We start from the raw sequence: 72,089 nt of genomic DNA on the forward strand, positions 1-72,089 counted from the left end.
AGGAAGGTAAGGAGCCGGAGTGGCAAGGAAGCACAAGAGAGATGAGATGACTTTTGCAGTCATCGATATCGGCTATACATCCGGTAGAATTCCACCAGATCGTCGGTCTCAGGTGAGGCATTGGGTAAACGATCGGGTTATCGAACATCTATTGAATACTGAAGGGGTTCCACCCATACGCATTATGAGCTGTGAGTATAGAGGAAACATCTTAACGCTGCGCTTTGCGTCAGCGGAATGTATTGATGCCGTCAAAATGCTCGTTGAAAGTTTCCACACTCCCGGGGCGCAAAGATCGACCTAGTGAGAAAGATGGACATCCCGCAGCTAACAAAGGCGACGGCGCATCAAGGATGTGGGCGAAATGAAATCAGCAAAACTAAGATTTGGTCGTAGAGAAATGCGAGGTTTTCCACAAGAAGGAGAAGGAGTAAGGAACTCTCTTTATGGTCGGCATTGATCAATTTCCGTGACAAGTTTGGCTAAGACTAAAGGCATGGCGTACTATGGGGCCATGGGGGAAGACAAGGATAGGCAAATGTCCTCATATTGAGCCATCAGGCGGTGCAGGGGCGGGACGCTCAATAATGCTTATCGGACATGGAGCCGACGACGAGATTAGGGGGAATGAAAAAGCATACGATTTGGCAGTGAAAGGCAGAGAACTGCGATCAATAAACTTTGTTAACCCGATGCCTTTGTGGTCGACGCAGTCCGAGTTAATGGCGTGGGCGAAGAATGCGAATGTAACACTGTGGAATAGCGAAACGGTCGGTAGGACGGCGAAAATTCAATAGGGAGATCTGGATCGTGAGAGGACGAGGCTATTACTGAAAGGACATATAGGACTACGAGCTCACTTATGCGAAATCGGTGCGGTAAGTGATGGCATGTGTAGGGCATGTGGTGAAGATGATGAAACGTTGGAGCATATGGCAGCTATATCAGATTATGAACCGATTAAAACCATACTAGGCATAGTTGTTGGAAGTCATAACAAACCACAAAGTGCAAAATTTCAGCCAAATCGGATTAGAATTGCACCCTCTAGGGGCTCAAGAAGTCAAGATCCCAGATCAGCTTACATGGCAGCCATATCAGGTTATGGACTGATTTGAACCATGCCTATCACAGTAGCTGGAAATCATAACCAAATATTTCGTGCAAAATTTCAGCCACATCGGATGAGAATTGCGATCTCTAGAGGCTCAAGAAGTCAAGACCCAAGATCGGTTTATATAGCAGCTATATCAAAACATGGACCGATATGGCCCATTTACAATACCAACCGACCTACACTAATAAGAAGTCTTTGTGCAAAATTTCACGCGGCTAGCTTTACTCCTTCGGAAGTTAGCGTGCTTTCGACAGACAAACGGACGAACAGACGGACAGACATGGCTAGATCGACATAAAATGTCACGACGATCAAGAATATATATACTTTATGGGGTCTCAGACGAATATTTCGAGTAGGTACAAACAAAATGACGAAATTAGTATACCCCCCATCCTATGGTGGAGGGTATAAAAAACAAGTAAAAGCGTGCTAAGTTCGGTCGGGCCCAATCTTATATACCCTCCACCATGGAGCGCATTTGTCGAGTTCTTTTCCCGGCATCTCTTCTTAGGCAAAAAATCATATAAGAAAATATTTGCTCTGCTATTAGAGCGATATCAAGATATGATCCGGTTTAGACCACAATTAAATTATATGTTGGAGACCTGTGTAAAATGTCAGCCAATTCGAATAAGAATTGGGCCCCTTTGGGAGCTCAAGAAGTATAATAGAGAGATCGATTCATATGGGAGCTGTTTTAGGCTATTGACCGATTCAGACCATAATAAACACGTATGTTGATGGTCATGAGAGGATCCGTCGTACAAATTTTCAGGCAAATCGGATAATAATTGCGACCTCTAGAGGCTCGAAGTCAAGATCCGCTGTCGGTTTATATGGCAGCTATATCAGGTTATGAACCGATTTGAATCATATTTGGCACAGTTATTGGATATCATAGCAAAACACGTGGTGCAAAATTTCATTCCAATCGCATAAGAATTGCGCACTCTAGAGGCTCAAGAAGTCAAGACCCAAGATCGGTTTATATGACAGCTATATCAGGTTATGGACCGATTTGAACCATACTTGGCGAAGTTGTTGTTGATATCATAACAAAACACGTGGTGCAAAGTTTCATTCCAATCGCATAAGAATTGCGCACTCTAGAGGCTCAAGAAGTCTAGACCCAAGATCGGTTTATATGACAGCTATATCAGGTAATGAACCGATTTGAAGCACAGTTGTTAAAAGTGAAACTAAAACACGTGGTGCAAAATTTCAGTCAAATCGGATGAGAATTGCGCCCTCTAGAGGCTCAAGAAGTCAAGACCCAAGATCGGTTTATATGGCAGCTATATCAAAACATGAACCGATATGGCCCATTTACAATACCAACCGACCTACACAAATAAAAAGTATTTGCGCAAAATTTCAAGCGGCTAGCTTTACTCCTTCGGAAGTTAGCGTGCTTTCGACAGCCAGACGGACGGACGAACGGACGGACATGGCTAGATGGACATAAAATGTCACGACGAGCAAGAATATATATACTTTATGGGGTCTCAGACGAATATTTCGAGTAGTTACAAACAGAATGACGAAATTAGTATACCCCCCATCCTATGGTGGAGGGTATAAACATATTTAATTAAAAAAAATATTGAATCAATTACTTTTTTAATTGAAAACAATATTATTTTCAATTAAAGTTTTAATTGAAAATTTTTAGACAATTTTTTTCTGTGTAGAAATGTAAATCGAGGAATCAGTTGCTGTCATACCAACCTATATCAGGTTATGAACCGATTAAGGCCATACTAAGCATGTCAGTTGAAAGTTTTTACAGAACATGATGCGCACAATTTGGGAGGATTGGATAGGAGTTATGACCTCCAGCTTAATCTAAATATTTGTCCATATACAATCCCAACCCAATCCAACATGTATAAGAAATATCTTTGCAAATTTTTCAAGCTGCTTGTCTTTGCATCATGCTTTCGACGGACAGATGGACAGACATTACTCTTCTACAATTTAAAATCATCTCCCCTTTTTTCTTAGTGTTCGCATCATTAGTTTAAAACTGCTGTCAGTTTTTGGATGGTGAATGAGTAGATAGATAGAAATAAGGGTATCCTAAATGGTTGATTGACATATTTGATATGCCATAATAACCAATTCTTTGACGTTATAAAGCATCTTTTACCACTGACTGTTTAATAAATGATGGGATGGAAGTATTAGTAGGCAAAGGGGAACCAAAACAGAATGAAGCGGCAACTAATTGATGTGAGATGCACAAACAAATTTACCCTTTTTGTCGCAAACCCTTAAAATATTTTTCGATAAAGGCAATTATTAAACAATTTATATTTATTTATTATATAAAAGCATTAAATGTGTACTTACATCTGCTTTAAAGGTTTCAGCGATGAGAAAGAACAAGATGACTCAAATTGAAGATTAAGCTCAAATTTCAAGCGTAATTTCACGATACACAACACAAATACACGACAAATACTGGTAGTACATTCTTGTTATTTTTCCGCCACCACACAGTAATATGGAATCGAAAAAAACTAGTAAAACGTATTCCATTAGAGAACGGGTAGAGATAACTCCTTAAAATTTGAAATGGTTAAAGCTGTAGTGTTATCATGTGCAAAATTTGAAGGCCCTAGGTGGTCCAGGTGCCTCTTGGCATGCCCCTAAGTTGGTCATCTCGGAATTTCGAAAAATTGTTCGGGCTGTCATTTGTGGTTCGATTTCCAATTTGGTTTTGCTGGATAGTGCTCAAAAGTCCCTACAAAAAAGTCCGCTTTGAGGTCTACAATATCTCCACTGGGTTTAGGCTTTAAATTTTTTTGGTTTTGCAATTTTGACCGAGACCTGTTTTGTATTTTGCAATTTATGAAGGCATTTGTGGTTCAATTTTTAATTTTATGCATGACTAGCTGAACCCGGTCCGCTTCGCTGTGCCTTCTTCTAGACCATATGAAATATAACTTTCTTTTCAATTACACATTTTGCATTCACTAAGTTACACATATATTTTGCGGTCATGTTTTTATAGAACTTTTAGACTATTGAAGAAGCTTGTCCCAGGCTAGGAGGGTTTAAAAAATAAAACCGAAGCAGTCAAAGTTTAGTTCCTGTAATTTATTAATTCGAAGGACAGGCAAATTGTCAAAACAGTAGTGAAAAGCATATGATCAACTTGAACACTCTCTGCTGTACCTCGCCCTATTTATCTTTGTTCGGTTTGGCTTTGCTATTCAAATAATTAATATTCCCCAATAGATGGCGCTGAATTTGTTGTTGGTGATGCTCGCTGTTAATTCCCATCACATAGTCATCATTCTGTCTATTTTTGAATTCAATCGAATTTCTACTTTTGTCGGTTTATTTAACGTCACCGTTGCGCATGGGTAAGCATCATCGGCTTGCCAATGGCATAGATATCAGAAAAAATATTCAGCACTGGATATTCCTTCAATAATAAAGGGTGATTTTTAAGCCATTATCTTTTTGGCAACTCTGGTTAAACAGCTTACGCACGTTTCGTGTTTTGTTTCAGTGTCAAACATCTTCAGTTTGGTCTATAATTTAACCATGATTCGTCTTACAAGTTCATCGCGCGCCTCTTCCATTGAGCGTGATGCTCATTTATGGATCAATGGTTACGTAAATAAGCAGATTTGTCGATTTTGGAGTGAAGATCAGCCAGAAGCATTGCAAGAGCTAGCAATGCATCCAGACAAAGTCACAGTTTGGTGCGGTTTGTGGGCTGGTGGCGTCATTAGACCGTACTTCTTCAACGATGATGCGAATGGTAACGTAACTGTGAATGGTGAGCACTACAGTGAGATGATATCCAACTTTTTTTTGCCCAAAATTCAAGAGCTTGACTTGCATGACATGTGGTTTCAACAAGACGGTGCCACATGCCACACAGCACGCGTAACAATGGATTTATAGAGAGGCGGGACCGGTCAATTGGCCGCCTGCGATTTAACGCCTTTAGACTATTTTTTGCAGGGCAATGTTAAAGCTCATGTCTATACAAACAAGCCCGCTTCAATTGACGCATTGGAAGACAACATGGAAGCATTTATTCGTGAGATACCGGCCAAACTGTTGGAAAGAGTATGCCAAAATGGACGATGCCGGATGGACCATTTAAAGGCGCCGTCAAGGTCAACATTTGCATGAAATAATCTTCAAACATTAAATTATATGAACCGTACTATCGATTCAAATAAAGATTTCATACATTTTTTTGAATTTAATGTGTTTTTTTTTTTTGGAAACCTTTTCTATAGCTCTTAAAAAATCACCCTACAGTTGCGACAACTGTGAATAATTATCCATTTAAGACTTCAGTACAAAAACTTACGGCCTAGACCCGTAATTTTTTTTTCTTTTTATACCCTTCACCCTACGATGGGGGGTAAACTAATTTCGCCGTTTCGTTTGTAACACGTCGAAATATTCATCTGACACCCAATAAAATATATTTGTACAATCGTGATCGTCTTGACATTCTAAGTCGTTTTAGCCATGTCCGACCGTCGGTGGAAAGCACGCAAACTTTCGAAGGAATAAAGCTAGACGCTTCAAATTTTGCAGAAATAATTCCTATTAGTGTAGGTCAGTGGGATTGTAAATGGGCCATATCGATTCATGTTTTGATATAGCTCCCATATGAACCGATATCCCGATTTTAATTCTGGAGTCACTGTAGAGCTCAATTTTTATCCAATTTGGCTGAAATTTTGCACAATGACTTCTACTATATTCTCCAACATCTAACCCAGAATGGTCCGAATCGGTCCATAACCTGAAATAGCTCCAATAGCTTGGCAACTTTTATCCATTATCTTTTGTTTGCCTATAAAGAGATATCGGGCAAAAAAATGACAAATGAGATCCATGGTGGAGGGTATATAAGATTCGGCCCGACCGATCTTAGCACGCTTTTACTTGTTGTCACTCGATTCGCCAAGTCAATGTAAACAGCTATTTTCCATTTATAAAATCAATACTTGGCGAAAGAATCGAGTGACAAAAAGAAAAAAATTTTGTGGTTATCGGCACGCAACTTGGATTCGACTATAAAAAGAAGGATTCTAAACGTTGAGCTAAAATTTCAATTAAACCCGCTCCACCACGCATTCGCTTTCAAAACTTAAAAAATATTCACCTTTATATGTAATCTACTCTCAAATAGCTCTTATTCTGTGTTCGTTCGTTGAGCCTTCCCCTCTCACCGTTGGGCACAAACTTGGATATTCGCACTCTACTAATTAAATATTTATCTACGGCAAAGAGGCCCGTCTTTGGGGCGGGAAAGTTAAAAAATAATACCGCAAATGACCGCAACGAAATTCCTATATTTTATTTTTCTTTATTTTAAGAACTGCATGATCAATTTGGACCACTCTACCCTCTCTCTCTGTTCATGTTGGTGTCTCCACTCAGTTGATCCAATGGCAAACAGCCAATAGATGGCGCTAATTTAAATGTTAGTGCTACTCGCTTGGAGTTGCTTTACAGCTGTAACATTGATCATCATATTGTAGTTCTCTATAAATGACCATAAGACTACTTATTAAATAGTCATCATTTGGTATTTTTTAAATCAAATCAAATTGCCATTTTAAACGATTTTCTGAGCTAAAGAACTAATTTGCCGGTTTATATATTTGGTGCGGTGGCGACAGTTCTTAGTAATGTTCAACTTTTGAACAAAAAAGTGTTGTCCAGCAGCACGTCGTTTGGGCTTGACTAGGAAAAGAAGGTCCCTTATCGATGAGCTTAAAATGGCGACTCTTGACGCTAAGGCTTACATGTCATCACATAACTCTGAATGAATCGTCATAGTTTTGGGGGTATTGCGGCCTACATTTATTTATGTCCCCAAATTAATTAAATCACACAGTGTCCTGTGAGGTCATTATCCGCTAGATACATGAGGAAAATAAAGATATCAGATTCGCATCCCACAACCTTTTCCCTTAAATTAAATCCCATATTGTCATAATTGGTGTATACAGCCGTTTGGCGGAGGGCGTCTATAGGAGGTTTGTGCGCCCACCCCATCTGTCATTTGAGCACAAATTGTAATGACGCACTCCACTCAAAAATATCTATTACTTGATCCCCCACCCGTCAAATAACCTATTGAAGGCGGTTTTAGGAGGCAAAGCAACACCAAAGTTTTATGTCATATTCGTAATCTGCACTCAAATGCCTTTCATTTGAGTCTCATATAGCTATGTAAAATGGGAGTAAAATTCCCATTTGGGGGATTTCTTGGGGGGTGGGGCGACCAATATGTCTGTTTGAGTGAGTTTTGGCGTTGGGTGACCCCTTTGGTACTTGAACCTATTTTTAATGATATATTCGTATTCTACTCTCCAATACCTTTCTATTGATACCCATATTGTCCCTATCGGTCCACTTTTGGGTGGTGTTTTTGAGGTAGCGGGGGAGGGTCCGCCGCCTTCCGATATTACCAAATTATAAAGTCTATTCCTCCTTCCTGACCATATTCATAATCTACATACCAAATACCTTTCATTCAAGTCCCATATTGTCATGATCGTCCAATAAGTCTATTTTAGGGGGTTTTGGGGCTGGGGCGGTCCCCCTCTACTCCTGAAAACCTTTCATTTGAGTTCCGTATTGTCCCGATCGGTCCAGTTTTATTTTTGGGTCGTACTTCTGGGGTAAGGGGGAGGGTTCGCCTCCCTTCCGATATCAAACAAGTAAGAAGGCGTTAAGTTCGGCCGGGCCGAACTTTGGATACCCACCACCTCGGGTATATATGTGAACCACATTTCATCAAAATTCAGTGAAAAATGCATACCTTATGCCCCATAGCAGCTCTATATATATCATCCGATTTAGACCAAATGCTTATAAGTACATGTCATTGTTCAACAGAGAGATCGGCCTATATGGCAGCTATATCCAAATCTGGACCGATGTGAGCCAAATTGAAGACAAATATCGAAGGGCCCAACACAAGTCATTGTCCCAAATTTCGGCGACATCGGACAATAAATGCGCTTTTTATGGGCCCAAAACCTTAAATCGAGAGATCGGTCTATATGGCAGCTATATCCAAATCTGAACCGATCAGGGCCAAATAGAAGAAAGATGTCGAAGGGACTAAGGCAAATAGCTGTCCCAAATTTCAGCAAAATCGGATAATAAATGTGGCTTTTATGGGCCTAAGACCATAAATCGGAGGATCGGTCTATATGGCAGCTATATCCAAATTTGGACCGATCTGGGCCAAATTGACGAAGGATGTCGAAGGGCTCAACGTAACTCACTGTCCCAAATTTCAGTAAAATCGGATAATAAATGTGGCTTTTATGGGCCTAAGACCATAAATCGGAGGATCGGTCTATATGGCAGCTATATCCAAAACTGGACCGATCTGGACCAAATTGACGAAGGATATCGAAGGGCTCAACGCAACTCACTGTGCCAAATTTCAGGAAAATCGGATAATAAATGTGGCTTTTATGGGCCTAAAACCATAAATCGGAGGATCGGTCTATATGGCAGCTATATCCAAATTTGGACCGATCTGGGCCAAATTGACGAAGGATGTCGAAGGGCTCAACGCAACTCACTGTCCCAAATTTCAGCAAAATCGGAAAATAAATGTGGCTTTTATGGGCCTAAGACCATAAATCGGAGGATCGGTCTATATGGCAGCTATATCCAAATCTGGACCGATCTGGGCCAAATTGACGAAGAATGTTGAAGGGCCTAACACAACTCACTGTGCAAAATTTCATCCAAATCGAATATAAAATGTGGCTTTTATGGGCCTAAGACCCTAAATCGGCGGATCGGTTTATATGGGGGCTATATCAAGATATAGTCCGATATAGCCCATCTTCGAACTTAACCTGCTTATGGACAAAAAAAGAATCTGTGCAAAATTTCAGCTCAATATCTCAATTTTCAAAGACTGTAGCGTGATTTCAACAGACAGACGGACGGACATGTCTAGATCGTCTTAGATTTTTACGCTGATCAAGAATATATATACTTTATAGGGTCGGAAATGGATATTTCGATGTGTTGCAAACGGAATGACAAAATGAATATACCCCCATCCGTCGGTGGTGGGTATAAAAATTAGATAGCCTTCTGTTCTTTCCAGACCACGCCCCACAATCTATGAAAATTTCAAGAATATCGGTTCAGCCGTTCTATGTGCCGAGTCTTTAAGGAACAAACAAACTTACATACCCACAAATAAACAAACGAACACAAATTCAATTTTACATGAAGTAGAAGAAGATTTTACTCTGCGCCAAGCTTATATCTGATTTATGGTGTATTTTCCAGATCTAAAGCCACACTGCTAGGGCTCAATTATCTCATTGACTTTAGGTTTTAATCTTTCAGTACGCTCAAGTATCTTGCATGTGATGGGGAGGAGACTTATTGCTATGTAGTTTGCACATACCCTCTTGTCTCCCTTCTTGTATACGAGACAACGTATGCTGAGGTTCCAATCACCGGGTATGCGTTCCTCTAGCCAGATTGCGCAGATAAGCTGATGCATGCGCCTTACCAGCGTGTCGCCTCCGATCTTAAATAGTTCAGCGGGTAACCCGTCGGCTCCTGCTGCCTTGTTGTTCTTCAGTCGGGTCATTGCTTCATCATTGACTGGTTCTGCGGTATCCTCTTCGCCACCAACGTCGGACATTAGCAGTTGGGTAAAATGTTCTTTCCATATCCTCAGCATTGGTGTGATAGGAAATCAATGATCTTATAAATTTAAGGCTGCAATTAGGATTAGAATACATGAATGGAATTTGTTATGATGAAGTAACGAAATTTTACGTATACAGTTGAACCTCGAAAAATCGAAAACACGGATTAGAATACATGAATGGAATTTGTTATGATGAAGTAACGAAATTTTACGTATACAGTTGAACCTCGAAAAATCGAAAACACGGTTAACAGAGATTTTTTCTTGAATTTCATTATTTATGTGTTTTTATTGATTTTAGGTAATGCCATACAGAGTTTCTTTCCTTTTAATATATTGTACATTGGTATAGAATGCTTCTTAAAATAAATATACATAAATATATGTCCGTGAAGATAAATTTGAATATAACTTAGCCAAGACACAAACCCAACATTTTAACAGAGCCATATTAAGTGATTAACAGAGGACTAATAACGGATTTTCTTTTATGTTTTAAAAAGAAAAACGTAAATTTTTAGCTATTGCTCACCTAAAATATTCTAAAATCACTTGCTAAACAATAAATCTACAACTATAAAATGCTTAGTAATAATCAAACCCAAACCTCTATGCCAAAAATATATCTTGACGACCTATATGACCCATTTTTAAAACGGCATTGCAATGAACTTTGTCTTAGATAGGTGATACAAACTAATACCAGGATTGGCTCCTACCAAGAGCTACTAGAATCAGTAGCTCCATATTCAAATTATATTTCAGATCGGAGAAATTTGCCCAAAAGTTATATTTGAATTTAACATAATGGCCCACTGGACTGGTCATAGATAGGTGATACAAACTAATACCAGGATAAGCTCCTGCTAAGAGCTACTAGAATCAGTAGTTCCTATATTCAAATTATATTTCATATCGGAGAAATTTGGTCCCTAAAGTTATATTTGAATTTAACATAATGGCCCACTGTGCTGGACTGGTCATAGATAGGTGATACAAACTAATACCAGGATTAGCTCCTGCTAAGAGCTACTAGAACCAGTAGTCCCCATATCCAAATTATATTTCACATCGGAGAAATTTGGCCCCAAAGTTATATTTGAATTCAACATAATTTCCCACTGTGCTGGACTGATCATAGATAGGTTATACAAACTAATACCAGGATTAGCTCCTACTAAGGACTTTTAGAACCTTCAAATTATATTTCAGATCGGAGAAATTTGGCCCCTAAAGTTATATTTGAATTCAACATGATTATCCACTGTGATGGACTAGTCATAGATCTTCTTTCTTTCTTCTTTATTTGGCTATGACAGAATATTTGTTCCACTAGCCGAACGTAGAATAGCGTTCCAAGCGCCTCGATCTTCTACGCTCATTCTAAAATCTCTGACACCAAGTTTCGAGGTGTCTCACACCACTTGATTTTTCCATCAGCCTTTTGGTCTTCCCGGTTTACGTGTACCACCGTGTTTGCCTTCAAAAGACTTCTTTGCTGGAGCTTTTTAATCTATTCTCACAACATGACCTAGGCAACGCGACCGTTGTATTTTGATGCGTGTAACTATGCTATCGTCGCCTATATTCTCCATTAACGCAAACTGGTCCATATATTTTACGAAGAATCTTTCTCTCAAATACTCCAAGCACTGCCTCATCTGCTTTCACAAGTACCCATGACTCAGAACCATATAACAACACGGGTAGAATCAGTGTCTTGTATAGTGTTATCTTCGTCTGTCGAGAGGTGGCCTTGTTTCCTAACTTTATCAACCTGTGCCGTGGATGTGTGGATGCTTTGTAAGCCGCATTCTTGGCTACACAAGCCTATTGTCACTCCTGGTCGTACCATGGATTCCTTGGGGGAGGCTTCTGGTACCCAAGTACGGATGTTGCGGCTCTTTCCACGAAGTGGGCAATGGCTCGCCATTGCGTTGCTATTCTATCGGCTCAGGGAATGCTTTCTTCAAGCAATTGGGCCAGCCGAGTGGAATATGGCGTAGCCACCTGATGTGTTTGCAGTTTTCCGATGTCCAACTTCCGTGCAGTGTCAGATCGAACGCTTCTCGCCACACTAAGAAGAGTACGAACCAAGGTAATGATTCGAATCTATATTCGCCCCTCGGCACGATCGTACATCTAACATGCTGGTTAAATGCCTTGTATGCCTTCTATCTATTACAACATGATATATTTGGTTTCTCGTGTTTTGATCAGGTGACAGCCATGTGACCGTGTGAATCCTTCGATTTGATAATAAGGTGCTTCTTACTACCGTGTTCTCTGCCGAGGCGAAGTCTATTAGACTCAAACCATTATCGGAAGTTTCTTCTGTAGGCTACATTTTCCGACTGTAGGACCAAAGTCCCTATTTTCGCATTAAAATCTCCCAGAACGTTTTTAATATCACGGGCGGGACAGTGGTAATACTCTCTTTCTAGGCGCTCGTACAAATATCCTTGGTATGTTCGTTTTTGTCTTCCGTCGGGGCATGGGCGCAAATAAGGCTGGTGTTGAAGAATTTGACCTTTAAGCGGATTGTGGCTACTCTCTCATCTACCGGAGTATACCTGTAGACAAGGTGTTTCAGTCGCCGACTAATCACAATTTTACAGCCAAATTCATGCCTCGTCTTATGGCAGTTAAAATATAGGGCGTACATTTTCGTGCGATTATTTTTAAAGGTGAAGGTCGTCCAAAATCAGTTGTTGTTCCAAAAACCTTTGATGATGTGGGTCAACTGATATTGTAAGATCGTCATGTGACCTATCGTGAGATTGAGACAGCCTTAGGCATTAGAGGGACCAGCATAAATTCGATATTGCATGAACATTTGGAACCCACACAATTTGTCAATCGCTCAAAAAAAGGCTCGTATCGATTGGTCGAAAGAAAAGCTCCAAAAATACGAAACAACTGCATTTGGAGCACTTAAAACATAGATTTTATGAATAATCCGCCATATAGTCCTGACTTGGCAGCGAATGACTTCTTTACGGGTATAGTACGTAAAAAATAAAATGAGAGGTCAACGTTTCTCGACACCTGAAGAAGCGGTTGATGCTTTCAGAATGCAATGTTTTGGAGAAACCTCAATCACAGTGGCAAAAGTGCTTGGACAATTGGTTCAAACGCATGCAAAAGTGTATAAATCATAATGGGAAATATTTTGAAAACCCATAAAGCGATTTTCAATAGTTAATATTTGTTTTTGTGTTCTCTAATCCCGAAATATAAAAGGCCTCCATATAAACCGATCACCCGATTTTACTTCTTGAGCCTCTAGAGGGCGTAATCCGCTTTGGCTGATATTTTGTACCATCCCACATTTATTCAAAACGAAAATTGCCAAAATTCTGTTGTTACTGTGAAATTGGCAAGGATATCTAATTTTTTTTTTTTTTTTTGAAAATTTTGGTTGCTGTTAGGAGCAGGAACATACCCATAGGCTGTAACATTTGGTTATAAAGTCAGGGCAAAATTTTGCACTGATTGCCAACACAACTATTTATAAGCCGATCCTAATCTTTCAAAGCCTTCAAAGTGTGGCTGTCTTTGGGAATATCTTAGGTTTATAGTGAAAGTTTTGGCGATGAAAGTTTTTCATTTCAGCTAATATTTGCTCTTAACTAGTTTTATTATTTCAATGTGATAGTATTTGTGCCGGTCTATTGGTTTTAAATGGTTTATTTCCATAAAATGTTACGCAAACGAATTGAAAACATTAAGCAACTATAATTGTAAAATATTTCAAACAAGTAAGAAGGCGTTAAGTTCGGCCGGGCCGAACTTTGGATACCCACCACCTCGGGTATATATGTGAACCACATTTCGATATCATCCGATTTAGACCAAATGCTTATAAGTACATGTCATTGTTCAACCGAGAGATCGGTCTATATGGCAGCTATATCCAAATCTGAACCGATCTGAGCCAATTTGAAGACAAATATCGAAGAGCCCAACACAAGCCATTGTCCCAAATTTCGGCGACATCGGACAATAAATGCGCTTTTTATGGGCCCAAAACCTTAAATCGAGAGATCGGTCTATATGGCAGCTATATCCAAATTTGAACCGATCAGGGCCAAATAGAAGAAAGATGTCGAAGGGCCTAAGGCAAATCACTGTCCCAAATTTCAGCAAAATCGGATAATAAATGTGGCTTTTATGGGCCTAAGACCATAAATCGGAGGATCGGTCTATATGGCAGCTATATCCAAATTTGAACCGATCTGGGCCAAATTGACGAAGGATGTCGAAAGGCTCAACGCAACTCACTGTCCCAAATTTCAGCAAAATCGGATAATAATTGTGGCTTTTATGGGCCTAAGAACAAAAATCGGAGGATCGGTCTATATGGCAGCTATATCCAAATTTGAACCGATCTAGACCAAATTGACGAAGGATGTCGAAGGGCTCAACGCAACTCACTGTCCCAAATTTCAGCAAAATCGGATAATAAATGTGGCTTTTATGGGCCTAAGACCCTAAATCGGCGGATCGGTCTATATGGGGGCTATATCAAGATATAGTCCGATATAGCCCATCTTCGAACTTAACCTGCTTATGGACAAAAAAAGAATCTGTGCAAAATTTCAGCTCAATATCTCAATTTTTAAAGACTGTAGCGTGATTTCAACAGACAGACGGACAGACGGACATGTCTAGATCGTCTTAGATTTTTACGCTGATCAAGAATATATATACTTTATAGGGTCGGAAATGGATATTTCGATGTGTTGAAAACGGAATGACAAAATGAATATACCCCCATCCTTCGGTGGTGGGTATAAAAATAAATTTTGGCCAATTTTTACGAATAACCATCTATATTCTGCTTAAATGGTGTCGCTATTTTATTCTTCGAACTTAATTAAAAACTACCGAAAATCCGTTTTTCTTGGAAAAGATGTCCGGTAAAAATTTAATCCAACTATTTTCGTATATGCTCATCATTTCCATCATGTCTTTATATGTCCTAAAGTTTTCTTAATTTCCAGACGAGCTCAATGATCGGAGATTCGAATGGGCGGCAGCAGCGTTCGAACACAACACAACTTTCAAAAGATGCACACAAATGACATGTGTATGCCACGGAAGCTAAGTAGTCGTATAGAAAAAACGTGTATCACTTAAAATAAAATACATGCGGAGGAAAAGAACAGTTAGTGTGAAAGGTGTCAGCCTTGTGTAAGTGTCGTGGCAAACTATTGGTCACTCCATGGAAAATGCCGCGAAATTCGTACTTGGGTACCGAAAGCCTCCTCCAAAAAACCCTTGGTACGACCAAGAGTGTCGAGATGCTACTGAAGCCAAGAATGCGGCATATAGAGCAACCCTGCAATCAGTAGCAACGCGCCAGATGAAGGAGAGGTATCGGGAGAAAAGCAAAGAGGAGAAACGTCTATTCCGCAGAAAGAAAAAGGAAATGGAAAGACGTGAGTGTGAGCGAATTGAGATGTACAGGAGTCAGAATGAAGTCCGGAAATTCAACCAAAGAATTAAAAATCAAACCGATGGCTTTGGTGCAGGCACATCCTCCTGCAGAGACAAAGAAGGAAATCTGGTAACTGACACAGACAACATGCTGAGGATATGGAAAGAACATTTTACCCAACTGCTAGTGTCCGATGTTGGCGGCAAAGAGGATACTGCAGAACCAATCCCTGATGATGGTATAAAGAACTAAAGAACAACAAGGCAGTAGGAGCCGACGGGTTACCCGCTGAACTATTTAAGACCGGAGGCGACACGCTGATAAGGCGTATGCATCAGCTTATCTGCGCAATCTGGCTAGAAGAACGCATACCCGATGATTGGAACCTCAGCATACTATGTCCCGTAGACAAGAAAGGAAATAAGACGGAATGTGCCAACTACAGAGGAATAAGTCTCCTTCCCATCGCATACAAGATACTCTCGAGCGTACTGTGTGAATGATTAAAACCTAAAGTCAATGAGATAATTGGGCCCTATCAATGCGGCTTTAGACCAGGTAAATCCACCCTAGACCAGATATTCACCCTGCGCCAAATCCTGGATAAGACGCGAGAAGGACAAATCAACACCTACCACCTCTTTGTTGACTACAAAGCCGCCTTCGATACTCCTTTACGTTCAAAGGTATTTCAAGCCATGTCTGAGTTTGGTATCCCTGCAAAATTAATTAGACTCTGCAGGATGACACTTGCTGATACGCGTTTCTCAGTAAGAATAGGAAAGAATCTCTCCGAACCATTTAATACCAAACGAGGTTTCAGACAAGGAGACAGCCTCTCGTGTGATCTCTTTAATATCCTGCTGGAGAAGATTATACGAGATGCAGAGTGAATAGATATGGCACACTAATCACAAGATCGATATCATAGGTCGGTCATCGGAAGTAGTAACTGCAGCCTTTGAAAGAATCGAAAGAGAGTCAGTGAAAATGGGTCTGGCAGTAAATGGAGATAAGACGAAATGGATGGTTTCCACTCCCAAAAAGCCTTGTGCAACCGAGCAGATAAAGAACGTGGAGAAAGTTGGGAACCACAACTTTGAGATAGTCAGTAACTTTATCTACCTCGGCACCGCCGTAACCGAAACGAATGACACCAGTTTTGAGATAAAGCGAAGGATAATACTGGCAAACAGATGCTACTTTGGACTAAGTAAGCAGTTTAGAAACAAGGCCACCTCTCGACAGACGAAGACTACACTTTACAAGACACTGATACTACCCGTGCTGTTATATGGTTCTGAAGCATGGGTATATGTCAAAGCAGATGAGGCAGTGCTTGGAGTATTTGAGAGAAAGATTCTTCGTAAAATATATGGACCAGTTTGCGTTAACGGAGAATATAGATGACGTATGAACCACGAGCTGTATGACGACGATAGCATAGTTACACGCATCAAAATACAACGGCTGCGTTGCCTAGGTCATGTTGTCAGAATGGATGAAGAAGCTTCAGCAAAGAAGTCTTTTAAAGGCAAACACGGTGGTACACGCAAACCGGAAAGACCAAAAGCCCGATGGAAAGATCAAGTTGTGGGAGACACCTCGAAACTTGGTGTCAGAGATTTTAGAATGAGCGCAGAAAATCGATGCGCTTGGAACGCTATTCTACGTTCTAAGAAATATTCTGTCATAGCCAATTAAAGTAAAGTAAAGTAAGTAAGTAGCTCAAGAATTCAAGATTCAAGTTCGTTTTATATGGCAGCTATATCAGGTTAGTATACCCCCATTCTATGGTGGAGGGTATAAAAATTAGCGCTTCAGCAAAAAGAAAGTTTGATTCAGATTTCAATGAGTGCACGTTGTACAATGTACGTATTCGGGAACATTTTGCTTCAGATAGAGTATTTTTTTTCTTGTCGTCTGATTTCGTAGTACGAAATTCGTACGAAGGCAACACACACACACATACGCCTTATTTTTTTTATGAGAAACAAAGAGTTTGCAAACGATTTGTGTGATCAGTTCTATTAATTACAGCGAGACGCTTTCATATGCAGTGAGTACAGTGAGTAATTTCTCCTAACTCACTGTAGCGACGATGAATTCGAGATAAACCAAGTAAAAGCGTGCAAAGTTCGGCCGGGCCGAATCTTATATACCCTCCACCATGGATCGCATTTGTCGAGTTATTTTCCCGGCATCTCTTTTTTGGCAAACAAAGGATAAAAGAAAAGAGTTGCTTCGCTATTGGAGTTATATCAAATTATGGTCCGAATTGGACCATAAATAAATTGTAGGTTTGACATCCTAGTAGAAGTCATTGTGTAAAATTTCAGCCAAATCGAATAAGAATTGCGCCCTTTAGGGGCTTAAGAAATAATATAGGGAGATCAGTTTATATGGGAGCTGTATCAGGTTCAGACCATATTTGGGAGAAGCCGTTGTACAAAATTTCAGGCAAATCGGTTAATAATTGCGCTCTCAAGATGCTTAAGAAGATCCCAGATCGGTTTATATGGCAGCTTCATCAGGTTATGGACCGATCTAAACCATATTTGGCACAGTTGTTGGAAGTCATAACAAATCACGTCACTCAAAATTTAAACTAAATCGGATAAGACTTGCGCACTCTAGAGGCTCAAGAAGTCAAGATCAAATCGGATAAGGCTTGCGCCTTTAGAGGCTCAAGAAGTTAAGATAAATTCTTTAAATTATGAATATATAAAATTTCATCAAAATCGGAATCAAGATTCAGGCGTAATGCGTTAAAATTTTGTCTTTGAAAATATTTATTGAAATTTGTCTGCTGAAAAAATTTTAGTAAAACGTTGTTTGAGATAGATAAGCATAATAAAAATACTTTAAAAATATTTATATATTAGTATATTATAGTGTTGCAAAATGCAAAATTTTATTGAAATAAGGGTTTTAAAAAATATTATCAACGTTAGGTTGTCTTTACAGAGTTTTTCGCTGAAATTTCGTCCTTAAAGAATGTATTAAAATTTAGTCTTAAGAAAAAATTTTAGTGAAATTTCTTTATTATAAAAATTTTGTCTTTAGAAAAAATTTTATTAAAATGTTGTCTTTAGAAAAAAAAATTAAATAACTTTGTTTTCAAAAAAATAATTTCGAGGGGGGTCCGGCCCGTACTGAAGTTTTGTCATTAGAGAATGTTACGATGAAATTTTTTCATTAGAAAAATTTCATTAAAATTTGTTTAGAAAAAATTTCATTAACATTTTATTTTTACTAAGAATTTCATTATAATTTTGTCCCAAAGAAAAATAATTTTAAGGCGGCTCTGCCTTCAACTAAATGTCGTTGTAGAATATTTCAAATATGAGATTTAGTCATTTTAAAAAATTTTACTAAAATTTTCTTTTAAGAATAAATTAAATTAAATTTTTTTTAGACAAAATCATTTTGGAGGGGGAAGAGTCCCTCTGGGGCGCAATTCTTACTATTATATATCTACTATTGTCTTTAACATCCAAACCAAGTCTGGCCCGACTCGGTTGGTGTTGTTGTTGTTGTCGTAGCCACGTGGAGGTGGCGATCGTCGTTAAGCTCTTATAGGCGTGCAAGCTCGTTTCGGTCTTGGGCATTGGTTATTCAAAGGCGCCAATAACTCGCCTTGTCATATCGAGCATCATAGGCACTCGGCAAGAGCCAGTACCACCCGGCCTCCCACTGAGACTCTTCGCTCGATACCACTGATTGTCTGCGACTGTCGTTGCAACTACTCCGTATGGAGCATTCCACTATCCGCAACCTGTGGACGGGCCCGGTAGCTCACAGCTAAGCTTCTCGTAACAGCGATGAACACCGCACAGATCGGCTATCTCGTGCCGGGCGAACGGGTTTATAACCTGACATAGCGCCAATAGCAGCAATTCTTATCCATTATCCTTTGTTTGCCGATAAAGATATACCGGGCATAGAGCTTAACAAATGCGATCCATGGTGGAGGGTATATAAGATTCGACCCGGCCGAACTTAACAAATTTTTTTTTTTCTTTTATAAAAAATTCTTAGCTTTGTACATTGAAAATTAAAAAATATATTTTTTTACTAAAACAAAAAACTAAAATAAAATACAAGAAATTGCTTAAAATTAACAATTATCATTGATTTCTGAAATCAGACAATTTTTACATCCGTCAGGCTAATATTTTGTACTTAACTTTTTGGATTTGTTACTTTTGTTTCTACTTATTTGAGTTAATCAATGAATTGTTTTCATTGTATTATTCCAAATTTGTAAGTTAATTTCTTTTCACCACAAAATTCATTTATGAGTATTTAAAATTTTTGCTAGGGTTTTCAATTTTTTACCTTTATAAATATATTTTTTTATTTTTTTATTTAATATTTTTTTATTACTTAATATTTAAGTATATTTTAGGCTAGAACTTTGAGTTCCGACATGATGGAAAGTTACCGGCCGCATCCACAAGTTATGGATAGTGGAAAGCTTCGTATTCGCGGAGTAGCTGCAAATGCTGGCAGCCACCGAGAGTAGAGTCAGGTCAGGTGGCACTGACTCTTACTTAAATACTGAGTTCTCGAGTGATACTCGAAATGACAAGACTAGTTATTGGCGCCTTTAAATAACCAATGACCAACATTAGCGTCTGTTTCCAGGTTAGGGGCAGCTGGAAGCGCTCGCTGGATTTCGATACCAGCAGTTCGCGACATCGAGGAATACATGTGCCTATCTCTCTATTGTGAATTATGTATTTCTTAATTGAACGAAAATTTTTGAAATTTAAGATCGTAAATGTTTAAATCGATCGTAATTCGCAAAAACAAATTACATTAAAATGTTTATAAAAGTAAAATAAAAACCGATCTCCCGAATAAACTTTTGAGGTTCTAGAGAGGGCAATTCCAATTTGGATGAAATTTAACATACATCGTTTTGGTATGACTTTCAATAACTGTACCAAGTATCGTCTAAATCGTTTGATAACCTGTTATAGCTGCCATATAAACCGATCTCCCAATTTGACACTCCGACACTGGTCAATAATTTGATGTGACTCGTATATGAAAAAGTCAATCAAATAACTTGACAAATGCGATCCATAGTCCACAGCCCGGCCGAACTTAGCACGCTATAACTTGTTTTTATGTTTTTTTATACCCTCCTCCATAGGATGGGGGTATATTAATGTTGTCATTCTATTTGTAACACCTCGAAATATGCGTCTAAGACCCCATAAAGTATATATATTCTTGATCGTCATGACATTTTAAGCCGATCTAGCCACGTCTGCCCGTCCGTCCGTCTGTCTGTCGAAAGCAGGCTAACTTTCAAAGGAGTAAAGCTAGCCGCTTGAAATTTTCCACAAATACTTTCTATTAGTGTAGGTCGGTAGAGATTGTAAGTATGCTAAGTATGGTTCCAATCGGTTGTTGACCTGATATAACTGTCATATAAACCGATCTTGGGTCTTGACTTCTTCAGCTTTTTGAAAGCGCAATTCTTATACGTTTTGGCTGTAATTTCGCTTCAAACTGTGCTAAGTATAGTTCGAATCGGTTCATAACTTGGTATAGCTGCCATATAAACCGTTCTTGGATCTTGACTTCTTGAGCCGCTAGAGGGCGCAAATGTCGTTTTGGTATTATTTTCAACATGTATGACGCAAATAAAATAAACCGATCTGGGATCTTGATTTCTTGAGCTTCCAGAGGACGAAATTCTCAACCGATTTGGCAGAACTTTTGTACAACTGTTTCTCCCATGACCTTCAACATACGTGTCCAACATGGTCTGAATCGATCTATAGCTTGATACAGCTCCCATATACATATATATCTCCCGATTTTGCTTCTTGAGCCCCTACAAGGCGCAATTCTTATCCGAATGGACTGAAATATTACACAATGACTTGTTCAATGTTCAGCATTCGATTCATTTATGGTCCGAATCGGACTATAACTTGATATAGCCCCGATAGCATAACAGTCCTTATTCATTATTCTTTGATACCGCGCAAAGAAGGCGACAAATGCGATCCATGGTGGAGGGTATATAAGATTCGGCCCGTCCGAACTTAGCACGCTTATACTTGTTTTTAATTTTTATTTAATTTTATGCTTTTTTTTGTAAAATTTCATTTCTTTTCTCCTTTAGTAAGCTATCCTCTTGAGTTCTATCTTGATGCAAACTCTCCTCCAGGGATATTTTTTTTTTTTTTTGGATTCTCTTTAAGCGTTGTCTCTCCCAGAGTAATCTCTCGCAGTGTTGTCTCTCCCAGAGTGGTCCCCCCTAGAGTGGTCTCTCCTATATTTGTCGCTTCCAGACTCATTTGTTCCAGAACTCTCTCTCTCGTAGTTCTCTCGTTCATTGTTCCATCCTGCTCCTTAAAAATGCTCACCTTTAGTGTTATCTCTTTCACATTTCTTTTATTTGTATTTCATTCTTCCTGAACAAAAAGTTTGCAAGGAATATCTCCTTGCAAACTTTTTGTTTTCAGACTTCTCTTATCCCGCTTATTTGTCTCTCTAGTATTCTGTGGCAGAAATTTCTCTTCCATAACTCTCTGATGACCTCCCAATGAGTTTCCATTCGGTGTTTTATGTTTCAATGTAATTTTTGTTTATTTCTCGTTAAGTCACCCTTTTTTCGAATGGCTTTCTTTTTGTGATATTTTTCTCTTTGATATATTTGTCTCTTCTTCCTAGTGTATCGAAATTTTTCCACTTTAGTAGGATCTTCCTTTTATATCTACTTTATAATGGGTTCCTGATCTTACTGAGAAACTTGATATATACCAGAAGCTAAAACTTTTGGCGAAGCGCAGTCATTTCCTTCAAAGGGTTCTGAATTGGAATATATGCTAATTATTTCCAGATCCTGGTCAGTTTCTTCCTTGATATCATCAACAACTATATCATTTTCTTCATCATCATCGTCAATAATTATAATCTTCTCCAGATCATTATGAGTTTTACATGAAACATTTGAAGGCCATGGTGTCATAGATGAGTTTCCATCATCGTCATCATCAGAATTTAGTAGTAAACTTTCCAGAAAAAGAACTCCTTCGGCTTTTAAGTGATCATTCAATTGCCTTATTTCCTTACAACGATTTTTTATGTGCTCATATTCCGGATGCTCATCGGGAAAGACGTTGTTGCCTTTTTGATCCGAGGATTTCTCTTTTGTTTTACTCTTATTGCTAATGGCGGGCTTATTATTAGAAGTTCTGGCGAGTTTATTACTAGAAGTTTCCGCTGGGGTTTGAGGTTCATTCATTTCGTCACAAAGACTTTGCAGAAACTCTATGGTTTTTTTAGCAAGGCATCCTGGCTCAAGCGGTATCGATGGGTAGATTTTATCTTTCTTTGGCGTAGGATTATGCCATCTTAATTGTGGCACTTTTTCATGCTTATCTTCGATATTGCCGATTTGAAAATTTTCCAAATCAATTGGATTATTGGCCTCTTTTATGACATTGATACGCTTTTCCATTAGGCATTGTTCGTTATTATTATTACTAACATTATAATCATTGTTATCCTCATTACATATTCCATAGATATCCTCAAGTTTCTTCTCGTAGATCACATCGTTGGTTTCTTGGCCACCAAATTGAGCCTTGATGATGTTCATACGAAAGTCCTCAAAATCCAGAATATGATACCAGCATTCTAAACATATGACATCGAGTTTCTGCAATACTTCCATATTTAAAATCTGAGAGTTTGTAAATTAGGTTTATGACTGTTTTGTGGAAAAAAATAGTGGGTATACTCCTTACATATGGATGAAAGATGTTGTAGGCCATTTCATAGAGGCGCGTTTCCTTGCCACCCTTTTGATAAAGGCTTTCGTATTCCGAGCACTCAGCAAGGCACAAGCAACAGATTTTAAAAGATGACATGGTGAATTTTACTTCAAAAAAAAAAAATAATTTTGGAATAAATTGTAAAGGGTTAAAAATAAAACAAAAAATTATAAAATGAAAATTAAAACGACAATCTAATTAATATTCAATTAATACTATCTGTCAAAATCAGTTATTAGTGCAATTCTGGTTTTGTGTATGTTACTAGTTCGGACTATTTTAGTTGTTTGTGTGCTGAATGGTTCTAAACTATAATACACACACACAACTAAAACTTGTTGACAGATAGTGCACTTCGCGAGAAAAAATTTTACTTAGCTGTTTGCGGTACACTAGCTGGTAATTATGTCATGTATAGACCATAGACTTGACGTAGCCCCAAGACGGATTTAAAAAGGTGGTCTCACGAACAACTGTTAACAGCCGGCCATGTTTGACGGTATTAAGATGTCAGATTTTTGTTTGCATTGTCTTTGTTGTCATTCTCTATCTCGCATATTCTCTGCTCATATACGCGCACGAATACACACTTGCAAACAAATTACTTTGTGTGTGTTGGCAAAACGACGATCAGCTTGATGGTCGGATGGCGCATTACACCATATGATTTGTGGTTGTTGTACAAATGAGACTACCTTTAATTGTATCGCCATGACGTAGTCCCATAGGAAATATTATAACGGCGTCAAATCGTACGACCGAGGCGGCCAATCGACTGGACCATTTCGTGAGATAACACGTCCTCCAAACTTGGTTTCCAATAAATGAATTCGCTGTGTGGATTGTGGCGCCGTTTCGTTGAAACCACATGTCCTCCAAGTCTATTACATCCAATTGGGGCCGAACATGTTCTGTAATCATTGAACGGTAGCGATTCCCATTCACAGTATTTTGCTGGTCTTGATCATCGCGGAAGAAGTACGGCCCAATGAAGCCGCCGGCCCATAAAATGCATCAAACCGTAATTTTTCCCGCATACAATGATAACCTCATGGAGTACGTGTGGATTGCTGTTTGACGAAGCCATTCAGCCAGAAATGAGACTCATCACTGAAAGTGATTATTATGACGTCGTTTGCCGTCCTTATCGGTATACTTTTGTAGCGTATAGACTCAAAAATGACTAAACCGATTTTCTTCAGACTTTCACATACATATCTAAATGGGGGCCGGACCCTCCCCTTTACCCTAATTTTCAGAAACGCTACATCTCGGAGATTGGGTGATGCGAAATTTTGTGTGCTCTCTTATAGTAACCTTATACCAAAAATTTGGTATTAACATTTTGGAATGGAGGGTTTTTGTACCCCTTCCCAAAGAAAAGGGTAGTTTTAGGTCCCCTTTCCCAAAGGAACTGGTAGTTTTATAACCCTTTCCCAAAGAAAAGGGTAGTTTTAGTACCCTTTCCCAAAGTAAACTGTAGCTTTAGTACCCTTTCCCAAAGAAAAGGGTAGTTTTAATACCCTTTCCCAAAGGAACGGATAGTTGTAGTACAAATTTCCAAACGAAAGTGTAGTTTACCTATTTCATAGGAAAGTGTAATTTAGTACCCTTTCCCAAAGAAAATGGTAGTTTTAGTACCCTTTCCCAAAGGAAAGAGTAGTTTTAGTACACTTTCTTGAAGAAAATTGTAGTTTTAGTACCCTTTCACAAAGGAAAAGGTAGTTTTAGTCCCCTTTCTCAAAGGAAAGGATAGTTTTAGTACCCTTTTTCAAAGAAAACGGTAGTTTCAATACACTTTTCCAAGGAAAGGGTAATTTAAGTACCCTATTCCGTAGAAAAGGGTAGTTTCCTACCCTTTCCCAAAGGAAAATGTAGTTTTAGTCCCCTTTCTCAAAGGAAAGAGTAGTCTTAGTACCCTTTCCCAAAGAAAAGTGTGGTTTAAGTACTCTTTCCCAATGTAAAGGGTAGTTTTAGTACCTTTCCAAAGGAACAGGTAGTTTGGTAACCCTTTCCCAAAGGAAAGGGTAGTTTTTGTTCCCTTTCCCGAAGTAAATTGTAGTTTTAGTATGCTTTCCCAAAGGAAAGGCTAGTTTTAGTACCATTATGCTATTTACAATGCGTTATTGTATGGTTAAATAGTTCATGGTTTGCCATATCCTATATGCTTAACTACTATATTACATATTATTATAAGTTACTGCAACTGAACCCAACCCGCTCCCCATGTTATTTTATAGTTCACATATCAAAATTTTTTGCATTGAGGCCCACATCAGCTTATTTTGGCTCAGTGAACTTAATAGTTCACTAGTTCTTTTAATTAGTTCGTACAGGTACTTCACAAGTTCGTTCCGTGAGCTCACTAACTCGTTCAGTTAGTCTAGTTCGTGCAGTTAGTTCACTAGTTCGTTCTTTTACTTTACTTTAATTGGCTATGCTGAAACATTTGTCCCTTTAGCCGAACTTAGAATAGCGTTCCCAATGCCTCTGTCTTCTGCGCTCCTTCTACTATCTGTGACACCGAATTTCGAAGTGTCTCTCACCACTTGATCTTTCCATCGGGCTTTTGGCCGTCCCGGTTTGCGTGTACCATGGTGATCGCCTTCAAAAGACTTCTTCGCTTGAGTTTCTTCATCCATTCTGACGCTTGTCGTGGTATTTTGATACATTTAACTATGCTAACATCGTCATACAGCTTATACAGTTCGTGGTTCATACGACGCCTATATTCTCCATTAACGCAAACTGGTCCATACATTTTACCAATCATTTATCTCTCAAACACTCCAAGCACTGCCTCGTCTGCTTTCACAAGTACCCACACCTCGGAACCTTATAACAACACGGGTAGTATAGTGTGATCTTCGTCTGTCAAGAGGTGGCCTTGTTTTTAAGCTGCTTACTTAATCCAAAGTAGAATCTGTTTGCCAGTATTATTCTGCGATTTATTTCAAAACTGATGTCATTTGTATTGGTTACGGCGGTGCCTAGGTAGATAAAATTGCTGACTATCTCAAAGTTGTGGTTGCCAATTTCCTCCATTTTTTCCATATGCTTAGTTGTACAAGGCGTTTTGGGAGTTGATAGTACCATCCACCTCGTTGTATCTCCATTTACTGCCAGATCCATTTTCACTGACTCTCTTTCGATTCTTTCAAAGGCAGCATTTAATACTTCCGGTGACCGACCTATGATACGATGTCATCGGCATACGCGATTAGCATTTGTTGTCTTGTTAGTGGTGTGACATATCAATTCACATCTGCATCTCGTATAATTATAATTATTATATTATTAGAAATCACACGATAGGCTGTCTCCTTGTCTGAAACCTCGATAGGTATTAGATAGATTCTTTCCTATTTATACCGTGGAACGTGTACCAGCAAGTGTCATCATGCAGAGTCTTATTAATTTTGCAAGGATACCAAACTCAGACTTGGCTTGAAATACCTTTGAACGTATAAAGCTATTGAAAGCGGTTTTGTAGTTAACAAAGAGATGGTAGGTGTTGATATGTCCTTCTCGTGATTGATAGGGCCCAATTATCTCATTGACTATAGATTTGAATCTTTCATACAGTACGCTCGAAAGTATCTTGTATGTGATGTACGAAATTGCACATTTCGTGTTGTCTACTTTCTTGTGTACGGGATTCCTGCATTCCTGGCTTCAGTAGCATCTCGACACTCTTGGTCGTACCATGGGTTTCTTGGGGGATGCTTCCGGTACCCAAGAACGGATTTCCATGGAGTGGGCAATGGATTGCCACTGCGCCGCTATATCATCGGGACAAGGAGTGCTTTCATTAAGCAGTTGGGTCAGTTAAGTGGAGTATTCGGTTGTTTTGTTTGCAGCTTTTCAATGTTCAGCTTCCGTGCAGTGTCTCGCCATACTCAAGCGGTTGCGAACCTTTGCTGTAACAAGGTAATGATTCGAATTTGTATTTGCTCCACGGATAGATCGTATATCTAACACGATGAACCACTAGTTCGTTCAGTTAGTGCATCAGTTCATTCACTAGATACTTCAGTTAGTTCACAAGTTCGCACAATATGTTCTCTAGTTCGTTAAGTTAGATCACTAATTTATTCAGTAAGTTCACTAGTTCGGTCAAAAAATATTTTAACAACAAATGATTTCACCAGCCATAATCAAATTTTTCTTCGCATCATTTCATTTACGCCCACTTCAGCTCACTTAATATAGTCTACCAGTTTGTTCTGTAAGTCCAGTTAGTGCACTGATCGTTCTCTAGTTCATTCAGTCAGTTCACAATTTCATTCAATAAGTTCACTAGTTAGTTCACCATTTGGTTCAGTTAGTTACTGTTTTGTTCAATAGTTCGTTAAGATAGTTCGTTCAGTTAGTTCACGAGTTCATTGAACCAGTTCATTTCAGTAAACGAACTAAACTACTACTCCCAACATTGTTCGCATCGGTCTAAACCAGTGGTCACTAACACATGTACACACAATTTCCAGGCCCACAGGGTTATGTTCTTGTGCACGTTCACCATAATGTGCAATTATGTGTGTATTTGCCCACCACTGCTCTAAACATATGTATATCTGTGCGGGGAGTTTTTGGGTGCGTAACTACGACAGGGGTTTTCTTTTTTTCCAAATATCTTTCATTCGAGCCCCATGATCCATAGTCGGCAAACATGTCCGGTTTGGGGGATTGGGCGACCACTCAGTGACTTGGCTCTGAAAATATTTATCAGATTCGTGTTCTACTGAACCGGGCCTTTATCTGTATCCCACATTATCTTTATTGTACTACGAATTCGCTCGAAGCGAATTAATATACATTATTTAAGCCCGATATTCTCATGGGGATTTTGGGAGTGGGAAGGCCCCTAGGGTAGTGATTGGTGGGTTTAGGGGGTGGACCCCCAGTGTGAACTACCGAAAGTGGGTATATTGCCATGATCGGTAAATATGTATGTCCGGTTTAGAGGTTTTTTCGGATGTGAGGTGGTCCCCCAGACACTTAGCCATGAAAAAAATATAAGCCTAGTGCTGTACTTTTAATACCATTTGTTTAAACCCAATATTGCCATTGGTTTAAGGGAAGTATATTGGATGAAGCGTCCCCCATACACTTGGCCTCAAAATTGTTTATCAAATTCGTTTTCTAATCTCAAATACTTTTCATTTGAGCCACATATTGCCATGGTCGGTAAATTTGTAGGCACCTTTTGGGGGCGTTTTGGGGAAGGGGCGGTGCCCCAAATACATGGTCCTACATTTGGATATCACATTCGTATTCTTCTCCCAAATACCTTTATTTGAGCCCGATATTTCGATAGTCAGTAAATAATATCACTCTAAATATCATTTATTTGATCCGCATATTGCCATTGGCCTTAAAATTGGGTATCAAATTTATTATACCCACCACTGACGGATGGGGGTATATTCATTTTGTCATTCCGTTTGCAACGCATCGAAATATCCATTTCCGACCCTATAAAGTATATATATTCTTGATCAGCGTAAAAATCTAAGACGATCTAGACATGTCCGTCTAGACCGATCCTCCAATATAGGGACATAGGCCCATAAAAGCCACATTTATTATCCGATTTTGCCGAAATTTGGGACACTGAGTTGTCTTAGATCCTTCGACATATTCCGTAAATATGGCTCAGATCGGTTCAGATTTGGATATAGCTGCCATATAGACCGATCCTCCAATTTAGGGTCTTAGGCCCATAAAAGCCAAATTTATTATCAGATTTTGCTGAAATTTGGGACAGTGAGTTGTCTTAGACCCTTCGACATCTTCCGTAAATATGGCTCAGATCGGTTCAGATTTGGATATAGCTGCCATATAGACCGATCCTCCAATTTAGGGTCTTAGGCCCATAAAAGCCACTTTTATTATCAGATTTTGCTGAAATTTGGGACAGTGAGTTATATAAGGCCCTTGAACATCCTTCGTCAATTTGGCCCAGATCGATTCAGATTTGGATATAGCTGCCATATAGACCGATCCTCCAATTTAGGGTCTTAGGCCCATAAAAGCCACATTTATTATCCGATTTTGCTGAAATTTGGGACAGTGAGTTATGTAAGGCCCTTGAACATCCTTCGTCAATTTGGCCCAGATCGATTCAGATTTGGATATAGCTGTCATATAGACCGATCCTCCAATATAGGGTCTTAGGCCCATAAAAGCCACATTTATTATCAGATTTTGCTGAAATTTGGGACAGTGAGTTGTCTTTGACCATTGGACATCTTCCTTCAATATGGCTCAGATCGGTTCAGATTTGGATATAGCTGCCATATAGACCGATCCTCCAATTTAGGGTCTTAGGCCCATAAAAGCCACATTTATTATCCGATGCGGAAACTTGGGGCAGTGAGTTGTGTTAGGCCCTTCAACATTCTCCGTCAATTTGGCTTAGATCGGTCCAGATTTGGATATAGCTGCCATATAGACCGATCTCTCGGTTTTAGGTTTTGGAGCCATAAAAAACGCATTTATTGTTGCCGAAATTTGGAACAAAGAGTTATGTTAAGCCCCTCCACATATTTCTGCAATTTGGTTTAGATCGATCAAGATTTGCATATAGCTGCCATATAGACCGATCTCTCTATTTAAAGTCTTGGCCCCATAAAAGGCACATTTTTACTCCAATTGCACTGAAATTTGACACACTGACTTATGTTATGCTTTTCGACATCCGTGTCGTATATAGTTCAGATCGGTTTATTTTTAGATATAACTTCTAAAAAGACCAATATTTTGTTATATACAATTGAACAATAACTTTTACTGATTAGTAGTTGGTCTAAATCGGAACATATATTGATATAGCTGCTATGGGACATAAAGTATGCAATTTTCACCGAATTTTGTTGAAAGCTGGTTTACATATATACCCGTGGTGGTGGGTGTTTTCTTATTGCAAAAGTCAGCAAATATGTCCGGTTTGGGGTATGGGCCCTTAAAACTATCAATATCCTATTTTGGGGTTGTTATGGGGGGTGGGGCGGCTACTTAGTGACTTAGCCCTGAAAATATATGTCATGCAATGGTCAGCAAATACGCCCTTTTTGGGTGGTGGCGCCACAGACACTTTCCCGAATATTGGTATCAGATTCGTGCCCCATATTGCTATCGTCGTAAATTTGTCCTCTTTGGGGGGTGCTTTTAGATAAGGAGAACACTTGGTCCCACATTTAGAAATCGAGCCCCATATTGCCATGGTCAGTAAATAAGTCCTGTTTGGGGGGTGTTTCGGGGAACGGATACCCTTTTGTAGCCTTTGGGAAAGGGTTATCAAACTACCCTTTTCTTTGTGAAATGGTACTAAAACCAACCTTTCCTTTGGGAAACGGTACCGAAACCAACCTTTTCTTTGGGAAAGGGTACTAAAACTTCCCTTTCCTTCGGGAGAGGGTACTAAAACTAACCTTTCCTTTGGGAAAGAGTACTAAAACTAACCTTTCCTTTGGGAAAGAGTACTAAAACTACCTTTCCTTTGGGAAATATACTAAAACTACCCATTGCATTGGGAATGGATCCTAAAACTTTCCATTGCATAGGAAAAGGGTTGCATTGAGAAAGAGAAAGTTTAACTACCCTTCGTTTGGGATATTTTATTAGAACATGTTGGGAATCTTTATTGTTTTCTATTGTAATTCTTAATTCAAAACAACCGTCCTTTTTTTCAGCCAAAAATTAAACTTTGAGATTTTTCAAAAAAAAACTTTCTTTTTTATTTTATATTTAACACATACATAAACATAAAAACTATTTCAGGGGATGTACAATGGTTGAAGAAACTTTAAAAATTCTTCGCACAAGAAAAAAATGAAAACTTAAACTAAAAATTGTCTTAGACCAAGGAAAAACACAAATTTTATATATATTCTTGAAAACATTTCATGATGGCATGGTATTGTTTCTTTTTTGCCTTGCTAGACTTGTTGTGATATTTAAATTTTCTTAAAATTGTTGTTTTACATTTTGAAATTTAATTTAATTTTCTATAGTACTCCTTTGACATCTCATGGGGATGTTGTTTCTTGCGATGCAGGTATACGGCAGTGTAATATTTAAAAGTCTTTGGACAGAACATACAGCCATAGGCGTTTTTGCCAGTATGCACAGCACTGTGCTCTTTGAGTTGGGCAAACCGTCTAAAGATTTTGCCACAGACCTTGCATTTGAATTCGTTATGCGAGTGATAATACCAGACGTGGCTGTATAAGGATTTGGAAGTGTCACAAACTTTTCCACATTCGGTGCATTTGAAGAGAGGCGGCTGCTGTTGCTTTTCGGGAAGTGGTTGCTGCTGCTGGGGCTGTTGCTCTAACGGCGGTTGCTGAGTTGCACTTTCATTTGTCCCCCTATTGATACCAGGCACTGTGGTCGTTCTATGGCAACGCCATTTGTGTACAGCCAAAGAGTTGCTATTGGTATAAGATTTATCGCAATGCGGGCACTGATGTAGCTCAGTTGAGTCAATGCTGGCAGCAGCCGAAGGTGAAGGTGTTGGTGGTGGCGTAGTATTGATTTTATTGAAATTTGCTTCTCTAGGACTGGCTTCAGTTTCCAGTTCGCTGCTCGTAGCAGAGGAGGTGGCAGGCTTGTTGTGTATTCGATATTTGTGGGTATATAAGGATTTGTAATTCTCATAAACTTTGTCACATTGTTTGCAAGGATACAACACTGGAGAAGTGGCGACAGGGCTAGCCGCTGCTGCTGGAAGTGGAGGTGGGAGAGGAGCAGCAGCAGCAGCTGCAGCAGTTGATGGGTTTGGAATGATGCTTTTACCAGTGTTTGGTGCTTGAGGACTCTCCATCAAATGACAATGGGATAAGGCTTCATGTATCAGCGCCCCCTTGGAGGTGGTGAAACCCTTGCCACATTTAGCACAGGCATAGGCGGGATGATCAACCACTTTCGGATGCTTAACATTCATGTGATTTGCTAGAGTTTCCCTAGCTTCGAAACACAAGCCACATGTTTCACATTTGAAGGTAGAGGGATCCAGATGAAACATGGCATGATCGCGTATGCGAGGCCTTTTCAAAAATTTGCGATTGCAGCAATTCATAAAAAATTTCTCTTCGCCATGTTGTAGTTGGAAATGCTCCTGCAATTGGCTAAATTTGGGAAATGACTCCAAGCATAGCTCACATTTGAGCAAGGGTTTCCATTTGATAATTAGATCATCTAGATTTTCTAACCATTGCTTGAGACCCACATAAGGGACACTATTGGTGGTAGAGCTGGTGGTTGACAAGTCATGATCATCATCAAATTCATTGTCAAACGGGGGCTCTACAGTTTCAGTTTCAGGCACTAGCCAACTGGTGTCTTCTTCATCCTCCGATTGCGGTGCTTGCTGCGAATTTTGTGGTTCTTTTTCTTCTTCTTCTTCTGTTTCCTCCATTTTCTTGATTTTGTTTTTCATTTTTCTCTTTTTCACCACCTGCCCATTCACAATCTTCAATTTCAAATCCTTCTTGTGAACAAGTCTTTTATGTTTCCACAAAGACTCCCAGGTGCCATATACTCGATGGCATATGCTGCATTTGTATTTGGACTTCTTGTTACTGATTTCACCATTATGCATCACCGTCATGTGGGTGGACAAACCTTTTTGGGTCTCAAAAGTTTTGCCACACAACTGGCAGTTGTGTGAAAACTCCACAAATTCAGGATGCCATTTTTGCTGATGTTGTATAAGGACTCCATGACTACTGCAGCTGGCCCCACATACGTTGCACTGGAATACACTGGGTTGCAGATGATACATGACATGCTCCCGCAGGTGAGTTCGGGAGACAAATTTACGATTGCAGCACATAACGTAGGCGGTTTCGCCAATATGCTGTTGCTGGTAATGCAATTCCAAAAGGGAAAAATTATCACAGGCCTGCGAACATAGCTCACAATGTAGTTGGGGTCGCCATTTGGCCACCAGATCATCAAATAGTTGACGCCATTTTTTTTTGCCAATGTGTTTATCGCTGATATTGAAAGGAGTTGCTTTTGAAATGTTGTCGTTGTCTAGGCCTTCTTCGATGGGGGATTTGGGGGTTATAGATTCTGCCATTTTGGGGGCCTTGAGATTTTTCTTTAACACTTGGCCATTGTTGATTTTCAGCCTTAGCTTGTGTAGTTTAAGTTTATGCAGGTACAGCTTACGGGCACTTCTACAGGTCTTGTCACATAGATTGCATTTGTAAAGGGCCGAGGATCTAAAGGCATCCAAATGCTTCAATTTGGTGTGTATGATCATGCCTTTGTTGGTGAAAAACTTTTTATGGCATATTTCACACTCATAGACCTCATTTTCTGCTACCACACTTTCATCCCCATTTTCGGCCAAGGATGACACATCCGCTGAATTTTCCTTAAGGGAACTTGGGCTTTGTTGTTGTTGTCCTTCTTCTACTGCTGATTCATCTACTGTATTGTGTAAATGTTTAAAGCTCAAATGTTTCAGCAGCCCCTTCCTGGTGAGAAATTTTTTGCTGCATTTTTCACATTCATAGTTTTCGATATTGCTTTCATCCTCCTCGGGCAGGGCTGATGAGGACTTTTGGTCTTCTGCCTGCAAGTGCTTGACTGATATGTGTATGAGCAGACCCTTTTTGGTGATGAATTTTTTGGGGCATTTTTGACATTCAAAGAATTGGGGCTGCTCGTCTTCCTCTTCCCTTTGCTCAGGCTCTGGCTCAATATCTATGGCTTCTGCTTGCTGGTGGTTAAGCTGTTCTTTCTCTTTGGGCTTTTTCAAAGGCAGATTATCCTCACTATCATCTTCCTCCTCATCCTCCACCTCTCGCTTTTTTCTTTTGTTGGTCTTTTTAATTTTCTTTCTCCTTTTTGTTTTAACCTTTTGTATCAGCTTGCGTCCTATGATTTTCAATTTCAAATCCTTTTTGTGCATCAGCCAATTGTGTCGATACAAGGCTTTGGCATCCCTATAGGCTTTGCCGCATAACTTGCAGTTGTAAAGGGCCAAGGCCTGGGCATGATTCGCCTCATCGCCGCCATGACCAAAATGCATGGCATTGTAGTGTATGAGCAAACCTCTTCTGGTGGAAAAACTCTTGGAGCATATTTCACAGTTCTGATGAGAGCGAACGCCTCCTTTACCCGATGCACTCAAATGATGCTTGGCATGCCGCTCAATCTTTGAGCGTATTGAGAATTTTCGTTTGCAACAGCTAATGAACAGCTCCTGGGAGGAGTGCGCCTGTATAAAATGCTGCTCCAGATGAGAGAATTTGGGACATATTTCAGTACACAGCTCACATTTGAGGATGGGCTTCCATTTGTCTATGAGATCGTCTATGTTACGGGCGCTTGATAACTGCTTCTGCTCTACTTCAGCTGGCTTTTCTGGTTTATTTTTTTCAATAGCCAAGGGTTTTTCCCTTCTCTTGGAACAATCCTTACGCTTGGTATGCCTATTAAATATGTGACGCTTCAAATTGCTTAACTGGGTGAAACAGCTATCACAATAATCGCAATAGAAGACATTGGGATTGAGATGCTTGCGGGCATGACTCTCCAATTGTGATCTAAAGATTCTACGACCACAACAAAAAATATGGCAAGCCTCTTGGGGGTGTAGTTCCAGAAAATGTTCAGAAAGTAGGGAATATTTGCCACAAATCTTAGAGCATAATTCACATTTTATGCCAAGGGGCTGCCATTGGGTCATAAGGTCATCCAGGACATTGTTCAAAGGCTCCAGAGCTTCTGATGACTGTGGCACAATGACTTCTGGGTCCTCCGACAAATTCTTCTTTCTTCTTATTAAGGGATTTTTGGAAATTTTCTTTTTGGTGTAGGCCAATTTCTTTTTAAATCTCTTCTTTTGGCGTTTACGTTGCATGGGCATCTTACCTTGGGGTATCTTAAATCGCAAATGTTGCGTGAGCATGTGTTTCTTAAGCGAAGACCGTTGGGCAAAGCATTTGCCACATAAATCACAAACGCAGGATTTGGGATTGAGATGTTTGCGGGCATGTTGCCTCATTTCTATGGCCCCCACGTATTTGCGATCACAGCAAAAGACATGACAAATATTTTTGGGATGGCTAAAACGGAAATGTTCTTCGAAGACTGAGAAAAGGTTAAAAGACTCCGAGCATAATTCACATTTTAGCGTAGGCCTCCATTGGGATATGATATAGTTTTGATCCTCTTGGGTTTTTCTCAAGCGAGGTTGAGATTCTAAGGGTTCTGGGGTTGCGAATTCACGATCAGATTCCAGAGAGGCGCTTTCGAGACGATACTGCTGCTGTTGCTCCTTCTTATGCTGCTGCTGGGCTTGTTTGTTGTTGTTATTGGAAATATTACAATCTGTTATCAACACCCTGGCATTTGCCTGTAATTGCCTTTCTTCCCTATTTGAATTTGCTTGGTGCGCCTCTGTTACTTCTTCATTTCTGTTTACTCTAGGTGGTTCTTTGCTCTCAAAGGGCTTAAAGACTATGGGATGGGCTAGAGACATAACCGAAGTTATTTTAATATCCTGGGAATCTTCTTCTTCACCATCATCATCATCGGAGGAATCTAATACCATTATTTGTCTTTCTCTTATGTCTACAGGCTTTGGCAAACTGTTCCTTAGACTTGGATAGTTTGGTAAAGTCAATACTTCTTCAACTGGTCTTGTGGCCTGATGCTCTGGTAGATAGGGAAAATTATCTAACTCATAATTGGGCCCACTATGCAAGGGTCGTATTAAAGACTGCTGCAGCTGCTGCTGAGTAACAACAGTCATTATTTGAGGTTCATCGGTATCCAAAGAATATTGTGAAACCTCAGAATGCCAGTCATTTGTAACTAAAGGAGGTTCTTCTTTAATGGCATGCAAGGGTAACAGCTCCACTTGTTGGTTAGCATGGGATGATGAGGCAACTGCCATTCTCTCCCCTACTCCTACTTCCACTTCGCCACCCCCACATCCTCCTCCACCTGCTTCCGCTGCATAATTCTGATCCAGATCTAGCAATTTCAGTTGAGCCAATGTCACCGTGGTCTCGAAGCTATGAAAATCGCATATGCGTATCCAACATATCATGCAAATGCTATTCAGATTTCTCCATTGTCTCAAATTCAAAATCTATGTTGGTTATTGGAAACAAAAAGTTTTTTCATTTATTCTCTCTACATAAGTGTGCGTATGTTGGTTTTGAGACAAAGGGGCTAAAATGCTTTGCTAACTTACCCTAGGATGGAAATAATTGTGGACGATATCATACAACTCCGTAACACGGCCATTCTCATCGTAAAGCCTTTTCGAATCATTGCAAGTATTCACACATAAACGGCATATTTGTGACATAGTGTGTGGATGTTCAGACTTTGAATTGAAAAATAAAGGATTTAAAAGGAATTGTTTTTTAATAAAATTGACGCAAAAAGATATAATCAAGAAACACTTATTTATACACTAGAACTGAATAACACTAAAGCAGCAAAAATAAAATTACCCAAGTCCAACCTATACCAAAGGCAATGGCTTGAATTTTATGACGGGCTATAGTTAAACTGCCGCATATGTGTGTTAACGTTTAAGCACAGGTAGAACCAGAATGGTATCTAAGTTTCCTTCACAGGCAAGATGTACATAGGCATAGGTAGAAGATATTTAAAAATGTTAAGAAAATTCCCAGAAAAATATAAAAAAATTATGTTAAAATTTTAATAAAAAAAAGTCGAAAGTTGAAAAGTCTTTTAACCAAAGACGAAACGCGTCCCATAGTGGTTGGTGTGTGTTGCTATCTTTGGCTTTCCTTTTCCATTCGCATCGTCTCGAAAGAGAAACAAACAAAAATTATAAAATTTTATTTAAAAAAAAAATTTATTTCCATAAAAATGTCTATAGGATCAAAATTTATAGAAAAGTTTGTCTGTATTTAAAAAATTTTAAAATTTAATTTCCAAAAAAAAAAATCAAACTTCCAAAAAAAAAAAAATTAAAAAACAATTTCCGGAAAAAAATTAAAATTTTTTATTTTAAATATTCTGTCCCATAATGACCGACCATCCGACGTAACTTCTGAACGACGGACGTTTGTATATCAATGAGAAGAAAGCAAATTGGTACGGCTACAGAGAAAACGACATTCGCCACTTCAGTGAGTTGCCTTCCGCAGAGAAATATGTTTCTGATAAGAAATTTGGAAACACGTTTAACCCAGCTGCCGCTCGTTTTATACGAGCCGGCCGAGGTTCAATTTCCTGGGAGAAAACTGGCAAACGAGCATAATGGGATTCATCACCTCAATCCTACTGATCCTAGAATCTGGTATCTGAATCTGCGATTCAATAGGATTGTCAACAAACTAGTGCATGCAATGACTGTCAAAACCAGGGATTCGGAGCGGAGTAGGCCTATTTTTGTGGGATCGAAGCGGTTTTCAATCTTAAAATCCGCTTCGCTTCGACAAAATAAAAATCTTTAAAAATAATTTTTTTGGTTTACAAACTTGTTATTTTGGCAAATTCAAACAAAAATTTTAAATTATTAAACAAACATGACAAGCTAAATTTCGTTAAATTGTTATCGAAAACATATTGAGAACAGATTTATACAAATTTTAAAACTAAAAACGATCAAGCAACCAACTCCATGGATTTTTATACTCGCCACCATAGGAAAGGAGGTTTATTCATTTAGTCATTCCGTTTGCAATACATCGAAATACCCATTTCCGACCCACCAAGTATATATATTCTGGATCGTCGTAAAATTCTAAGATGATTTAACGATGTATGTGTGTCTGTACGTCTGTGTGCCCGTCTGTTGTAATAAATCTACAGCCTTCAAAAATTAAGGTTTTAAGCTAAAGTTTAACACAAATTCTTACTTTGTCTATGCAAAGGTTAAGTTCTTGAACGAGCTAAATCGGAATACATTTATACAATATCTGCCATATAGACCGATCTCCCGGTTTAGGACCTTAAGCCGCATTTATTATTCTATTTCGTTAAAAATAAAAACCACGATTTGTACTAAGGCCATAGATATCCGAACCGGAAATGGTTCATATCGAGCCATAATTAGATATATTTGCCATATACCGACCTATTGATTTAAGAGTGCATTTATCACTCGATTTTGATGAAATTAAGAACAGTGACATCCTGTCAATATCCGCAATGAGTTTGGTCCAGATCGAACTATACCATATAGACCGATCTGCCAATTAAGGGGTTTTAAACCCGGAACATAGCCCAGATCGGACTTCATTTCGATATATCTGTATAATAGACCGATCTGCCGAATTAGGGTTTTAAGCCCATTAAAGCCCGATTTGTTACCCAATTTCGCTGAAATTTGAAACAGTGAGTGGCACTGGACCTCTCATTGTCCAAACTGAACATAGTTCTGATCAGACCAAATTTGGATATAGCTACCATATAGACCGGTCTACCGATGTATGGTCTTAAGCCCATAAAAAGCCGTATTTTTCTATTTCGCTGAAATTTAGAGCAATGAGTTTGACTCAATTTCCCGTTGCCGGAACCAAATTTGGTCCAGATCACACCATTCTTTTATATAAATTTGGAACATGAAGTTGCACAAGATCAACCGATATCCGAACGGCGTATGGTCCATATCAGACCATATTTGGATATAGCTGCAATATGGACCGATCTACATATCTGGGATCTTTAGCCATAAAATCCTTATTTATAATCTGATTTCCCTGAAGTTTTAAACTGTGACTTTTATATACTTGTCGGTACCTGAACCGAATATGATCCAAATCGGCCCATACATGGACATTAATATAGATATAGTAGGTTTATCTGTGTGCGCTTTTTTCATTGGTCTTAAAATCTTATTGAGATTCCAGTGCAGGATATTGTCCGGTTTTGGACCATTGTTTAATGCTTTCTATTCGAAGAATAGCATAGCAAAAAACATTTAAAAAGTCAGCAAAAAGTGTGTTGTTGCTAGAAGCATTTGTCTGGTTTCCCTTATCGCGATTTCATTTTCAACCAAGAAAAATCATCAGAAGGATATGTCAAATGGATCAAGGTGCTTTACAACCATTCCTACTAGAGTAAGTCGCAAAGCACACATCTGCATTTGAACAGGGCTCTTTAAGTCGACTTGTTTCATAAGCGCAATAATAAAATAGGATAATAAATATATCCATCGTGCTGTGTATCCTCAGGCATGGCCGAAATTAATGCGTATTTATTTGTTTTTTTTTTTAAATTTGGTTGCGAATTGCTTCCGGTATATGCTTATGAAGTAAAATCGGATGATCCGTTTATATAAGAGCAATAGGCACGGATTCAGACCATATTTGACATGGAGATTGGAGATTATAGGAGAAATCATTATGCATAATTTCAGTCAAATCAAATAATAATTGCGCCCGCTTAGAAAGTTAAAACAGGAGGTCGGATTATACGGGAATCGGAGGTCGTAGGAGAAATTATGCAAAATTTTACCAAATCGAATAGGAATTGCGCCCTTTTGGGGCTCAAGGAAACCAATCGGGAGATCGGTTTATGTGGGCGCTATAAACAGGTATGGGCAGATTGCGGTTAACAGAGACTATACTTTACAAAAATGTTGAAGGTTATAAAAGAAACTGCTTTGCGAAATTTCAGTCAAATCGGATAAGAATAGGCTCCTCTGAAGGCTCAAGAAATCAATTCAGGAGAGATGTATGGACGCTTTATGATATAGTCCGATATAGACGCCGATCAAGAATACATATAATCGGAATTAAATATTGCTTGATGTTCATAGGGCAGGTGCGTTTAAGAAGACCATTTAAAAATAAATAGTAAATGAGCGGAGCGGAAATTTTTTTGCCGGAGCAGAAGTGGAGCTGAGCGGATAAAAGGTACCCGTTATTTAATGGTGCCAATAACTCGGAGCGGAGCGGAAAATTTTTTTTCGGAGCAGGAGATGAGCTGAGCGGAAAAAAGGTACCCACTCCGTATCCCAGGTCAAAACACAGCAATTGGTTATTTAAAGGCGCCAATAACTCGCCTTGTCATATCGAGCATCATAGGCACTCAGTAATTATGCAAGAACCAGAGCCGCCCGACCTCGCACTGAGACTTTCCGTTCGATATCGCTGATTGTTCGCGACTGCCGTTGCAGCTTCTCTGTATGGAACATTCCAATATCCGCAACCTATGGAAGCGCCCGGAGGGAGCCCATCGTAGCGCAGAGGTTAGGATGTCCGCCTATGACGCTGAACGCCTGGGTTCGAATCCTGGCCAGACCATCTGAAAAAATTTTCAGCGGTGGTTTTCCCCTCCTAATGCTGGCAACATTTGTGAGGTACTATGCCATGTAAAACTTCTCTCCAAAGAGGTGTCGCACTGTGGCACGCCGTTCGAACTCGGTTATAAAAGTAGGCCCCTTATCATTGAGCTTAAAAAAACTTGAATCGGACTGCACTCATTGATATGTGAGAAGTTTCCCCCTGTTCCTTAGTGCAATGTTCTTGGGCAAAATTTGCAATTTGCAATGGAAGCGCCCGGTAGCTTGCGGCTAAGCTTCTCGTGCCAGCACCGATCGAACAGACTTGGGATCCGAATTCGGATTTGTACAGACTTCTGAACGAATTCTGACCCTTTGGTTCACTGAGCACAAACCAAGGGCTGTCAGGTTATGTTGGGTCCTGCGCCAATGTTGGGCAATGACAAATTACATTGCCAATGACTCACTTAGACAATTTGTAGTCGTTTAGTTAGTAGCGGACTGCCACTATTTTTCATTATTTTAGTTGTTGAAAGCGAAAATTGACTAGTCGAAGGTGAAGTGACTACCAAAGGTAACATTTAAACGTTAATTGTCATTGTTGTTGCCAAAATCGAGATTTGATTATCCTAAGAACAGGTGTGATAACCGCTGATTTGAGGAGGGAGAGCAAAACTTGCCAGGTACGATGCTGTATAGATCCTGGTACGCAAATCCGACAGCATTGGGTAATAGTGCTGAAACTTTCAGACAAGAGCCTCTTGTTGGAAATGAATCCTCGACCTGGAGTCCCACATTGATAATTTGGGCACGGCTACGGGGGAGCTCCAATAGGGCAAGTAGTAGTAAACTTCTTTGTAGCATCGTGCACTTCAGCCCTAAAAGAGATAGTAGGGTCAAATGTCGTAGGAAATGTCCACGAGAAAACTCCAAAGATATTTTTAGAGGTGTATAAAAACAATATCCAAAATCGTCTTAGGGATAACACTACAGGCCCATAGACAAATCTGAATGAAAAACTGCGCATGAAGTTGCCAATAAAAATTGATATTTTTAAAGGTTTATACAGTCGAGATAATCAGACCTCTCGTACAAGTCAGCTTTAGCTATACACACTCCCCCAGCCACCTTTACCTTACCAGTCAGAAAAACAAAATCCCAAAACATGGTCCCCTTTAGAATACTTGGGGCTTCGACGATTTCCTTTCTAAACTCCAATTAAGCCCTTATTTACATACGGATCAATGGCCATTCGGACTCGGCATAAAATGGGAGACCCCTTATCATTGAGCTGAAAACGTTAAGCGGACTGCACTCATTGATATGAGAGAAGTATTCCGGCACGGGAAAGGTGTGTCATCCACACAGGTTGGAACTTTGAGTTTGTATCTGTCACCAGAAGCTAAACTATCAACTACCAGGCGCATCCACAGGTTGCAGATGCAGTGCAATGCTCCATAGGGAGTAGCTACAACGGCGGTCCTGGGACAATCAGCGGTATCGAGCGGAGAGTCTCGGTAAAAGGCCGGGCAGCACCAGCTCTTGCATAAATACTGTGTCCCTATATGGCAAGGCGAGTTATTGGCGCCTTGAAATAACCCATTGCCACCTTTATCCCGCGGCGAGCGGTCCTTTCAACCGGAACGAACTTGCTCAGCTACAGGAGCTTGAAGCGCATCGCCACCTCCCACTGCAAATGAGGCTTCAACAACAACAACAGAGAAGTATCCGTTGTACCTTAATGGAATGTTCATGGGAAATTTAGTAGATCAATGACTAATGGAGTTTGCAATAGTGTAAGATTTTCTTCAATGAGCGCAGCTCTAAGGCACTTATGTGGTAACAGACCCCTACATAAAGTATTTGGTATTAAGAGCAGCAAATTCATCTAAGGCATGTGTCCCATTACATATTCGTTAGCTGAATACATTTAGGGAAATAAAAAAGCTCCTATAAGGAGAAATGTAAAACAAAAAAGTATTAAACTCCTGCCCAGCATTGTCTTAAGGCAGCTCCTCAGAAACAACAAGAACCAACCGGCGCAATTGACTTGTTGCCTTACGAATAGCGTCATTGAAAAGTGCGTACGGCAATATATTTTTCCCCCAATTCTTTCATTTATCTACATAAGGTTACATACACACACTATAGGCAAAACAGGGGTGATAAGGCTCTACTAAATGCAACACAAAAAGGTAAAACTTACAACTAAATGTTCTTCCAGTTAACAGTGCAGCATGGTTTTTCAACGAATTTACGGACTAGAGTACATGGAACGCTTTTAAATACTTCTAGTTTTTCTTGGCAATTAGTATATATTTGTTATAAATTTACCGCAGATGTATATAAACCACAAACTCCGATTCCCAAACAAAGAAAGTGTGTGCAAAAAGAACTGTCAAAAAGATTTTTAATTTTTTGCTGCTACGTCGTCCGCTCTTTTTTTGTGGATTGTAAATGATAACTGAACTTCGCTCTCCCTCTCTCTCATTGAAGGGTGCATGTGTGTGAGTGCAAGAGCCAATGACAACAGCTGAGATCTACCGATCATTGAAAAGCAAAGCAATTTTGACATATTTCAACTTGTAAACAATTGAAATAAACCTAGTAAAGAACAGGAAAATTCAACGGTTTTATCGCTTCACATGGATAATTAATTAAAGGTTAGTATTATTTATTTATTCTATATATTAGTATTGTCAGTTAAAGTGAATATTGACAGCTCAACCAAGAAACATTAGAAGGTGTTTGTTCTTGTGGGAAAATACCTAGGTCCTTGGACAAATTTTCCTTTAAATGCAAATTGGGTAGGTTTAAAGATCTACATATAATAAGTAGGTAAGTGGTAACTTTTAAACATGTGACAATTGAAGCGGGCGAAACAGGAAAAGATGTGTGGGGCATCTTATGAATATGGTCCTAATAGTGGAAAAATATCTTAACTTATGTCAGTTAAGCAGAAGAAATTCGAGAGGATTTATTCTTGGTCCATCACAATACGTCGACTTAACTTAAGTAGAAATCATTTTGATTTTCCATTAACCAAACCCTGGTTTACATTACAACCTATCTGTTAAAAGTTATTCAACCATGCGCGATATTGGCGCCTTTAAATAAACAATGGCCATCATGTTCCCACGGCTATCGGTCGTATAGACCGGAACATGCTTGCTCGCCTACAAGAGCTTAGCGTCGATCGCCACCTCCACATGCAAATCTTTATAGTTCCTGGTCTCTGGAAATGGGCAGATTGAAGAGAGATTTTCCCTTCTCTTTCGTCGTCGCTAAAACTTTGTGGCACTTGTTGAATTTTCAATAGCCGATCATCCCCACCACCACTTATACATACCAAGGTTTTGAGCATGTCAAGCCTTGTTACAAGATGATCTTAGTGGCTCTTGATTTTTGAGGATACCTTCCAGTCGGAAAAGTTTGCCAGTCCTATGCGGTATTTAGAGATGTTGTTTTCAATTATTTTTCTTATTTATTTCATTTCATGCAATGCGAAGCCATCAGGCTTATAAATAATCACACTATGCATAGATTTTAATAAAAAATTTCTTAAAAATTTGTCTTTAAAGGATATTCCATTGAAAAATTCTTTGGAAAAACTGAACCTAAATTTAGAATTTTGTGTTTGGCAAAAATCTCATTTAAATTTTATACTTTAGAAAAAATTTTATCAAAAGTTTAAGCCTTAGAAAAAATCCATTGTCTTGTCTTAAAAAATTGCATTAAAATTTTGAATTTGGAAAAATTTTCTCGATGCAGAATTTCGACCAAAATCCGTACATATTTTGAGAATCATAGAGGAAATAGTTGTGCAATATTTTGAAAAGCTCGGTTGATAAATGCGCTTGCATAAGCTCTACAAGTGAACATCGGGCAGCACATATACACTAGTGATCAGAAGAGTCATAAGAGAGAATTTCGTGCGAGGATCAGTTGACAAATGACGATAATATTGCAGTATTAATTCGAATCAGGCGAACATATATATGTGATTAATATGGCCAAAAAGCGGACAGACAAACGGACATAAATAAATCGAATCACAAAGTTATTCTAAGTCGATCGGTTCGCTTGTTAAGGAGTCTATTGCCCGCCTTACGTACTGGCCTACAGATACCAATAAAATGCCGGACCTTCTGGATTTTGGAGTTTACCTTGGGATATCAGGAAATCAACTACTTATCTTAGGAAGTGACGATCTCAGCACCAACCACAGCCAAATTATTATAAATTTGAGTACAAAAACTTGCAAAAACAAAAGAAACTTATCACACAAATGTAAACATCTTTCAAAATTTCTTTAACGAAAGAATTAATTTAATTAAAGAAATTAACAATGGAAATCAACTAGATGAAGTAATTGAAAATCTTAAACAATTAATCTACGAAGCAGCATTTTTTTTTACTCCTCGAGTGGAGAAAAAACCTTCAAACTACTTCATTACTTAGACCAAAAAGGAGGTTTAGCAGAATTTGGCACAAAACTCGTAATTCACGAGATAAAACTAATTTTAACTGTTCTTCTAACCGAAGCTAATTCAAGCAAAAAGAAATAAAAAATCAAAATTTAAAAAACTTTTTAAACAGCCTAAATATTGGGTTGCCCAATAAGTAATTGCGGATTTTTCATATAGTCGGCATTGACAAATTTTTTCACAGCTTGTGACTCTGTCAGTTATCAGCTGTTACTTTTAGCTTGCTCTAGAAAAAAAGTGAAAAGTGATTAAATTTCATTCTAAGTTTTATGAAAAATGCATTTACTTTCTTTTAAAAAATCCGCAATTACTTTTTGGGCAACCCAATACTAATAACATAAACAATGTAAACAGTCTTTGGAACGCAACGAAATATCTCAAACAACAATAATCTTCATAGAATGAAATTTCGGATTATTTTGAAACATTTTACGATCGGAGAAGTCAGAAGTTAAATAAAAAAGTTGGAGGTAAAATTAACCGGCTATGAGTCAATTGATGGACAAGTTTTAAATCTCTACCAAGAAAAGGTGTGGTACTACTTACTGTAATATTCAACTCAATCTTAAGACTAAGTTTCTTTCCTAAAAAGTGGAAATATGCTAACATTGCTATGGTTCCAAAGCCTGCAAAAACGGAAAATGCTGCATCTTCATATAGGCCAATCAGTCTCCTACCTGTGTTATTGCAATTATTTGAGAAGCTTCTCTGCAAAAGGTTGTCTCCATTTCTCCATTTGACCGGATATGGCATAAAGGATTATTATTCAAACTGAAACAGTTATTATGAAAGGTGTGGATTCTGAAATCGGAATGATAAATGCAGGAGTTCCACAAGGCAGTGTGCTAGGGCCTGTTTTATATACAATCTTCACCTCTGACGATATATCTGTGGCACAATATGCAGATGATACAGCCCCGTTAGCTACAAGTAATTGCCATAGACAGGCCACAAACAAAATTCAAGACAAGACATCTATCGATAGTACAGGAATGGTACAAAAAGTGGTATATAGAAGTGAATGCTGAAAAATCTGTCCATTAGAAGAGAAGAATGTCCTCCGCCTTTATTCAATGTTACCTTCATCCAGTTGCGTCAAGTACCTTGGGGAAATTGCAATGGTTGTTAAACCCGAGATCTTCATTGACTTTCAACAACAAAGTGTTGCTTTACAAAACTATTCTAAAACCAATATGGGCATATGGGATTCAGTTATGGGATACAGCTAGCAACTCTAATGTGCAAATTCTGCAAAGATTTCAATCAAAAACCTTAAGAATGATCATTGGCTCTCCATGGTTTGTCAATAATTACAATATTCACCAAGACCTTGATATTTCTTTAATAAAGGATGAAGTAAGTCGTTTCAGTAACAATTATTTAAATAGATTAAGTAATCATTGTAATGTATTAGCCATTAATTTATTAGATGATACAAATGAAGTAAAATGACTGAAGAGACGCCATGTTCTATATCTCCCTTTTATTTAGATACATTTAATCGTTGTTATTTTGAAACTGGATAATATCAAATGTTCAATGAAGTAAGTTCAATGAGACTTAGGCAATTCTGTTAATTTTAAGTGTCAATTAAATTTGCTTATTTTTTCCTGTAAATAGATTGCAAATAAAAGAAGATTTATACAAAACAAGTTTTAAATATAGCTCCCATATATATATCTGTCATCCGATGTGGCCTTTTAAGGCTGTAATACCCACAATTTTGGTCCGATCTTTGTTGCACAAAGGCAAAAATACATGTATAGGAGCTGTATGTAAATCCGGAACCGATTTTAATAAAATTAAATAAAACGTCTTGTTCAAAATTCAAAAAATTACATATCGGATGAATGGTGTATATGGGCGATTAAATTATGCACGTATGTTGGAACATTAAATAGAACGGCTTGTGCAAAATTTTGTAAAGATTGGACCAAAATTATGGCTACTAAAGGGTGATTTTTTTGAGGTTAGGATTTTCATGCATTAGTATTTGACAGATCACGTGGGATTTCAGACATGGTGTCAAAGAGAAAGATGCTCAGTATGCTTTGACATTTCATCATGAATAGACTTACTAACGAGCAACGCTTGCAAATCATTGAATTTTATTACCAAAATCAGTGTTCGGTTCGAAATGTGTTCATTCACCGTAACGTTGCGTCCAACAGCATCTTTGAAAAAATACGGTCCAATGATTCCACCAGCGTACAAACCACACCAAACAGTGCATTTTTCGGGATGCATGGGCAGTTCTTGAACGGCTTCTGGTTGCTCTTCACTCCAAATGCGGCAATTTTGCTTATTTACGTAGCCATTCAACCAGAAATGAGCCTCATCGCTGAACAAAATTTGTCAAAATTTGAACACATTTCGAACCGAACACTGATTTTGGTAATAAAATTCAATGATTTGCAAGCGTTGCTCGTTAGTAAGTCTATTCATGATGAAATGTCAAAGCATACTGAGCATCTTTCTCTTTGACACCATGTCTGAAATCCCACGTGATCTGTCAAATACTAATGCATGAAAATCCTAACCTCAAAAAAATCACCCTTTACAACCCTAAAAGGCCATATCGGATGAAATAAATATATATATATATATATATATGGGAGGTATTTTTTAATCTGAACCCATTTTATTCAAAATTAATAGCGGCCGTCCTTGGACCAAAAAGTGACTTGTGAAATATTTTACGATAACCGGACAACAAGTGCGACATGTACCTTGATTACAAGAATATCGAAAAAAGATGAACATTTTATCCAGTCCAGAGGCGCGGATTAGGATCTTATTTTAGATACATGGTTTCTTCGGAGAAATTTCTTAGAATTGTATGTAGTCTACGTTTATGCTACACTATTTTTAATTTTTTGTTTTTCATCCATACAAATCAACCTAGCCTAATATGTATTCTTAAAGGGGTTTCAGGCAAATATTTTAGTTTGTTACAAACTGAATGACGAAGTTAGTATATCCCCATCCTATGGTAGAGAGTATTAAAACTTGAAAACCCGCAAAATTGAACGTAGTACTCCAAGTTAAGCTTATATCTCTGCACTTTTTCGCCACTGAATCGCCTGGGGTCGCCATGGAGGTACACAGTATCATATGCTGGCGAATGTACTAACAAGGTTTCAGGCCCCAAAATGATACAAATCTGCCATGGGTGGAATATTTATCTTACATAGCGTAAACGGTAAATTTGCTACTACTAATTTAAAGGGTTCCGCCAACAAATCTTCACCCAAATCGTCTTCTACATGAAAATAGCCAACAGCCGTTTCCCCAGCGATCAGATTTATGTACCAAAACGAAGCTGACTAAGCTGCTCCCATATATCCAAAATACTTGATGTCACTTTTGTCAGCCTTTACAAGTAAGTCTCATGCAATCCATGCTACTGTTGTTTGCGGTCAAGTCAGGTATGGAAACATAGTCCTCCAATCGCTTGCCAGTAGCACTGACAAATCAGACCAAGAAACTTTATAGCCAATATATAAGACAATTGACAGGTCAATGGTAAACTACGCTGCTCTAATATGGATTTGCCAGTAAACGGCTGTGAGGCTCTACAAAAAAGATTCAATCCCATGGCAGCAGGTTGTACGTACCGGATTGACCCGATGAATTCCTTCATCGGCAAGAGCAGTGTCCAACTCAGTGCTACAATAACAACAGCAAAACAGAACATTCGGGTCTTAAACAGCTTTCATGAGGATACAGCAGCTGAAGCGGTAACAACGACCGTGTCAATACCGTTCTGTGAGACCATCTGCTGCCAATAGCATATGAAGTAGTCAATCTCCATGGCAAACAGAATTCTGGTTTTGGCAGATGCAAGCGCCCCAATTCTTCTGGTTTGGAATTAATGCCAGCCTCTTAGGTGTATATTCCACTTGTAACCACTATTAAACGTCACCTGTTTATCACCAGACTAGCTCTGACTCCACTACGTTCTGACGGATGCTGGCGCTGCAATTCCTTTGATTTGGGATTGACGCCAATGTGTTAGAGGATACGCTTCACCTGTTTATCTAATCAGTCAATCATACTCAATTTTACATATAAGCTCTTGTGTTGCGCCAATCTAGGATACCTAAATATTACTTTTTGTGCCCCTCGAAAATTCTTTCTTTAAAGCATTTGAGTCCATGCTAAGAAGAAAATCAACACACATTTCTGGGAAATGTCAAAAAAAATTATTCCGCCACAGGTGTTATTGGTGAAAAAAGAATCTCTTTGAAATTGGTATAAAGAGAAAAATTTAAATAACATTGAATAATGTAATTTACCCGTTTTGGCTTGCTTTTATGGTAAAATTCGAAATTTCCAATTTTATTTTATTTTCTTGTTTATTATGTTTTAACTATGAAATTTTGCACCATTTAACCGAAGGGTAGTTCGCCCTTAACTAAAGTTGCTTCATATGTTGTTGTGGAAGCCGGTGTATCTAGGCATGCGTTTAACTAACAGATGTTTGAATTGTGGTTGTAAGCCCAAAAAGTGATTGGAAAATTTAAGTTTGCTTTTAGCATAAAAAAAGCAATGCTCATATTGTGAAGTGAAAATTGGAAGATCTCAATATAATTGGAAAAGGTTTGTACCATATTTTCAATGATTATACCATATTTTGTTGCAATGATTCATTGGATGGTGAAAATCTGGAATTTGTTGTAGATATAAAAGCATGATAGCAAACAAATCTAACAGAGATTGTTGGATCCTTGCAAATTTGCCTGTGAACATTCCATTAAGGAACAGGGGCAAACTTCTCACACATCAATGAGTGCTGTCCGATTTAAGTTTAAGCTCAATGATAAGGGACGAGTCTGAACGACATACCGCGGTGCGATATCTCTTTTGGGAGAAGCTTTTACAAGGCATAGTATCTCACAAAATTTCTCGCCAGGCTTCGAACCTAGGCATTCGACTTCATAGTCGGACATGCTATCCTCTGCGCTACAGTGGCCTCCATGTTGGATCCTTATAATTCAAAAAACAAATGACCAGCAATTACTAAAGACGTTAACCTGCCCGGTTTCAAAAAAAATTTAACTCAGCCTAAAATTGGTGGAGAGAAATTTTTTGTAGAAACAAATTTGTAGACAAAAAGAAATTTGTTGAGACAAATTTTTTATACAAAAAAAATTGTGGAGACAAATTTTTTATACAAAAAAAATTGTGGAGACAAATTTTTTTATAGAAAAATATTTGTGGAGATAATATTTTTACAGAAACAGATTTGTGGAGACAAATTTTTTTCTTTAAAAATATTTAAGAAGACAAATTTTTTTCTACAAAAAATTTGTCTCTACAAATTTTTTTCTTTAAAAATATTGTCTCCACTAATTTTTCTCTATAAATTTTTTTTTTTCTATAAAAAAATTTGTCTTCACAAATTTTTGTCTATAAAAATATTTTTCTCCACAAATTTTTTCTATAAAAAATTCGCTCCACAGATTTTTTATAGAAAAAAAATTTGTAGAGACAAATTTTTTTCTTTAAAAATATTGTCTCCACTAATATTTTTCTATAAAAAATTTTTTTCTATAAAAAAATTTGTCTTCACAAACTTTTGTCTATAAAAATATTTGTCTCCACAAATTTTTTCTAAAAAAAAAATTTTTATAGCAAAAACTTTGTGGAGACAAATTTAAAAAAAATTTGTAAAGCCATATTTTTTATAGAAAAAAATTTGTTTCTAAAAAAATTTGTCTCCACCAATTTTAGGCTGAGTTAAAGTTTTTCTTTTTTATAGAAAAAAATTTGAGGAGACAAATTTTCTGCTATATAAGCCTGTAAAAATTTTTTTCTTCAAAAAAATTTTGTTTCGATAAAAAATTAGTCTACAAAAATTTACTTCTTAACAATACATGAACATAATGTCTTTTGTGAAAAATTGGACTTCTTCAAATTTTCTCTGTAAAAAAATAAGTCTCCACAATTTTTCTTCTATAAAAACTTTGTGTGTACAAATGTTTGCTGTAAACTTAGTAGTCTGCTGATTCACATTTGTTTCCACACATTTTTCTACAAAAACTTTTTCTATAATTACTCCGGTACTTTAATCTTTCAAGACTTAGTCTGTACAAAATTTTTCTGAAAAACAAATTGGTTTCCAAAGATTTGTCTCTTTAAAAGGTGTTTTTTAAACAAAAAGTCGCTTAAACCTAAATAAATTTTAACAACTTTCTCTCTAGAAAAACTAGAAACTTGGAATGCAAATTTTTTGTCTCCAAATTTATTTCCACACATAAAACAAGTCTCCACAGTTTTTCTATTAAAAAGATTATTGATCATCACAATTTTTTTCTATGACAATAGCATTTACAACTGCCTTTCTGTTAAAAAAATAGTTTCCATTAATTTGTGTCTATAATTAATTAGTCTCCAAAATGTTTACTATTAAAAAGTACTCTCCACAAATTTGTCTGTATAAAAGTTGTTTTTTCTCCAAAAGTTGCTTTTCCCAAAAGTTTTTCTATCAAAAAAAATTTAAAAAATATTTTTAAGTCTTCACTAATAGTGTTCTATAAAAAATTTGTCTCATTACAAATTGTGCTATAAAATATGTGTCCTCAAAATTTTTTCTGTAAAATAATTAGCCTCCACAAATTAATTTCTTGAAATATTTAGTCTCCATAAATTGATTTCTCTAAAAAATTTGTTTCTTCAAAAATTTTTCTATAAAAAATTTGTCTCCAGTATATTTTTTTCTATAAAATTTAAAAACATTTTTAATTCTCCACTAGTTGTGTTCTAAAAAAAAAATGTGTCTCTTTACAAATTGTGTTGTACCACATGTGTTCAAACAATTTTTTCTGCGAAAAAATAGTCAAATTAATTTCTTTAAAAATGTAGTCTCCAAAGGGTGATCGCCCAAACACTTAACCCTGAAAAAAATATCAGTCTCCAAATACGTCCGGTTTGTGGCGTGGTCCCTAAAAACTATCAGCATTTAGCTCCCTCTTTGAGCCCTAAATAGTCATGGAGAGCAAATACGTCCAATATGGGGTTGCTATGGGGGTAGAAAGTCCCCTAGACAGTTGGTCCCGATTGCTGATTTCAGATTCGTGCTCTACTCCTAATACATAGCTTTCATTTGAGCCCCATATTTCCATAATCGCCAAACATGTTCGGTTTGAGGGTTGAGGAGCCCACTCAGCGACTCAGCCCCATATTGATATGGTCGTAATGTTGTACTCAATAAGGAGTGTTTTGGGGGATGGGTGGTATATTTGTTGATATATTTGAGCCCCATATTGCCATGGTCAGTGAATAAGTCTTTTTTGGGGAAAGGGTGGACCCCCAGAAACTTAGTCCCGAAAGTGGGTAACAAATTCGTGCTCTACACTCAAATACCTTTCATTTGAGCCCCATGTTTCCATGGTCGGTAAATATGCCCGATTTAGGGGTACTTTGGGGGTTGGGTTGGTCCCCCAAACACTTGGTCCCAATATTGGGATACTCTAATCTGAAATACCTTTCATTTGAGTCCCATATTGTCGTGATTGGTCCATATGTATATTTGGAGGGTTTTGGGTATGGGGCGGGCCTCCTAGCTACCCCATCCTAAATTTGCATATTTTTGTTGTTTTTAGGTTGCCAGATATAGAAAAGCACATAAAATATCGCCTAAATCGCACCAACCATCTCCGAGATATGGCGTTTCTAAAAATTGGGGTAAGGAGAGGATCCCATTTTTACCACGAAATCATTCAAGAAATTAATTTGTGGAGGCTAATTATTTTACAGAAAAAATTTTGAGGACACATATTTTATAGCACAATTTATAATGAGACAAATTTTTTATAGAACACTATTAGTGAAGACTTACAAATATTTTTGAAATTTTTTTTGATAGAAAAACTTTTGGGAAAAGCAGCTTTTGGAGAAAAAACAACTTTTATACAGACAAATTTGTGGAGAGTACTTTTTAATAGTAAACATTTTGGAGACTAATTAATTATAGACACAAATTAATGGAAACTATTTTTTTAACAGAAAGGCAGTTGTAAATGCTATTGTCATAGAAAAAAAATTTTAATGATTAATAATCTTTTTAATAGAAAAACTGTGGAGACTTGTTTTATGTGTGGAAATAAATTTGGAGACAAAAAATTTGCATTCCAAGTTTCTAGTTTTTCTAGAGAGAAAGTTGTTAAAATTTACTTAGGTTTAAGCGACTTTTTGTTTAAAAAACACCTTTTAAAGAGACAACTCTTTGGAAACTAATTTGTTTTTCAGAAAAATTTTGTACAGACTAAGTTTTGAAAGATTAAAGTACCGGAGTATTTATAGAAAAAGTTTTTGTAGAAAAATGTGTGGAAACAAATGTGAATCAGCAGACTACTAAGTTTACAGCAAACATTTGTACACACAAAGTTTTTATAGAAGAAAAATTGTGGAGACTTATTTTTTTACAGAGAAAATTTGAAGGAGTCCAATTTTTCACAAAAGACATTATGTTCATGTATTGTTAAGAAGTACATTTTTGTAGAATATTTTTGGAGACTAATTTTTTATCGAAACAAAATTTTTTTGCAGAAAAAAATTTTTACAGGCTTATATAGCAGACTTTTCCCCGCTTTTTCTTAATGAAATGTTCATGTGGAGACTTTTTGAAAAAAAACGTGGAGACTTTTTTAAAAAATATGGAGACTTTAAAAAAGTATGGAGACTTTTTAAGAATTGTAACAAAAAATTATATAAACAATTTCTAAAAATGCTCACAGTATTAGTATTTTCATTTATCTTCTCTTTATACATTTTCTTGTCTCCTCTAGCCTTTATAAAGTAAAATAAAAACCTCAACCCAGCCCAATATAACGATGTCAATACTGCCTACAAATTTATGCCGTTTATGTCTTCATGCCAGTCATGATCTTAAAACTCTATATGAAAAGAATGGTCATGGCAATGCCTTGTATAATATCATCGTAGAACATTTTCAGCCAAAGGTAAGTAATGAGCACATCTGATCAAATTGTCATAGACCAACCCAATTCAAAAAATTTTGAATGTAGGTCTTGAATTTGATGAAGGCTACACATCTCAAAGGTATTTGTAAGGATTGTTGGGCGAAAACTTGGGACCTGCACCATTTCCAACAACTTGTTGCAGAAGCTCAAGCCAAGCTAGAAGCAATGGGTGAAAAAGTTGTTGAGGTAAAAGTGGAGGAGCCAGAAGAAAATTATGTCTATGCTAAGACCACCAATAATGATTTAGACTTTGCTCCTACCACTATGGTTAAGGTGGAAAGAGATTTGGTGGTTGGCGGTACAAAGGTTAAACAGGAGCCTTTACTTAGCACTGACGAAGCAGATGATGATGATGATGGTGAAGATGAAGACGATGTAGATGAAGAAGCACTTCTTAAAGAATCTCAAGATGATGACGATTCTGAAGACAAAGAATACGATGAGGACAATGACGAAAACTTTTCTATGGAAACAGATTATTCTACAAATTCCCTTATAAAGCCCAAGCTGGAGATAGTTGATGTCCCTGATGATATGGACGAAGCGGATGAGGAAATGCCTTTGCTGAAATATAAAGCGGAGGGAGATCAATCCGAGAGCAATCTAGAAGTACCCGATATGAAGTGCATAGTCTGCTTGGAACCTTTTAACGAGTTTGCATTACTGCGTGAACACTTTCGCCAAAAACATCCCCGCCATGAGTTCTACATCCTTTGTTGTCAACGAAAATTCAACATTCAAAGTCAAATTGAGGGCCATCGACATCTGCACAAGAATCCCCATGCCTTTCGCTGTGAGCTCTGTGGTCGTTGTCATACCACCAAAAGTGGCCTCTTTCAGCACAAGAAACGCGTTCACCCTTTTTCCCAGAACAAGGAGTATGCCTGCGATAAATGCGATCGCAGCTTCACCACTGAGCGTGGTCTGCTGTATCATGATACCACTATACACAATGGTTTTCTACGCTCCCAGCCCAAGGTTATAGTTCAGCCAGATGGCTTCACCATCTACAGATGCAATGACTGTGGCTATGCCTGCAATTTCAAGCGGGCCTTCAGTCAGCACTGGTGGTATGAACATAGACTGGTGCCAAAACACAAATGTCCAGAGTGTGGCAAACTCTTCAAAAAGCCCTTCCAATTGCGCAAGCATCAGAGGTCACACAAGGAGAAAAATGTCTGTACTACCTGCTTCAGGGAGTTCACCCGTTTGTCCGACCTACAAAAGCACATCGAGAAGAAGCACACCTCTGCTGCAACAGAAGGCCAGGAGAAGAAAACAAAATTGGGGAATAACTGCACGACTTTCGAAGAATCCCCCAATCTAAAAAAACCTAAACCTGCTGTAGAATATCCCTGTAAGTATTGTAAGCAAATCTTCAATAAAGAAGATTCTCTTAGGCTGCACATTGAGGAGATACATAAACCCGATCACAAATGCTATCTCTGTAATCGAGCATTTCGCTCCGCGCGTGGTGTCATATCCCATATAGCCAAACACAAGAAAAGTGATACCGATAATGGAGATCTATCGCTGATCGCAGATGAATACATATCTCAAAATGCCACCAATGTGAGCCCCCTAAATGCCAATGACCCGAATTTATATAAGTGCAGCATTTGTGAGAAACTATTCGAGTCCTATGTCAGCATGCGCCGCCATTATTTAGGTCATAAGAAAGGCGAAACCTTTTTCTGTGAAATTTGTGATCGTCGATTTACACGTGCCAATAACCTAAAAATGCATCGCATAAATCAGCATGGACTGAATAAAGAGGAAAACCTGCCCGACACGAGAGATGATGGTGAGGAGGAGAAAATCAGCAAGAAGTATGACGATAGAGAAGATCCCACTTGCAGTAGTAAGGATGATGATAGAGAAGATAACACCAAGAAGAATGATGTTATAGAAAATGCTACCAGTAAGGATGGTGATAAGGCCAGCAAAGACGAGCAAGACAATGATGTATCTGCCAAGGTGAAATTGGAGCCAATGAATAGGAATACAAGTCATAATGTTAAGAAAGAAACTTTAGAAGCTAATACCATACAAATTAAATCAGAAAAATCATTCTAGGTTTTTCCACATGCGAAAAATATATATAGGACAAACATCGGAGAGTAAATTTAATAAATTTTAAACTTAAAAAAATTATTATTATTATTGATAATACAAAAACATTATATAAAAGAAACAGATACCATGCCATTTTTTTCTTTGATCTAACACACTATTATTGCAGCAAGGTAAGTCATAATGTGTGGCGACCATTTTCAAAAACAAAATAAGTGACGTCAACTTTTTATAGAAAAAATTCTGGGCGTAAACTTATAAAAAAAAAAAAATGTGTATGTACCAATATTTTGGAAAATTGGGCTAAAGAATTTTTCATAGATAAAACTCTTTGCTAAAAATATTTACTATACAAAATATTTTGGTAGAACAAATTTTTTCAAAATTTATTTTCAAAAAACACGAACAATATGAGAAGACTTTTTTTGAGGAGACAAAATTTTTATTCAAAAAATTTTGTGGAGAAATCTTTTTTATAGAAACATTTTTTTATGTAAACAAATTTGTGAAGACACATTTGTAATTGAAAAAAATTTGGAAAGATAAATTTTTTATAGAAAAACCAGTAAGGAAGGACAAAAGTCGGGCGGTGCCGACTGTATAAGTACAATGTGGGAGCTATATCCAATTCTGAACCAATTTTGATGGACCTCGGCGAGCAAATATGTTCAAACTGTAATAACTACGGTTGACAAATGACAACATTATTGCAAATTGCCCAAAATCTGACAAACATATATAAGGGAGCTATATTTAATTCTGAACCGATTTCGACCAAACTTCTCAGACAATGTGGTAGTCGTCGAGGTAAGCGTTGTGCAAAATTTTGGCAAGATTGGTCAAACAATGCGCTTGCAGTAGCTCTTGGGGTGAAAATCAGTCGATATACATATATGGCAGCTAGATATAAATCTGGACCGATTTCTATGAAATTCACCAGTAATATCGAGAGTCATAAGAAAATCATTCGTGCAAAATTTCGAAAGAATCCATTTAAAACTGGGAACTTTCTTGCAATATTTCTTCAAATCGGACGAACATATATATGGGAACTATACCTAAATCTGAACCGATTTTGAGCAAACTTCTCAGATATTGTTGCAGTCGTCGAGGAAAGCGTTTTGCAAAATTTTGGCAAGATGGGTCAATAAATGCGCTTGCTGTGACTCCAGAAGTTAAATTGGGCGATATATATATGAGAGCTATATATATTTAAATCTGAACCGATTTCCATGAAATTCACAAGTAATGTCGAGAGTCATAAAAAATCCTTCCTGCCAAATTTCGCGAGAATCGGTTAACAAATGACCGTTTTATTGCATTATTACTGCAAATCGGACGAACATATATATGGGAGCTATATCCAAATCTGAACCGATTTTTTCCAATTTCAATTTTAAGACGATTGGATGGAAAATTCCGACTTGTAATTTGTACACAAATTAACATGGACTGACGGACAGACAGACAGACATAGCTAAATCGAATCAGAAAGTGATTCCGAGTCGATCGGTATACTTATCAATGGGTCTATCTCTCTTCCTTTTTGGTGTTACAAACAAATTCACTAAGTAATAATACCCTGTACCACAGTAGTGGTGTAGGGTATAAAAATTTGGTGGATACTACTTTTTTAAAGCAACAATTTGTGTAAACAATTTTTTATAGAAAACAAGTGGGGAGTAGATAAAATTTTTTTCTATAAAAAAATTGTGGAGACAACAAGTAGGTTAGGTAAGAGTGGCAGTCCTTTACAGACTCACTTAGACAATTTTAAGTCCATTGTGATACCACAGTAGCGACAGACCAAGGCTTCTGGCGGGACTCGAACCCAAGACCCCAACACTGGTAATCCAAGCACGCTACCAATTCGGCTACCGAGGCGATTAGTTTGGCCGGGCCGAACTTTGGATACCCACCACCTCAGGTATATATGTAAAACACCATCCGGTCAAAAATGCATAATTTATGCACTGTTCAATTTTGTAAAGCAAAATATTATTCTTTTTGGTAGCTATATGCATATATAGACCGATCTGAACCATATATGACACGGTTGTCATAAAGCCTAACATAAGTCACTGTGTTAAATTTCATCGAAATCTGATTATAAATGCGCTTTTTATGGGGCCAACACTTTAAAACGAGAGATCGGTCTATATGGCAGATATATCCAAATCTGGACCGATCTAGGCCTAATTGCAGAAAGATTTCGAGGGGCTTAACACAAGTTACTGTCCCAAGTTTCGGAGACATCGGGCAATAAATGCGCCTTTTATGGGTCCCCAACCTTAAATCGAGAGATCGGTCTATATGGCAGCTATATTCAAATCTGGACCGATCTAGACCAAATTGAAGAAGAATTTCGATTGGCCTTACACAGCTCCCTGTCCCAAATTTTGGCAAAATCAGACAATGAATGCGCCTTTTATGGGCCCAAGACCTTCAATCGAGAGATCGGTCTATATGGCAACTATATAAAAATATAGTCCAATATATCCCATCTTCAAACTAAACCTGCTTATGGACAAAAAAAGAATCTGTGCAATCTTTCAGCTCAATATCTCTATTTTTAAAACTGTAGTGTGATTTCAACAGAAAGACGGACGGACATGGCTAGATCGTCTTAGATTTTTACGACGATCAAGAATGTATATACTTTATAGGGTGGGAAATGTATATACTATATAGGGCGGAAACAGTTAGCTCCCCAAATGTTTTCTAAAAAACATTTTCCCCACAAATTTTTTCTATAAAATTTATTTTTTTTTTAAAATTGTTTATAAAAATTTTTTTCTTTAAAAAAATTTTTTCCGTCCATTTTTCCACAATTTTTTTTCGTAAAAAATTTGTCTCCACAAAATTTTTCTATAAAAAATTGCCTCCAAAATTTGTTTCCTATAAAGAATTAGTCTCCACAAATGTTTTCTATAAACAATTTTTCTATAAAAATTTTTTTTCCACCAATTTTTTCTAAAATATATTTTTCTCGACAAATTTTATATATAAAAATCAATTAGTGTTATGCACAAATGGTGCATAATGACCCCGTGGTGAAAATATGATACTACATTTTTTGATATCTGAAGGAGGGGTAGAAAGATGGAAAGATCAAGTTGTGGGAGACACCTCGAAACTTGGTGTCAGAGATTTTAGAATGAGCGCAGAAGTTCGAGGCGCATGGAACGCTATTCTACGTTCGGCTAGTTGAAGAAATATTCTGTCATAGCCAATTAAAGTAAGTAAAGTAAGAAGGAGGGGCGGACCCTCCCCCTTACCCTAATTTTCAGAAACGCCAGATCTCGGAGATGGGTGGTGCGATTTAAGCGAAATTTTGTGTGCTCTGATATAGTACCCTAAAAATACAAATTTGGTATCCAAATTTCGGATGGGGTACCTAGGGGGGCTGCCCCACCTTAAAAGCTACCAAACATATATTTAGACCAATCACGACAATATGGAACTCAAATGAAAGGTATTTAGGATAAGAAAACGTATCTGATATCCAATTGTTGGACCAAGTGCTAGGGCGACCACCCCAAGCCCCAAAACACCCCTAAATTGGACATATTTACCGAGTAGAGTAGAATACGAATCTGATATCCAAATGTGGGATCATGTTTCCCAAACACCCCCAAAGCAGGACTAATTTTCTGACCATGGGAATATGGGGCTTAAATAAAAGGTATTTGAATGTAGAATACGAATCTGATATCCAAATATGGGACCAAGTGTTTGGGAGGCCGCCTCTCTCCAAAAAATCCCCCAAAGGGGATAAATTTACGACCAGTATGGGGCTCAAATGAAAGGTCTTTGGGAGTAAAGCAAGAATTTGATATTAATATTCGGGAAAAGTGTCTATGGGGCCATCCCACCCCACAACACCACCCAAATAGTAAGTATTTTCTGCCTGCAATATGAGGCTCAAATAAGAGGGTTTTTAAAGTAGAACACGAATCCAATATATATTTTCAAGGCCAACTCACTGAGTGGCCACCCATCCCCCAAAACACCCCCCATGTTTGCCGACTACGGAAATATGGGGCTCAAATTAATAGTAAGTGGGAGTAGACCACGTATCTGATATCAACATTAGGGGCCAACTGTCTAGCGGACGTCCCACCACCATAACAACCCCCAAATAGGACATATTTGCTGACTTTTGCAATAAGGAGTTTAAATGAGATTGGAAAACGAATTTGATATCCAATTTTGAGGGCAATGGCCTTATGGGGTTCAAATAAATGATATATAAACATATGAGAATAGAGCACGTTGCTGATATATTTTCCGGGCTTAGTGTTTGGGGGACCACCCCAAAACACCCCTAAATCGGGCATATTTACCGACCATGTGTTGGGGTGTAGAGCAAGAATTGATACCTATTTTCGGGACCAATTTTCTGGGGGTCTATCCCTTTCCCAAAATACCCCCAAAGGGAATAAATTTTTCGACCATGCCAATATGTGCCTCAAATGAAAGGTATTTGAGATTAGAAAACTATTTTGGGGCCATGTGTTTGGGGGACGCCTCATCCTGTACACTCCTCTTAAGCCAATGGCAATGTGGGGTTTTAATAAACGGTATTTGAGAGAAGAGCACGATGTTGGTATTTTTTCAGGGACAAGTGTCTGGGGGACCACCTCTCCCCCGAAAACACCACTAAATCAGACATCATGAGAATATCGGGCTGAAATGAAGTATTTTAAGAATGGAGTACACCTTACATCCGAACTAAAATTCGTAGACCAATAATGTCATATGGGGTTCCTTGACCAACATATATTGTCAAACTGTTGGGCAAGTTAGCATGGAATTTCACTAAAAGATCTTCAATTGTCGTAAATAAAAATTCCAAGGAAACTTTTGTTCCATATAGAGTAAACGAAGGCGCAGCGGAGCGGGCCCGGGTCAGCTAGTTTTTTCTATAAACATTTTTTCCACAAATTTTTTTCTTTAAAAAAAGTGTCTCCACAAATGTTTTCTATAACAAATTTTTCTCCACAAATTTTTTCTATAAGAACTGTTTTCATAAATTTTTTTCTTTAAAAAATTGTCTCCATAATTTTACAATATTCTATAAAAAATCTGTCTACACAAATTTTTTTTCTATAAAACATTGTCTCCATCATTTTTTTTTCTACAAGAAATTTGTCTTCACAAATTTTTTTCTATAAAAATTTCTCTCCACAAACTTTTTTCTATAAGAAATGTATCATTATTTTTTTAAATATTTGTCTCCATAAATGTTTTCTATAAGAAATTTGTTTCCACAAATTTTTTCTATAAAAAATGTGTATCTTTTTATACTCACCACCGAAGAATGGGGGTATATTCATTTTGTCATTCTGTTTGCAACACATCGAAATATCCATTTCCAACCTTATAAAGTATAATACATTTTTGATCGTCGTAAAAATCTAAGACGATCTAGCCATGTCCGTCCGTCTGTCTGTTGAAATCACGCTACAGTTTTAAAAATAGAGATATTGAGCTGAAACATTGCACAGATTCTGTTTTTGTCCATAAGCAGGTTTAGTTTGAAGATGGGATATATATATTTTGATATAGCTGCCATATAGACCGATCTCTCGATTTAAGGTTTTGGACCCATAAAAGGCGCATTTATTGTCCGATGTCTCCGAAATTAGGGACAGCAAGTTTTGTTAAGCCACTCGACATCTTTCTGCAATTAGGCCTAGACCGGTCCAGATTTGGATATATCTGCCATATAGACCAATCTCTATTTTAGAACATTTTTTCATTGTTTTTATACTCACCACCATAGGATGCGATATACTAATCTAATCATTCCGTTTGTAGCACCTCGATATATTGATCGGCAAATGCAAATCTGCCCTTGAAAATTCCATTAGGGAACAGGGGCAAGCTTCTCACATACCAATGAGTGCAGTCCGATTCAAGTTTAAGCTCAATGATAAGGGACCTCCTTTTTATAGCCGAACGGCGTGCCGCAGTGCGACACCTCTTTTGAGGAGAAGTTTTCACATCACATAGTACCTCACAAATCTCGCCAGCATTAGAAGGTGATAACCACCGCTGAAAATGTTATGATGGGCTCGAGAGGATTCGAACCCAGGCGTTCAGCGTCATAGGCGGACATTTTAATATCTGCGCTACGGTGGCCTCCTGAAATATTGATCTAGAACCCCATAAAGTATAGATATTTTTGATCGTCATGTCCGTCCGTCCGTCTATCGAAATCACGGTAGCGGCCGAACGCGTAGAGCTAGTCACTTGAAATTTTGCACAGATACTTTATATTGACGCAGATCGTTGGGAATTGCAAATGGGCCATACCGATTCAGATTTGGATATAGCTCCAATATAAACCGATCTCCCGATTCGACTTCTTGAGCCCATGGAAGCCACAATTTTTTCCGAGTTATGACTTCCAACAACGGTTTAAATCTGTGTTTATTTAACCTGATATAGATCCCATATAAACTGATCTCCCGGTTTGACTTCTTGAGCCCCTGGAAGCTGAAATTTTGCATATAGTGTTCCGTTATGACTCAACAACTGCGCCAAGTACGATCCGATTCGATGTATAACTAGATAGCATAGAATCCATGGTGGTGGCTTCCCAAGATTCGGCCCGGTTGAACTTTGCACGCTTTTACTTGTTTTTTTATTTCATATCCATATTGCCTACATACGCTAGGTTTCACTATCTCAAAACCTTTTGGGTCCTACCCGGTTCCAACCTATAGACGTTTTTTGGCATATTTATAATCTACTCGTTAATACCTTTCGTTTGATATCCATTTTACCCAGGTTGCAGCACTACCCATTAAGGAAAGTTTTTGGCCACTCAAGGGGCACACGGGCCTTTGTCCCAAAAACTGACTCCAGATTCGTGTTCCTGGGATCAATACACATTGACATACCAAATTTCAGCGAAATCAGAGGTGCGCGTCATCAAGTGCACTTTTCCCCTGAAGAATTACGCTATCGAGATAGAACAAGAGGTTGTTTCGTTGGCACAAAAAAGGAATTAGTGGTCGGATTTTTTCCACTAGGAATCGTCACGAGCCAGAAACTTAGCCCATTTGACGAGACCAGTTGGATGAAAGGCTAGGACAGCGCAGGACACAAAAAAGACATGGCCAGGGTAGAAAGATCGATGAGTGAGAAGGTTGGGGATGATGTGGATGAACAACCAACAGGCCTCCATTTTGAAAAAAACGGGGGCAGTGCCTAGGTTCTTATTATCCTGTAAAAGGGATAAGTAGGGTTTTAGCCGAACAACTAGCCCCAGATAGATGAATAAACACTTTAAGCTAAAAACGCCAAATATTTTGGCCAATCTTGTCGAAAGTTTTGACTCAGATTATGAAATTGTGTTTTTAACTTAAAAATGCTTGTAACAACTTAAATAAGACTTGAATCGAGTAACGGACAATAATTCACAATAATTAACGAATTATACCAAAATTTAAGAAAGTATCACCGAAAAATACACATTTTTAATTGCCTATCGTTGCATGAGTTGAATATGTCGCAATGTTAAAAATTGAGTTTAAGCGTAACTTCTAGTCACCCTGGTATTGTGTTCCGCAAAAATTATTGTCCAGTTTTTGTTTGTGAGTAACCATATCTACCTCGGGATGAAAATATTTCGTAGTTATTTCATACAATATGGTCTTACGACCATTTCGAACAATTTTTTATAGTTTCTTGTAGAATTTAGACACAAACGGCAGATTTTCGATGTTGACATTGTGGTAAAGCTTAATATGCATACAAATTAGGAAATCTGAAAAAAAAAGAAAAATCAAAATAAATAAAACAAAATTCAAGAAGAAATATAAAATACGCACAAAAACTACAATATTTATATAGAAATTAAATTATGTTTTTATTTATAATTATTTTATTTAAAAAATAAAAATATATAAAAAAGTAAAACAAGTAAAAGCGTGCTAAGTTCGGCCGGGCCGAATCTTATATACCCTTCACCATGGATCGCATTTGTCGAGTTCTTTTCCCAGCATCTCTTCTTAGGAAAAACAAGTAAAAGCGTGCTAAGTTCGGCCGGGCCGAATCTTATATACCCTCCACCATGGATCTCATTTGTCGAGTTCTTTTTCCGGCATCTCTTCTTAGGCAAAAAAAGGATATAAGAAAAGATTTGCACTACTATTAGAGCGATATCAAGATATGGTCCGTTTTGGACCACAATTAAATTATATGTTGGAGACCTGTGTAAAATGTCAGCCAATTCGAATAAGAATTGCGCTCTTTGTGGGCTCAAGAAGTAAAATAGAGAGATCGATTTATATGGGAGCTGCATCGGGCTATATTCCGATTCAGACCATAATAAACACGTATGTTAATAGTCATGAGAGAATCCGTCGTACAAAATTTCAGGCAAATCGGATAATAATTGCGACCTCTAGAGGCTCAAGAAGTCAAAATCCCAGATCGGTTTATATGGCAGCTATATCAGGTTATGAACCGATTTGAACCATATTTGGCACAGTTGTTGGATATCATAACAAAATACTACGTGCCAAAATTCATTCAAATTGGATAAGAATTGCGCACTCTAGAGGCTCAAGAAGTCTAGACCCCAGATCGGTATATATGGCAGCTATATCAAGTTATGGACCGATTTGAACAATACTTGGCACAATTGTTGGATATAATAACAAAACACGTCGTGCAAAATTTCATTCCAATCGGATAAGAATTGCGCACTCTAGAGGCTCAAGAAGTCAAGATCCAAGATCGGTTTATATGACAGCTATATAAGGTTATGGACCGATTTGAACCATACTTGGCACAGTTGTCGGATATTATAACAAAACACGTCGTGCAAAATTTCATTCCAATCGGATTAGAATTGCGTCCTCTAGAGGCTCAAGAAGTCAAGACCCAAGATCGGTTTATATGGCAGCTATATCAAAACATGGACCGATTAATTATAAGATTTTTATATTCTTGTTGTGCGGGTGTAAATAAATAAGTTACAAGTTACGGACGGACGGACATGGCTATTTCGACATAAAATGTCACGACGATCAAGAATATATATACTTTATGGGGTCTCTGACGAATATTTCGAGTAGTTACAAACAGAATGACGAAATTAGTATACCCCCATTCTATGGTGGAGGGTATAATAAAAATATATAAAAAACGGATTAAATTTGGTTGGCCATGAACATTCAATTAAGGGGCAACAGGGGCAAACTTCTCACATATCAATGAGTGCTGTCCGATTCAAGTTGAACGTCAATGATAAGGGTCCTCCTTTTTGGAGCAAAGTATATGCTGCGCGATGGACTATGTACCGGGGAAGTCCTTCCTTTTGACGTATTGTTATATCAGGCCAGTCAAACAGCATTTACTGGGTGACTGTATACGGAGATGAAGATGGATCTTAGGCTAAGGGGCCTGCGAACCTAGCGTTTCTGCAACTTGAAGGCTCTGGAATCTTGTTTAGAAATCCGATGAATATCTACGAGTCATGAAGAAGCTTTTCGAGCTTTTCTAGGGGTCCTGTACCATCAAGGAGTGGCGACTGACAAGCTAGCCAGAATGGAATCGCTGATGAATGGTAATCTTGCAATTCCATATGAGACTCTTCCCACGATGACTGACAAAACAAGAGGTGGATTTCCAGCATACTCTTTAAGCACCTTATGTGTAACTGCCCTGCAATTGCGGGAATAAAGCACAGGATTTTGCGTTAACACCTTTTATGTGTGTTTGAATTGTCTTTGGAGACATCCTTCTCATTTCTTTCTGGATTACTACGATGTAAGCTCTTCGCATGGTCTGCCTTTATACCAACGTTGTCATGAGCGTAAGTTCCTCTCCCACTTCTTTTTATTTTACTGTCTTATACTGTATTGCAATGAAACGTGTATTCTACCCCTATTAATTCTGAAATTTTTTCTCTTCCAGGGCTCACAATTGACCTAAGGCCTCCAAATGGAGCGGCTTGCCATCAAGGCTGTTAGACGCGTGCCCTTCAATCTAACCTGACTGTGTATTCGCCCCATTCTATGAACGGAGGCTATTAAAAATGCAAAAAGTCGAAACCTGTTTGGTAAAGTAGTAGTGGCTGTAGGTTTGATAAGGTGACAGAGACGACCCAGATTTTGCAAAATAAAAAAATCGCTTACTATCCGTCAGAAGAAACGAACAAAAAACAAGTAAAAGCGTGCTATGTTCGGCCGGGCCGAATCTTATATACCCTCCACCATAGATCGCATTTGTCGAGTTCTTTTCCCGGCATCTCTTCTTAGGCAAAAAAAAAGAATATACGAAAAGATTTGCTCTGCTATTAGAACGATATCAAAATACGGTCTGGTTTGGACCACAATTAAATTATATGTTGGAGACCTGTGTAAAAAATCAAGAAGTAAAATAGAGAGATCGATTTATATGGAAGCTGTATCGGGCTAAAGACCGATTCAGACCATAATAATAAACACGTATGTTGATGGTCATGAGAGGATCCGTCGTACAAAATTTCAGGCAAATCGGATAATAATTGCGATATCTACAGTCTCAATAAGTCAAGATCCCAGATCGGTTTATATGACAGCTATATCAGGTTATGAACCGATTTGAACCTTATTTGACATAGTACTTGAAAGTAAGAATAAAATACGTCATGCAAAATTTCAGCCAAATCGGATAGGAATTGTGCTCTCTAGAAGCTCAAGAAGTCAAGTCCCCATATCTATTTATATGACAGCTATATCAGGTTATGAACCGATTTGAAACTTACTTGGCACAGTTGGTGGATATCAATAGAAAACACATCGTGCTTAATTTCATTCGAATCGGATAAGAACTGCGCATTCTAGAAGCTCAAGAAGTCAAGTCCCCATATCTGTTTATATGACAGCTATATCAGGTTATGAACCGATTTGAAACATACTTGGCACAGGTGGTGGATATCATTACAAAACACGTCGTGCTAAATTTCATTCGAATCGGATAAAAATTGCGCCCTCTAGAAGCTCAAGAAGTCAAGACCCGAGATAGGTTTACATGACAGCTATATCAGGTTATGGACCGATTTCATCAAACTCGGCACAGTTGTTGGATATCATAACAAAACACGTCGTGTAAACTTTCACTCCAATCGGATAAGAATTGCGCACTCTAGAGCCTCAAGATGTCAAGACCCCAGATCGGTTTATATGGCAGCTGTATCAGGTTATGGACCGATTTGAACCATACTTGGCACAGTTGTTGGATATCATAACAAAACACGTCGTGCACAAATTCATTAAAATCGGATAAAAATTGCGCCCTCTAGAGGCTCAAGAAGTCAAGACCCAATGGCAGCTATATCAGGTTATGGGCTGATTTGAACCAAACTTGGCACAGTTGTTGGATATCATAATAAAACACGTCGTGCAAAATTTCATTCTAATCGGATAAGAATTGCCCACTCTAGAGGCTCAAGAAGTCAAGACCCAAGATCGGTTTATATGGCAGCTATATCAAAACATGGACCGATATGGCCCATTTACAATACCAACCGACCTACACTAATAAAAAGTATTTGTGCAAAATTTCAAGCGGCTAGCTTTACTCCTTTGGAAGTTAGCGTGCTTTCGACAGACAGACGGACGGACGGACAGACGGACGGACATGGCTAGATTGACATAAAATGTCGCGACGATCAAGAATATATATACTTTATGGGGTCTCAGACGAATATTTCAAGTAGTTACAAACAGAATGACGAAATTAGTATACCCCCCATCCTATGGAGGAGGGTATAAAAATTTGTAGAGTATGGATCGCCTAAAGGGAACAAGCTTAAACAAGTAAAAGCGTGCTAAGTTCGGCCGGGCCGAATCTTATATACCCTCCACCATGGATCTCTTTTGTCGAGTTCTTTTCCCGCCATCTCTTCTTAGGCAAAAAGGGATATAAGGAAAGATTTGCTCTGCTATTAGAGCGATATCAAGATATGGTCCGGTTTGGACCACAATTAAATTATATGTTGGAGACCTGTGCAAAATGTCAGCCAATTCGAATAAGAATTGCGCCCTTTGGGGGCTCAAGAAGTAAAATAGAGAGATCGATTTATATGGGAGCTGTATCAGGCTATAGACCGATTCAGACCATAATAAACACGTATGTTGATGGTCATGAGAGGATCCGTCGTACACAATTTCAGGCAAATCGGATAATAATTGCGACCTCTACAGGCTCAAGAAGTCGAGATCCCAGATCGGTTTATATGACACAGTTGTTGAAAGTAAGAATAAAATACGTCATGCAAAATTTCAGCCAAATCGGATAAGAATTGCGCCCACTAGAAGCTCAAGAAGTCAAGTCCCTAGATCTGTTTATATGGCAGCTATATCAGGTTATAAAACCGATTTGAACCATACTTGGCACAGTTGTTGGACATCATAACAAAACACGTCGTGCAAAATTTCATTCCAATCGGATAAGATTTGCGCACTCTAGAGGCTCAAGAAATCATGACCCAAGATCGGTTTATATGTCAGCTATATCAAAACGTGGACCGATAAGGCCCAATTACAATCCCAACCGACCTACACTAATAAGAAGTTTTTGTGCAAAATTTCAAGCGGCTAGCTTTACTTCTTCGAAAGTTTACGTGCTTTCGACAGACAGACGGACGGTCATGGCTAGATCGACATAAAATGTCACGATGATCAAGAATATATATAATTTATGGGGTCTCAAGCGCATATTTCGAGTAGTTACAAACAGAATGACGAAATTAGTATACTCCATCCTATGGTATAAAACTGTTTTTTAAGGTAGAGCACGATGCTAATATTTTTTTAGAGCTAAATGTGTAGGGGACCACCTCACCCCACAAATCCCTAAATTGGACATACATTTCTACCGATCTTGGCAATTTGGGACACAAATGAAAGGTATTTGGGAGTAGGGCACGAAATTCATACCCACTTACGGGACCACGTTTCTGGGGGTCCACACCACCCCCTTTAAGCTAAAATAAGTCTTTAACATCCAAACTTAAATGACCTTATGGAATTCAGATAAAAGCATTTATATTGTAACACTGTTTCTCACATACTATTTTCGTAGCATGGTATTTCACTCACAGCTCTTTAATTGACAAAAATAAATATTCAAAGAATAATTTTGTTCCATATAAAGTAAAATAAGGCGCAGCGGAGCGGGCCCTGTCCAGCTAGTAGTCCCTATACAAACCGATCCCCAGTTTTGACTTCTTGAGCCTCTAGAAGCCTCAGTTTTCATACGATTTGACTGAAACTTGGCAGAAGGACTTCTGTTTTGACTTCCAACATCATTGCCATGCTGGTATATCCCCATATTAACCGATTCCGTTAGACGTTTATGGTCCATTGTGATACCTCAGGAACAGAAGAAGGAAGGTGCCTTCTAGTTCCTCCGTTGAACCATCCAGATTTCTTTAAAGAGCCCAACAACTTGCGAATGTTCACATCCGCTAAATCAGACAGGTTCTCAAAGAAATGAGAACCTAAAATGGAACTCTTTCTGACTGCCAATGCGGGACACACACTCATAAGGTGTTCAATAGTCTCTTCTTCTTCGATGTCCTCACAGCTTCTGCAAACTGCAAAAGTCTTTCCTGGCAACCTTCAGTCTGTCACCATGTTTTGTGGTCTGTCACCATTCACAATGACTGAGACGTCTGTTCTTGTCAGTGATAGCAAAGCGGTAAACCTCTTCAAGTCTAGATTAGGCCACATAGTTTTAGAATTCTCACAGCCCGCTCTTTGTGACCATCTATCATTCGTTGTCCTTCGGGTCTGGTCCTAAAAACTTAGCTTACATGTCGCTTCTAGCGACTCCACAGACTCCAGTATACCTGGAACGTGAAAGGTAGTTCCTAGTCTCGCAAGCTGGTCCGCTTTACAATTCCCTGGGATATCTCTATGGCCCGGAAGCCAGAACAAGGGAATTTTGAACTATTCAGCCATATCGTTGAGGGATCTGAGACAGTCGAGGGCGGTTTTTGTGTTCAGAAATTCGTTCTTCAGGGGTTTAATGACTGCCTGGCTGTCTGAGAAGGTATTTAAGCCAATCGTCGTTACGACATTATATTTTAGCTATTCCACCACTTCCTTAATTGCAAGGATCTCCGTTTGATACACACTGCAGCGGTCGGTATGACCAGATTTTTAGAGTACACCCCAAAGCCCACCTGGTTGTCTAGTTTAGGATCATCCCTAAGAAGTCTACAGTACTTTTTATCAAACAGCGGCTGAGGTAGGGTGTAATCCACACTGCCTGGAACATGGGACATTGTATCAAGAATAACACAGTGTCCATAGCCGCCACGTGACCAAAGAGAGCTCCCTTAGCCTCATAGTGGTCGCAGCTATTTGTCTAGCCGCAATGTCCAAAACATAAGATGTAGCATTAAATTCACAGTGCATCAGATGGTGTCATCCTCATTGCGGCTGTGATGCACAAACAAGCCATCCTTCGGATTCGGTTGAGTATGGAACAGTAGGTGGACTCTTGAAGCGCCGCCCACCAGACCCCAACACCTTATAGCATTATAGGTCTGACAAGTGCAGTATATACCCAATGCAAGACGCGCGGTCTAAACCCACAACTTTTGTCAATGGCTCTCTTGCAAGTGTATAGGACAAGAGTTGCCTTTCTTGCCCTTTCCAAAATGTTGGATTAAGAGTTCAATATCCAGTCCAGCAAAGCAACCAGGTATTTTGCGCTTTCTGTAAATGGAACATTCTCTTCTCTCAAGGAGACAGGTGCCACTGTAGGCAACTTTTATCTCCTGCACGGATTTATACCTAGACCACTTTCGGTAGCCCACTTCGCTGTTGCACGTAGATCATCCTGAAATATATCTCTTAGAGTGCTGGGAAACTTTCCCATAACCGCACATTCTCTGACTTCTGAATATACCTCACCGTAATATGTCTCGAGGACAGAATCTTCCTTAGCCAAGAGGCCTCAGATGTATCCTCCACGGAGCTACAGAATTACACCCAGGATTTGTTTTGACCTTTCTCAGATCGCCGTTATCTTATCTTATCTTAGACCATCCTTATAGATATCCCAATAGTGTGGTGCTCTTGTGGCTTTTGCTCTGTTAAAGATTTCTGCAATCCTTCCTTAATCCAACCAGCTCTGCGGTCGACCATGGCGGTCGCTGTTTGCCCCTTAGCTTGGCACTAGGGCATGCTGACACAAGCGAGTCATTCAGGGTCTTCGTGATCCGCTTGACCACTATGTCTATATCCTCCGCAGTTTCCACTTTCTTTTCTAGTCTAAAAGGGATAGACGTGCAGAAATTCTGCCGAAATTTATCCTAATCCGCCATTCTTCTGTTTAGCCGAGGGACCACTTCTGTATTTTATCCAAGGCTGAAACTAATATAACGAGGATCAGAGAAGCTGTGGTCATCCAACACTTCCCAGTCACATATTCTTCCACTTATATCTTCCGATACAAAGGTTATATATAATACCTCCTGCCTGTTATTCTCTTTCTTCTTTATTACAAATCCCCAGATTGCAACTTATAATATATTCGGTAAGCAGCTCACCCCTATCGTTAACATCCGAACTTTCCCATATCTGGTGATGTGCATTTGCATCACTTCCTACAATGAGGTTCCTCTTCCCTACAGAAGCGGCATCAATCAGAAACTTAAGATTTGAAGGCGGCATCTCCGAATCGTGTGACATACATATATAGGGAAGCCAGCCAGTAATGAAACATTATTATTTTAAGGCTTGCTACTAATGAATCTTCAGTGCTTAGCGACGGAAGAAGAAAAACATTTAGACTACTTTTTGCAAGAATACAGTCGCTGCGTCTCCCATTCCCCTTACCCTTGAGTAGTTCAAATCCCAGAATTCTTAGACCACGAATCATTCCTCCACACCCCAATGGTTCCTGGAAAAGAACCACGTCAAATCCCCCAGTCATCAGGAGGACCTTTAGTAACAACTCTGCTTAGTATTAGTATTCATAATAGCTCCCATATAAACCGTCATTCATGACATAGCTCCCATATAAACCGATCTCCCAATTTTATTTCTTGAGCCCCTACAAGTTGTTATTCTTATCCGATTTGGCTAAAATGTTGCATAATGACTTTGACGAAATGACTTCTATCTGTTAAACCTTAAATAGCACAGCAATTTTTATCCATTCTTGTTTGTTTGCCTATGAAGAGATACCTCGCAAAGAACTTGACAAATCCGATCCATGCTGGAGG

The 72,089-nt window shown here is 38.4% G+C and overlaps 3 protein-coding genes across 6 annotated transcripts; 1 reads left to right on the plus strand and 2 right to left on the minus strand.

Moving 5' to 3' along the window:
- Positions 1-21,332: 21,332 nt before the first annotated feature.
- Positions 21,333-23,237, minus strand: LOC131995143 (uncharacterized). 2 transcript variants are annotated; one of them, XM_059363207.1, is made up of 2 exons: positions 23,034-23,237; positions 21,333-22,945 (listed from the first exon to the last, which is right to left on the minus strand). In XM_059363207.1, the coding sequence occupies exons 1-2, from the start codon at positions 23,154-23,156 to the stop codon at positions 22,022-22,024; spliced, it is 1,047 nt and encodes a 348-aa protein (XP_059219190.1). In that variant the 5' UTR covers positions 23,157-23,237; the 3' UTR covers positions 21,333-22,021. The 2 variants fall into 2 exon arrangements, with proteins under 2 accessions (XP_059219190.1, XP_059219188.1); XM_059363205.1 differs by having other exon boundaries at positions 21,333-22,969; positions 23,034-23,235.
- A 7,267-nt stretch (positions 23,238-30,504) lies between these two features.
- Positions 30,505-43,655, minus strand: LOC106093471 (zinc finger protein 729). The gene is made up of 3 exons (XM_059363194.1): positions 43,646-43,655; positions 36,283-36,417; positions 30,505-36,177 (listed from the first exon to the last, which is right to left on the minus strand). The coding sequence occupies exons 2-3, from the start codon at positions 36,397-36,399 to the stop codon at positions 31,057-31,059; spliced, it is 5,238 nt and encodes a 1,745-aa protein (XP_059219177.1). The 5' UTR covers positions 36,400-36,417; positions 43,646-43,655; the 3' UTR covers positions 30,505-31,056.
- Positions 42,815-55,917, plus strand: LOC106093475 (zinc finger protein 287). Of its 3 annotated transcripts, XM_013260528.2 has the most exons (4): positions 42,815-42,959; positions 49,190-49,385; positions 53,576-53,749; positions 53,816-55,917. In XM_013260528.2, exons 3-4 carry the CDS (start codon positions 53,621-53,623, stop codon positions 55,844-55,846), a joined length of 2,160 nt encoding a protein of 719 aa, XP_013115982.2. In that variant the 5' UTR covers positions 42,815-42,959; positions 49,190-49,385; positions 53,576-53,620; the 3' UTR covers positions 55,847-55,917. The 3 variants fall into 3 exon arrangements, with proteins under 3 accessions (XP_013115982.2, XP_013115983.2, XP_059219181.1); XM_013260529.2 differs by lacking the exon at positions 49,190-49,385; XM_059363198.1 differs by lacking the exon at positions 42,815-42,959 and having other exon boundaries at positions 49,107-49,385.
- The last annotated feature ends 16,172 nt before the right edge of the window (positions 55,918-72,089 follow it).

The sequence above is a fragment of the Stomoxys calcitrans genome, chromosome 1 (genome assembly GCF_963082655.1).
Source record: "Stomoxys calcitrans chromosome 1, idStoCalc2.1, whole genome shotgun sequence".
In the NCBI taxonomy this organism is placed as follows: domain Eukaryota; kingdom Metazoa; phylum Arthropoda; class Insecta; order Diptera; family Muscidae; genus Stomoxys; species Stomoxys calcitrans.

Bases quoted from the DNA above. Each gene is read 5' to 3' on its own strand.
- LOC131995143 (XM_059363205.1), bottom strand. From the start codon at position 23,156: ATGTCATCTTTTAAAATCTGTTGCTTGTGCCTTGCTGAGTGCTCGGAA. The intron at 22,970-23,033 runs GTAAGGAGTATA...ACAAACTCTCAG, and splicing joins ACAACATCTTTCATCCATAT to ATTTTAAATATGGAAGTATT.
- LOC106093475 (XM_013260528.2), top strand. From the start codon at position 53,621: ATGTCAATACTGCCTACAAATTTATGCCGTTTATGTCTTCATGCCAGT. The intron at 53,750-53,815 runs GTAAGTAATGAG...TTTTGAATGTAG, and splicing joins TAGAACATTTTCAGCCAAAG to GTCTTGAATTTGATGAAGGC.
- LOC106093471 (XM_059363194.1), bottom strand. From the start codon at position 36,399: ATGTCACAAATATGCCGTTTATGTGTGAATACTTGCAATGATTCGAAA. The intron at 36,178-36,282 runs GTAAGTTAGCAA...TAACCAACATAG, and splicing joins ACAATTATTTCCATCCTAGG to ATTTTGAATTTGAGACAATG.